General features: G+C 46.6%; 2 protein-coding genes across 2 annotated transcripts; one reads left to right on the top strand and one right to left on the bottom strand.

Moving 5' to 3' along the window:
* Positions 1 to 9,923: 9,923 nt before the first annotated feature.
* LOC137384485 (E3 ubiquitin/ISG15 ligase TRIM25-like) lies at positions 9,924 to 12,347 on the bottom strand. Its single transcript, XM_068058623.1, has 3 exons — positions 12,005 to 12,347; positions 11,531 to 11,772; positions 9,924 to 10,046 (listed from the first exon to the last, which is right to left on the bottom strand). Exons 1-3 carry the CDS (start codon positions 12,345 to 12,347, stop codon positions 9,924 to 9,926), a joined length of 708 nt encoding a protein of 235 aa, XP_067914724.1.
* Positions 12,348 to 16,376: 4,029 nt separating this feature from the next.
* On the top strand, positions 16,377 to 60,672 carry LOC137384484 (E3 ubiquitin-protein ligase TRIM47-like). The gene is made up of 7 exons (XM_068058622.1): positions 16,377 to 16,961; positions 19,061 to 19,156; positions 19,246 to 19,479; positions 34,745 to 34,913; positions 37,816 to 37,899; positions 54,178 to 54,345; positions 60,365 to 60,672. Exons 1-7 carry the CDS (start codon positions 16,377 to 16,379, stop codon positions 60,670 to 60,672), a joined length of 1,644 nt encoding a protein of 547 aa, XP_067914723.1.
* Positions 60,673 to 72,089: the final 11,417 nt, after the last annotated feature.

Below are 72,089 nucleotides of genomic sequence, written 5' to 3'. Positions count from 1 at the left end.
CTTAGACAGCACCTTCCAAACCCGCGACCTCTACCACCTCAAGAACAAGAGCAGCAGATGCATGGGAACATCACCACCTGCAAGTTCCCGTCCAAGTCACACACCATCCTGACTTGCAACTATATCACCATTCCTTCACTGTCACTGGGTCAAAATCCTGGAACTCCCTTCTGAACAGCACTGTGGGTGTACCATCCCCACATGGACTGCAGTGGTTCAAGAAGGCAGCTCACCACCACCTTCTCGAGGGCAATTAGAGATGGGCAATAAATGCTGGCATAGCCAGTGATGCCCACATCCCATAAATGAATAAAAAAATTTTTAAAAAACATGTCCCAGGAGGTCCATTCAGAGTTGGAGGGGGTTGGTTCTTTCAAAGACAATGGGTGGGAATGGCCTTGACGGTCGTGCTAATAAAGCCATTCTACGTAATTCAATCACTTAGAGCAAGTCATTGTTCTGGCTGGGCCTCTTGTTAGACTCTTTGTCTCCAGTTCATTCTTCTGGTGTTTCAAATGTAAATTGCAGTGGCCATCTTGGCTGCTAGTTTTTTAAAAGTTAACTTGTAGGATTTTTTCCATTAAAAATTTCGAACCGATTAAATTAATATATCCCATTTGGCAAATAAAGTTTTTCCTGACACGGCACAGATCTGTAAAAGGCAGGTCATGCTTGACGAATCTAATTGAATTTTTGATGAAGCAACAGAGAAGGTTGTTGAAGGGAAAGCAATGGATGTTGTTTATTTAGATTTAAAGAAAGCGTTTGACAAAGTACCACATAAAAGGCTGGTTAACAAAACGGAGGGTCATGGAATTAGAGGGCCAATGCCAGCTTGGATAAAAAATTGGCTTCAGGACAAAAAACAGCGAGTTGTGGTAAATGGTTATTTTTCAGATTGGAGGATGGGGGTAGACAGTGATGTTCCCCAAGGGTCAGTATTAGGACCACTGCATATTTTGATATCTATAAATGACTTGGATATTGGAATAGAGATTAACATTTCAAAATTTGCCAATAATACCAAACTTGGAGGAGCGACAAACGGTGAGGATGATACAAATCAACTGCAATAGGACAACTGCGATGGGTTAACAGAATGGGCAGACAAGTGGCAGATGGAATTTAATACAGAGAGGTGTGAGGTGATACATTTTGGCAGAAGGAATAGGGAGAGGCAATATATACTTAATGGCACAGTTCTAAAGAGTGCACAGGGAAAGAGGGACTTGGGGGTTCATGTGCGTCGATCTTTGAAGGTGCAGGACATATTGAGAGAGTAGTTAGCAAAGCATATGGCATCTTGGGCTTCATACACAGAGGTAATGAGTACAAAAGCAGGGAAGTTATGCTGAACCTTTATAAAGCTCTGAAAGGCCACAACTAGAGAACTGTGTCCAGTTTTGATCACCACATTTTAGGAAGGATGTGAGGGTCCTTGAGAGGATGCAGAGGAGATTTACCAGAATGGTTCCAGGGATTTTAGCTACAAGGTTAGGTTGGAGAAGCAAAGGAGATTGAGGGAAGATTTAAAAGAGGTGTACAACGTTATAATGGGTTTGGATAAGGTAGACAAATAATAGTTGTTCCCATTAACTGATGATATAAGGACTAGGGGACAGAGATTTAAGGTTTTGGGCAAGAGATGCAGTGGAGATGTGAGGAAGAACTTTGTTACGCAGCGAGTGGTAATGACCTGGAACTTGCTGCCTACGAAGGTAGTGGAAGCAGAGAAAATCAATTAATTCAGAATTAAATTGTACAGGGACTTAAAGGAAATAAACTTGCAGGTCTCTGGGGATAGAGCGGCAGAATGGGACTGGCTGGATTGCTCTACAGAGAGCTGGCATTGACTCGATGGGCCGAATGGCCTCCTTCCGTGCTATAAATGACTCTATTCAATGACTGAGCACCCACAGCTATCTTGGGTAGAGAATTCTGCAGATCGCAACCCTTTTATGAAGGAATTTCTCCTCATCTCAGTCCTAAATGGCCTACCCCTTATTCTGAGTCTGTGACCCAAAGTTCTAGAAGTTTCAGCCTGGGGAAACATTTTCTGAGCATCTACCCTGTCAAGCCCCTTAAAAACTGTAGATGTTTCAATTAGATCACCTATTATTCTTCTAAATTCCAGGGAATGTCGGCCTAGTCTACTCGATCTCTCTCCTTAGGACAATCTCCTCATCCCAGGAATCAGTCTAATGAGCCTTCATTGTACTCCTTTAGGGCAAGTATGTCCTTCCCTAGGTAAGAAGACTAAAACTGTACGCAATACTCCATGCGTGGCCTCACCAATTCTCTGTCTCATTGAAGGAAGACTTCTTAACCTTTAGACTCCAATCCTTTTGTAACAAAAGCTAACATACCATTTGCCTTCCTATTTGCTTGCTGTACCTGCATATTAACTTTCTATGATTCATGAACAACTTGTCCCTCATACCTACAGAGTTTGCTTTGTTTAGATATAAGACCCTAGTTTTGAACTTAAGTAAATTACTGTCAAACTCAATATAAAATTCTATATCATGAATACTCTTCTCCAGAGGCTCCTTTACTACAAGGTTATTAATTAACTCTTTCTCATTGCTCAATACTTAATCTAAAATGGCCTGTTCCCTGTGTTGGTTCCTTGAAACACTAATCTAGAAAACTATCTTAAAGAACAAAAGAACGAAGAACAGTACAGCACAGGAACAGGCCATTCGGCCCTCCAAGCCTGCGCCGATCTTGATGCCTGCCCAAACTAAGACCTTCTGCACTTCCGGCGTCAGTATCCCTCTATTCCCATCCTATTCATGTATTTGTCAAGATGTCTCTTAAACGTCGCTATCATACCTGCTTCCACCACCTCCCCCGGCAGCAAGTTCCAGGCACTCACCACCCTCTGTGTAAAAAACGTGCTTCGCACATCTCCTCGAATCTTTGCCCCTCGCACCTTAAACCTATGTCCCCTAGTAACTGACTCCTCCACCCTGGGAAAAAGCTTCTGACTATCCACTCTGTCCATGCCGCTCATAACTTTGTAAACCTCTATCATGTCGCCCCTCCACCTTCGTCGTTCCAGTGAAAACAATCCGAGTTTATCTAACCTCTCCTCACAGCTAATACCCTCCAGACCAGGCAACATCCTGGTAAACCTCCTCTGTACCCTCTCCAAAGCCTCCACATCCCTCTGGTAGTGTGGCGACCAGAATTGCACGCAATATTCTAAGTGTGGCCTAACTAAGGTTCTGTACAACTGCAGCATGACTTGCCAATTTTTATACTCCATGCCCCGACCGATGAAGGCAAGCATGCCGTATGCCTTCTTGACTACCTTATCCACCTGTGTTACCACTTTCAGTGACCTGTGGACCTGTACGCCCAGATCTCTCTGCCTGTCAATACTCCTAAGGGTTCTGCCATTTACTGTATACTTCCCACCTGTATTAGACCTTCCCAAATGCATTACCTCACATTTGTCCGGATTAAACTCCATCTGCCATTTCTCCGCCCAAGTCTCCAACCGATCTATATCCTGCTGTATCCTCTGACAATCCTCATCACTATCCGCAATTCCACCAACCTTTGTGTCGTCCGCAAACTTACTAATCAGACCAGCTACATTTTCCTCCAAATCATTTATATATACTACAAACAGCAAAGGTCCCAGCACCGATCCCTGCGGAACACCACTAGTCACATCCCTCCATTCAGAAAAGCACCCTTCCACTGCTACCCTCTGTCTTCTGTGACCGAGCCAGTTCTGTATCCATCTTGTCAGCTCACCTCTGATCCCGTGTGACTTCACTTTTTGTACCAGTCTGCCATGAGGGACCTTGTCAAAGGCTTTACTGAAGTCCATGTAGACAACATCCACTGCCCTTCCTTCATCAATCATCTTTCTCACTTCCTCAAAAAACTCGATCAAGTTAGTGAGACACGACCTTCCCTTCACAAAACCATACTGCATCTTGCTAATAAGTTCATTTGTTTCCAAATGGGAGTAAATCCTGTCCCGAAGAATCCTCTCCCTACCACTGACATAAGGCTCACTGGCCTATAATATCCTGGATTATCCTTGCTACCCTTCTTAAACAAAGGAACAACATTGGCTATTCTCTAGTCAAAGAACAAAGAACAGTACAGCACAGGAACAGGCCATTCAGCCCTCCAAGCCTGCGCCGATCTTGATGCCTGCCTAAACTAAAACCTTCTGCACTTCCGGGGACCGTATCCCTCTATTCCTATCCTATTCATGTATTTGTCAAGATGCCTCTTAAACGTCTCTGTGGTACCTGCTTCCACCACCTGCCCCGGCAACAAGTTCCAGGCACTCACCACCCTCTGTGTAAAGAACTTGCTTCGCACATCCCCTCTAAACTTTGCCCCTCGCACCTTAAATCTATGTCCCCAATGTAACTGACTGTTCCACCCTGGGAAAAAGCTTCTGACTATCCACTCTGTCCATGCCGCTCATAACTTTGTAAACCTCTATCATGACGCCCCTCCACCTCCGTCGTTCCAGTGAAAACAATCCAAGTTTATCCAACCTCTCCTCATAGCTAATGCCCTCCACACCAGCCAACATCCTGGTAAACCTCTTCTGTACCCTCTCCAAAGCCTCCACGTCCTTCTGGTAGTGTGACGACCAGAATTGCATACAATATTCTAAGTGTGGCCTAACTAAAGTTCTGTACAGCTGCAGCATGACTTGCCAATTTTTATACTCTATGCCCCGACCGATGAAGGCAAGCATGCCGTATGCCTTCTTGACTACCTTATCCACCTGTGTTGCCACTTTCAGTGACCTGTGGACCTGTACGCCCAGATCTCTCTGCCTGTCAATACGCCTGAGGGTTCTGCCATTTACTGTATACTTCCCACCTGCATTAGACCTTCCAAAATGCATTACCTCACATTTGTCCAAATTAAATTTCATCTGCCATTTCTCCGCCCAAGTCTCCAACCGATCTATATCCTGCTGTATCCTCTGACAATCCTCATCACTATCCGCAACTCCACCAACCTTTGTGTCATCCGCAAACTTACTAATCAGACCAGCTACATTTTCCTCCAAATCATTTATATATACTACAAACAGCAAAGGTCCCAGCACTGACCCCTGCGGAACACCACTAGTCACATCCCTCCATTCAGAAAAGCACCCTTCCACTGATACCCTCTGTCTTCTGTGACCGAGCCAGTTCTGTATCCATCTTGTCAGCTCACCTCTGATCCCGTGTGACTTCACCTTTTGTACCAGTCTGCCATGAGGGACCTTGTCAAAGGCTTCACTGAAGTCCATGTAGACAACATCCACTGCCCTTCCTTCATCAATCATCTTCGTCACTTCCTCAAAAAACTCAATCAAATTAGTGAGACACAACCTCCCCTTCACAAAACCATGCTGCCTCTCGCTAATAAGTCCATTTGTTTCCAAATGGGAGTAAATCCTGTCCCGAAGAATCCTCTCTAATAATTTCCCTACCACTGACGTAAGGCTCACCGGCCTATAATTTCCTGGATTATCCTTACCACCCTTCTTAAACAAAGGAACAACTGGGACCTCACCTGTAGCCAATGAGGATACAAAGATTTCTGTCAAGGCCCCAGCAATTTCTTCCCTTGCCTCCCTCAGTATTCTGGGGTAGATCCCAACAGGCCCAGGGGACTTATCTACCTTAATGTTTTTCAAGACGCCCAACACCACCTTTTTGATATCGACATGACCCAGACTATTACTATCTTGAACTATTCCTTGAACTTGTCCTCCACACTGTTACTGCAAATTTGGTTTGTCCAGTTTATATGAAGATTAAAGTCCCCCATGATTACTTTATTACCCCTGTTACAAGCATCTCTAATTTCCTGATTTATACTCTATCCTACACTACAACTACTGTTCGGGACCAATAAACAACTCCCACCAATGTTTTCTGCCCCTTGTTGTTTCTTCACTCCACCTAAACTGATTTTACTTCTTGATTTGCTGAGCTAAGATATTTTCTCTCGATGTCTTTATCCCATCCTTTATTAGCAGGGCTGCCCCTCCTCCTTTTCAATTTTCCCTGATGTCACCTTGGTCACTAATGTCCTATTACCTTTGTTACTCTCACTGTCCCTTCCTGACCCACTCTGCTTATTTTTACTAAAAATGCTGCACTGCTCTAGAGCCTTGACAATTCCATTACAGCTTTCCTGAATCCTCCCACCCCCTTTATTCGTTAAAACCCTGCCTACTGCCCTCGTTATTTGATTTACCAAGTCACTGTCCCAAGTTTAAGTGCAGCCTGTCCCAACAGAACAGCTCCCTCTTTCCCCAGTGCCCCATGAAGCAAAACCGTTGCCTCCCCCACAACTCTTTCAGCACGCATTTAACTTTCTAATCTGTTTATCCCAATGCCATTTGGCATGTGGCTCAATTCTGCATTTTAATTTGGTTCGTAACTCCTCAAACTCTCTCAGCAGAATATCATTCCTGGTTCTACCTATGTCATTGGTTCCCACATGGACCACGACAACTGGATCCTCCCCCTCCCACTCCACGTTTGTCTCCAGCCATGAGATGTCCTTAACCCTAGCACCAGGCAGGCAACACAACCTTCAGATCTCCCGGTCGCGGCTGCAGAGAAGAGTATCTAACCCCCTGATTATACTGCCCCCTATTGCTACCACATTCCCTTTCTCGCACCCCACTTGAATGGTCTCCTGCACCATGGTGCCATGATCAGTTTGCATATCCACCCCACAGTCCTTCTCATCCAAACAGCAAGCACCTTGTACCTTTTTTGGTCAAAGTCAGGGGCTGAGGCTCCTCCATCACTACATGCTGGCTCCACATACCCTCCTGTCCCTGTCCACTGACAAACTCTAAAGATCTACCTAACCTAAGGGGTGTGATTGCCTCCTGGAACAAAGTGTCCAGGTAACTATCCCTTCCCTGATGCCCCACAATGTCTGCAGCTTGGGCTCCAGCTCAACACTGAGCCGAATTTCCTCGAACTATCAACACTTAGTGTGGATATGGTTGTCTGGGATTACGATGCTCTCCACAAACTCCCACATTACAACAGTTACAACACACCACCTGCCGTGCCATGTCTGTCTCACCTTATTTATTTATTTATTTGATTAGTTAATTAGTAAATTTTTTTAATTGAATCAGTTGTTTTAGTTTTATTAATTAACTGGTTTATCTAGTTTAAGGTACTGATTTAGTAAAGTAATAGCAAGTTACAGTGTCCTCGCTTAAAGACAAAGTAAAAACATTCATCAGCTACTGGAGGTGAAAAAAAAATGAATAAAAAGCAGAACCTCCTTCCCCCTCTGCACTGAATTCCCACTTGCACCAAATTCCCAACTTTAGCACTTTGTTAATGAAGCACTCTTACATGAGCACAGACAACTCAGGTGAAGGCCCAGCTCTTGAAGCCAGTGAAAATGTGAGCCAACAAGAGCAGGACCGTGCCATCTATGTTCCTGAGTCTGTGCTGAGATAGCTGATCTTAGCCAGGGTGGCAGCTGGAACCTTAAAACTGGCCTCATAACTGCACACCCCCCGCACACCCCCCCACCCCGGTTAGAGAGAGAGAACCTGCTGATCATTACCCACTGAGCTTTGGTGGAAGTTTGTGCACTAGGGGTTGCCAACACTGGTTGGATATATTCCTGGAGGTTTTACCACAGGACCTCCTGCCCCCGAACTCCCTGCCCCCACGCCCCTGCTATTGGTCACCTGAACCGTCCATCCTCACAGCACCCCGCCAATCAGTAAATGAACAGACTCTTAATTAACTGATTGGATGTTCTGTGTTTGACAGTCAAACCGCCATTTTATCCTGTTGCCAATATATTAATAACTCAAAAATGAAAGAAAACAACAAAAAAACACACAATTTTTTGGGGACGTTCCCTATGATTTTTCTCCCTTGTAGCAGGATCCTGTAGATTATTGTTTAATTCCTGGAGATGCCCGGACAATCCAGGGGGTTGTGAACCTGAGTGTGCTCATCAAGTGATGACAGGATTGGTGTTGGCTGTGGTGTGTCCCTTGCTAACACTCACTTCAGTGGCTCAGACAGGAAGGCTGGTCTGATGTTCTGATGGGTGTTCTATCTGTGGAGAAGCAGAGTGAGGGTGGGATATCGGGAGGAAAAAAAGGAGCAAGTGATGACTTTGAGGTACTCACCATGGTCAATGCAATGGTTTGCTAAAGTTGTCTGATCTTGTGCCAAGATTCTCTGTGTCTGCCTCCTCCTTGACAAGTTTTTTCTTGAAATTAGAAAAACACATCTAGTTAACAAAAAATCAATAATCACTATCCTTGTGTGATACAAATTGACTGCCTTTGGTGTGTGTGATCTCCCAACTTTTCAGAGTTCCACCCAGTAACGCTCTGTGAAAATGGACACTCCCTCTGTTGCTTTTACTGGGTCTGAGGCTCGATGGGGCTTTTTGTTGTTGATCCAGGCAATTCCAGCCCCATTGTTGTTAGGGTAACGAATAACCCAGCAGGAAATAAGATAGTAACAACTAGACCTGCGATGGTTTAAAACAACATTACTGTCAACGGATTCTGTCAGCTTACACAAAGGTAAAATACTGCGGGTGCTGGAAATCTGAAATAAAAACAGAAAGTGCTGGAAATACTCAGCAGGTCAGGCAGCATCTGTGGAGAAACAGAGTGAATGGGCTGAATTTTTCGGGAAAGGCTGAAGTCCGGCTGCCAGGGCCGAAAGCGGGAGCCAACCCTGCTCTGGCAGGCGGCGGGACCCCAGGGCAGCATTATTCCGGCAGCAGCCAATTAACACGCTAATTAGCAGTCAATTAACCGCTAGTGAGGCAACACCAGCGAGAGGATGCCTCAATGGTTGGGCACCCTAGAAGAGGAGGTAGGTGGGGGGCGGGGGGTGGTGGTGCTGCACTGGTGGCGTGGGGGTGGCATTGCCACCAGAGAGCCCCTCCATGGGCCATGGAGCACCCATCAAGGAGGGCCCCCGCCAGGAACTCACTGGGTGTTAACCAGGGTTTACCGAGTGGTCTCCCCATGTGGCAGTTGGACCCTCCCAATGGGGAAGTAGTAACTCTTCATGGGGCTCTTAAGTGGCTCAATAGGCGGCCCAATGGGCTGCCCAATGGGCTGCCAGATCACTGGGTTTCCTGCCATTGGCATATTGCCAAAGATGTTCTGCTCCCCTCCCATTGTCTCCCCCGCTCCCCCCTCCCACCCACCGCCAGCCCTCCCGCCTCCCAGCCTGACCCCAACGGGCCAGGAAAATTCAACCCAATGTTTCGGGTCTGTGACCTATCATCACAACTGGGAAAAGCAAGTGAAAAGGGGAGGGTGGGAAGAAGAACAAAAGGGAAGGTTTGTGATTGAGGCATAGTGCTGGATTTTACCAGCCCTCTGGAGACGGGCCAGGATGTGGGAGGCCTTGTAAAATGGCGATGGAGCTTTTCCCGCCATCACAGGATATTCTCAATGGTGGGAACCAGTGGCACAGCCGCCCTACCACCTGAGGCAGGCAGCCAAATAATGGCCACTTCCTGCCCCTGCCGGTATTTTACCAACATCGGGATGGGACCCTGTCAGAATGAACAGACCGCCAGGTAAACCGTGGTTGCTTCTCGGGGGCTTCCATGGGGGAGGGGGGGTCTGCCTTCATGACTGGTCCACGGCCCGTGGAGAAGCAGCCCCAGCGGCAATGGCTGCCCCCGTGATTCCAGCACCACTGCTGGAGGGTTCACCCCTCCAATTGCCTTGGCCCACCTGCCTGGCCCCAACATAATGAAAACAATCTTACCTGGCCTTTGAGGGTGCCCCAACATGGAGGTGCCCTCTTGCTCCCCCTGCATCCTCAGCAGCGGCCAATTGTATTGGTGGTGCTGCTGAGGCTACCAAGCTGATTGGGCCAGCAGCTCTGAGAGGCGGGCTGTCATCCTCAATTGGACGTCAGTCCCAGCAGCAGCCTCTCAATTGGCCACCACCAGTAAAATCTTGCCCAGGGACCCACCGTCCAGCCGGCATTTTCAGGACCCGCTTTTGTTCCGAGCAGCGGCAGTTCCTAGGTTTTGGTAAGATCCTGGCTATAGAGTCACAGAATCATTACGGTACAAAATAGGCCATTTGCCCATCAAATCCTTGCCGGCATCCAGTCTGACCCATTCCCCAGCTCTGTTCCTGTAGCCCTGCAAGTTTATTTCCCTCAAGTGCTCATCCAACTTCCTTTTGAAATCATTAATCATCTCTGCTTCCACCACCCACATGGGCAGTGAGTTCCAGGTCATTACCATTCGCTATGTAAAATAGTTCTTCCTCACATCCCCCTGCATCTCTTGCCCAAAATCTTAAATCTGTCTTCCTGAGTCCTTGTACAATCACCTAATGAAAACTGGTTTCCCTTATCGACCTTATCTAAACCTGTTTTAATCTTCTACACCTCTATCAAATCTCCCCTCAATCTCCTTTGCTCCAAACAGAACAACCCCAGCTTATCCAACCTAACCTTGTAGCTAAAATGCCTTTCAAGGACCCTCACATCCCTCCTAAAGTGTGGTGACTAAAACTGGACGCAATACTCTAGTTGTGACCTAATCAGAGCTTTAGAAAGATTCAGCATAACCTCCCTGCTGTTGTACTCAATACCTCTAATTATGAAGCCTAAAATCCCATATGTTTTCCTCACAACTCCATCAATATGTCCTTCCACCTTCAAAGATCGATGCACATGAATCCCTAGGTCCCGCTGTCCCTGCACAACCTTTAGAACTGTGCCATTTAGTCTATATTGCCTCCCCCTAGCCTTTCTGCCAAAATGTGTCACCTCACACTTCTCTGTATTAAATTCTATCTGCCATTGGGGAGGTGGTGACATAATGGTAATGTCATTGCACTAGCAATCCAAAGGCCCAGGCTAATGATATGAGGACATGGGTTCAAATCCCACCATGGCAGCTGGTGGAATTTAAATTCAATTAATAAATCTGGAATTAAAATAAAAGCTAGTCTCAGTAATGGTAATCATAAAATTCTTGTCGAGAATTGTAAAAAAACCCATCCGGACCCATTGGGTCATCAGTCCCTCTCCATTCGGACCCATTGGGGCATCAGTCCCTCTCCATTCGGACCCATTGGGTCATCAGTCCCTCTCCATCCGGACCCATTGGGTCATCAGTCCCTCTCTATCCGGACCCATTGGGTCATCAGTCCCTCTCCATCCGGACCCATTGGGTCATCAGTCCCTCTCCATCTCCTCTTTCTCTTTACTCCAGCGTAAATAAGTTTAGTTGTTTGAGTCCTTCTTCACAACTCAATGTCCACAGGCCTGGAATCATTCTGGTCACTCCTTTCTGAATCTTCTCCCCCAGGTTGGCCAAATTGTTTTCAATTCAATGACAATGACAAGGATTTAGTGGCCTATTCATCTGGACATTCCCAAGCAGCCCTTGGTTTTTTACGGCAGTAAGTAGAGGGAGTATTGGGAATAACATCCCTTCTGAACAGGTTTATCCTCCGCATTGAGGGATTCGCTGACATATAAAATCCTACCTTTCTGTCAGCCCCCTCCTCCTCCACTGTGACTGTCTCGTGCTTCCTGTGTTCCTTTGTCGTACACACTGAGCAGAAAAAGATCTGGTTTGTTCTGCAGAGCAAGTCAAGAGCTTTTCCATGTGCTGGGCACCGTCTCTGGCTCAGCTCCTTCACCGGCTGGGCCAGGTTGTGGTGCTGGAATACCACATTCTCCTGGTGAGGCTTCAGGTGGAATCCACAATAAGAAGCCAGACACAAAAACAAGAAATGCTGGAATCACTCAGCAGGTCTGGCAGCATCTGTGGAAAGAGAAGCAGAGTTAACATTTCGGGTCAGTGACCCTTCCGAAGAAGGGTCACTGACCCGAAACGTTAACTCTGCTTCTCTTTCCACAGATGCTGCCAGACCTGCTGAGTGATTCCAGCATTTCTTGTTTTTGTTTCAGATTTCCAGCATCCGCAGTATTTTGCTTTTAAGAAGCCAGACACGTCAGACAGGATTGTGCAGCCTGGAGCTTGATGTGGGTACAGAAATCACAGGACACATCGCCTGGGCCAGCAACAGGGCCTTCAGCAAAACTCCCCCTGGATGAGGCAAAGTCCTCCAGCACTCTACACAGGGCAAGGCTCCTGAGAAGCTGAGGTCTGGGAGTGAATCCCTGTTGGCACTGTGGACAGCTGTGGGCTCCGCCATCTGTGTCTCGATCCCAGCAGCTCTGAATGCATCCCAGACAGAAACTGTGTCCACACGGGATGGTGACGGGATCCTTGAACATTTCCAAGCATATCCCACAGGCCAGGCTGTCCTCTGAGAGAAGCACATTAACAGCAAACATGATAACACAAACAGGACCAAGAGCAGGGGTCAGCGACACTGAGATTTAAACAGATTTCCAGCCAGTTAGACACACCCATGAGGTGCGGTTTCACCGTCAGCCACCAATCAGTTAATTTCAACATCAGGAATGTACAGCCTCTTGGTGGCTGAATGTATCTATTGGGTGAAGGGCCAGTGATAGTCCTGCCTGTCCCTGGGAGTTGGCCCCTGTGAGGCATGATGGCTGATGAGGAAAGAACATTCTGTTAGTACACAGCAAGATCCCACAAACAGTGATGATATAAATGACCAGATAATCTGTTCTTGAACATTTCCAAGCATATCCCACAGGCCAGGCCATCCTCTAGAGAACCTAAGAACAAGGAGTAGGAGTAGGCCATTTGGTCCCTCGAGCCTGCTCCGCCATTAAATAAGACCATGGCTGATCTGATCTTGGCCTCAATTCCTGCCTGTTCCCCGTAACCCTTGACTTCCCTATAGTTCAAAGATCTGTCCATCTCAGCCTGAATATATTCAATGTCCAGCTCTCTGGGGTAGAGAATTCCAAAGGTTAACGACCCTCCGAGAGAAGAAATCCTTCCTCATCTCCATCTTAAATGGGTGACTCCTTATTCTGAAACTGTGCCCCTAGTTCTAGATTTCTCCATGAGGGGAAACATCCTCTCAGCATCTACCCTGTCAAGCTCCCTCAGAATCTTATATGTTTCAATAAGATCATCTCTCATTCTTCTAAACTCCAATGAGTCTCAGCCCAACCTTTCCTCAAAATACAGCCCCTTCATCTTAGGAATCAACCTAGTGAACCTTCTCTGAACTACCTCCAAAGCAAGTATATCTCTCCTTAAATAAGGAAACCAAAACAGTACGCTGTACTCTAGGTGCGGTCTCACCAATGCCCTGCACAGTTGTAGCAAGACTTCTCTACTTTTATACTCTATCCCCCTTGCCATAAAGGTCAACATTCCATTTGCCTACATAATCACTAGCTGTACCTGCACATCAACAACAGACATGATGAAGCAAACAGGATTCAAGCAGGGGTCATCAGTGCTGGGATTTAAACAGGTTTCCAGCCAGTGAGAAGAGGGTCGGGGGTGGGGTTTCACTGTCAGCCACCAATCAAGGCCGTGTTATCAGGGTGTGAGAGCTGACCAGTGACATTGAAAGTTAAACAGATTTCATCAGGACGTGACAGAAGTGCTTGCCCATATTTAAATGAGGCAATAATGATGATGTGATATCATATGCCACTTCTCTCCTATTGGGTGTCAGGCATAGCTCAGTGGGTAATACTCTTGCCTGTAAGCCAGCGAGTTGTGGGTTTAAGTCCCACTCCAGACAGTTGAGCTGATAATCGAGGCTGACGTACCAGTGGTGATGCTGTCTTTCAAATGGGACATTAAACTGAGGCACTATGAGCCCTGTCAGCTGTATATGTGTGTGGAACCGGAGGACAGAGGTGAGGTTTTAAATGATTACTTTTCATCTGTGTTCACTATGGAGAAGGACGATGTAGGTGTAGAGATCAGGGAGGGGGATTGTGATATACTTGAACAAATTAGTATTGAAAGGGAGGAGGTATTCGCTGTTTTAGCGGGCTTAAAAGTGGATAAATCCACAGGCCCAGATGAGATGTATCCCAGGCTGTTATGTGAGACAAGGGAGGAGATAGGAGGGGCTGTTTAGTTTAGTTTAGTTTAGTGTAGAGATACAGCACTGAAACAGGCCCTTCGGCCCACCGAGTCTGTGCCGACCATCAACCACCCATTTATACTAATCCTACACTAATCCCATATTCCTACCACATCCCCACCTGTCCCTATATTTCCCTACCACCTACCTATTTTAGGGGCAATTTATAATGGCCAATTTACCTACCAACCTGCAAGTCTTTTGGCTTGTGGGAGGAAACTGGAGCACCCGGAGAAAACCCACGCAGACACAGGGAGAACTTGCAAACTCCACACAGGCAGTACCCAGAATTGAACCCGGGTCGCTGGAGCTGTGAGGCTGCGGTGCTAACCACTGCGCCGCTGTGCCGCTCTGACACAAATTTTCAAATCCTCTCTGGCCACAGGAGAGGTACCAGAGGACTGGAGCACAGTAAATGTGGTACCATTATTCAAGAGTAACAGGGATAAACCAGGTAATTACAGGCCAGTGAGTCTAACATCAACGGTTGGAAAAATATTGGAAAAAGTTCTGAGGGACAGGATTAATCTCCACTCGGGGAGGCAGGGATTAATCAGGGATAGTCAGCATGGCTTTGTCAGGGGGAGATCGTGTTTAACTAACTTGACTGAAATTTTCAAGGCGGTAGATGAGGGTAAAGCAGTTGTAGTCTACATGGACTTCAGTGAAGCTTTTGATAAGGTCCCGCATGGGAGATTGGTGAAGAAGGTAAGAGACCATGGGATCCAGGGCAATTTGGCAAATTGGATCCAAAATTGGCTTAGTGGCAGGAGGCAGAGGGTGACGATCGACGGTTGTTTTTGCGATTGGAAGCCTGTGACCAGTGTTGTACCGCGGGGATTGGTGCTGGGACCCTTATTGCTTGTAGTGTACATTAATGATTTAGACGTGAATATAGGAGGTATGATCAGTAAGTTCGCAGATGACACGAAAATTGGTGGTGTCGTAAATAGTGAGGAAGAAAGCCTTAGATTACAGGACGATATAGATGGGCTAGTAAGATGGGCAGAGCAGTGGAATTTAATTCTGAGAAGTGTGAGGTGATGCATTTTGGGAGGACTAACAAGGCAAGGGAATATACAATGGGTGGCAGGACCCTAGGAAGTACAGAGGGTCAGAGGGACCTTGGTGTACTTGTCCATAGATCACTGAAGCCAGCTGCACAGATAGATAAGGTGGTTAGGAAGGCATATGGGATACTTGCCTTTATTAGCCGATGGAGCTGTATAAAATGCTAGTTAGGCCACAGCTGGAGTACTGAGTACAGTTCTGGGCACCACACTATAGGAAGGATGTGATTGCACTGGAGAGGGTGCAGAGGAGATTCACCAGGATGTTGCCTGGGCTGGAGCATTTCAGCTATGAAGAGAGACTGGATAGGCTAGGGTTGTTTTCCTTACAGCAGAGAAGGCTGAGGGGGGACTTGATTGAGGTATACAAAATTATGAGGGGCATAGATAGAGTAGATAGGAAGAAACTTTTCCCCTTAGTGGAGGGGTCAATAACCAGGGGGCATAGATTTAAGGTAGGGGTCAGGAGGTTTAGAGGGGATTTGAGGAAAAAAAATTTCACACACAGGATGGTTGGAATCTGGAACACACTGCCTGAAGGGGTGGTAGAGACAGGAACCATCACAACGTTTAAGAAGTATCTAGATGAGCACTTGAAACACCATAGTATACATGGCTGTGAGCCAAATGCTGCAAAATGGGATTAGAATAGATAGGTGCTTGATGGCCGGCACGGACACGATGGGCCGAAGGGCCTGTTACTGTGCTGTTAACTCTATGACTCTATATAAAATGGCACTTGGTGCTATTTTGAAGAAGAGCAGGTGAGTTTTCCTGGCCAATCTTTATCCCTCAACGAACACCAAGAACAGATTATCTGGTCATTTATCTCATCACTGTTTGTGGGATCTTGCTGTGTACTAACGGAATGTTATGTTTCCTAAATTACAACAGTGACTGCACTTCAAAACTACTTCATTGGGTGTAAAATGCTTCAGATCATCGTTTCCTTCCAATCCAAGGTTCAGTGTTGCTCAGGGCGGCAGAATGTCAGAAATGGCCCAAAAATAACTGGAGGCAATGAATTCTTTCCTCATCAGCCATCATGCCTCACAGGGGCCAACTCCCAGGGGCAGGCATGACTATCACTGGCCCTGCACCCAATAGATACATTCGGCCACCAAGAGGCTGTACATTCCTGATGTTGAAATTAACTGATTGGTGGCTGACGGTGAAACCGCACCTCATGGGTGTGTCTAACTGGCTGGAAATCTGTTTAAATCTCAGTGTCGCTGACCCCTGCTCTTGGTCCTGTTTGTGTTATCATGTTTGCTGTTAATGTGCTTCTCTCAGAGGACAGCCTGGCCTGTGGGATATGCTTGGAAATGTTCAAGGATCCCGTCACCATCCCGTGTGGACACAGTTTCTGTCTGGGATGCATTCAGAGCTGCTGGGATCGAGACACAGATGGCGGAGCCCACAGCTGTCCACAGTGCCAACAGGGATTCACTCCCAGACCTCAGCTTCTCAGGAGCCTCGTCCTGTGTAGAGTGCTGGAGGACTTTGCCTCATCCAGGGGGAGTTTTGCTGAAGGCCCTGTTGCTGGCCCAGGCGATGTGGCCTGTGATTTCTGTACCCACATCAAGCTCCAGGCTGCACAATCCTGTCTGACGTGTCTGGCTTCTTATTGTGGATTCCACCTGAAGCCTCACCAGGAGAATGTGGTATTCCAGCACCACAACCTGGCCCAGCCGGTGAAGGAGCTGAGCCAGAGACGGTGCCCAGCACATGGAAAAGCTCTCGACTTGTTCTGCAGAACAAACCAGATCTTTATCTGCTCAGTGTGTACGACAAAGGAACACAGGAACCACGAGACAGTCACAGTGGAGGAGGAGGGGGCTGACAGAAAGGTGAGCTCACTGCGAGGGAAGTTCCTCCATTGTTTATCACTTTACAGAAAGAAAATGATCCACAGTCAGGGTCAATACATAAGGCTGCTCTTATATAGATCCAGAAGGAGGCCATTCAGCCCTTCAAGCCTGTTCTGCCATTCAACTAGATCATGACTGGCCTGTATCTGAACTCCATCTTACCTAACTTGCTGCCATAATACTTAATATCCTTGCCTAACAAAATCCTATTTATCTCCTTTTTGAAATTTTCAATTGACCCCACCCCACCCCCCAGTCTCAACAGCTTTTTGGGGGAGAGAGTCCCTGATTTTTACTATCCTTTGTGTGAAAAATACTTCCCTGAATGGCCCAGCTCTCATTTTACGTTTATGCCCCTTATTCTGGACTCCCCCACCAGAAAAATAATTTCTTTCTATCTACTCTATTAATTCCTGTAATCGTAAACACTTTAATTGGATCCCCCCTTAATCTTTACATTCAAGGGAATACAAGCCTAGTCTATGCAAACTGCCCTCATAATTTAACCATTCTGATATCATTCTGGTGAATCTGTTCTGGACCCCCTGCAAGGTCAATATATCCTTCCTGAGATGCGGTGCTCAAAACTGAACACTGTACTCCAGGTGGGGTCTAACCTAACTTCCCCCCCTTTGCATTCCTGCCCCCTTGAGATAAAGGCCAACATTCTATTAGCCTTTTTAATTATCTTTTGTACTGGTCCATTAAGCTTTTAGTGATTTCTGTACTTGGATTTTTAAATCTCTCTGCTCCTCCACTTCTCTAGCTTCTCACTATTCAGAAACATTCTGATCCATCTTTCCTAAGTCCAAACTGTTCACCTCACACTTTCCCACATCAAACACCATCAATGTCCCCTTGAAACTTTCTGCTTCCATCTACACTGTGTACTGTGCCCACTAACTTAGTGCCTCTCTATTCCTTCATCTAAGTCATTTATATTATAGTGAGTAGCTGAGGCCCCAGTACAGATCCCTGGGGTTCATCATCAGTCACATCCTGGAGTGCATATGCATTATCCCCAACTCTCCGTCTCCAATCTCCTAAGCAATTCCCTAACCAATCCAAGGTTGCCTCTAATTCCATGCACTCTCATTTTTTGTTCTGTGAAACCTTGTTGAATGCCTTGTGGAATTCCATCCAATAACACCCATAGACATTCCCTTTCCCTCCATGTTAGTGACCTCCTCAAAAAAATCATCTAAATCAATCATTCATGACCTACCCATCACAGATCCATGCTGGCTGTCTCTGATTAGTTCAAATTTTGTGAAAGTGCTCAGGCACTATGTGAGTGAATGAATGAATGGCAGGGAATGATGGGTGGCTATTGCACTGTGGCCACCATCACAGCCCAATGTGATCCTGTTCTCATCCAATATCCACACATTAAGCCTCCAGCAGGGATAAACTGGGAAATGATAGCTCTATTAGTCTAATGCCTGTTGTGGGGATGTTACAAGAATCTGTCATTAGACACAGAGTGTCTGAGCACTTTCACAAAATCTGAGCTGGTCAGAGAAAGCCGGCATGGATTTGTGAAATAGGTCATGTCTGATTGATTTAGTTGAATTAGTGGGACCATCCATTGGGTCCTCAGTGTAGCCATCGATGGGAGCATCTGTAGGACCAGTGAAACAACAGGAAACCAGTTGGATGCTCTGATGGGGCAACTGTAGAATACCTTTAGATGGGAGAACATCAAAGGGCTCATTGTAGCCATCTTGTGATAGAATAGCAAGAAGTATTCAAGCAGCGTTAGTAAGATTCCCTCTTCATATATCTCCTTGCTGCAGAGTAGCAGTTCACACAGCAGTCTCTATAACAGCAGTAACATGTGAGGAAATCTGCAAATGGAACTACATAGCACCACAGTAAGCATGTGACAGAGAAAGAAAAGGTTTGTATAAATGGTCTCCACCCAAAATATTGGCCAGTATTGTCCCTTTCAGATGTGAATTGACTTGCTGTGTTTCCAGGCAGCCTTGGGAACAGGGAGCTTGGGATGGGGACAGGATGCATTTGTTGGTTCTTGTTAATGATTCACCATTAACTTAACATACTTTCCTACTTTCAAGAAACAACTTCTCCAAAAAGGATGTGAAGCAGAAGCAGAGACACAGAGAATCCTGGCTGAGATCAGACTCCTGCAGCAAACGGTTGATTCGATCATGGTGAGTGGGTCCTTAAGGGTTGAGGCAGGTCAGTTGTCTGTGGTGCATGTGCTCAGATAGTCATTGGCCCGTCTCTCATTCTCTCTTAGAGCTCTTCACTCAAAGTGGGATGTGAAATCAGAGGCACATTCTCTGCAATGACTGAAGCCATTGAGGAAACTGGGGAAGAAGTGATTGGATTGGTAGAGAGTGCAGTGCGAGTGACACTGAGCCAGGCTGACAGTATCCGGAGCCGACTGGAACAGAAATGTGGTGAGCTGAGAGAGAAAGAGCAGCAGCTGAGAACCCTGTCAAAGAGCAGTGATCATGTGACATTGGTGCAGGTAATGAATACACCCAAGTGATAAATACTGAATCTATTCCTATTCATTCATCCATCCAACAATCAAATGTATTGATTCATATCTTACAGATTAACCACGACAACAGCTTTGTGACAAAGCCCATTTCATAATAACAAGAGATAAAGACTGAGTGGGTAAACTCACTATTGACTCAGTGAGTTTATCCAGAGTCGTACAGACCGGAACACACAGACTTTGATCGCCACTTGGTGTTGTGTCAGCAAACTGCAGCTGGGCAGCAGTAAGAGGCTTCCACAGTCTAGAGTGTCCCAGATCAGAGTGAGGGAATGCAGTCAGGAATTCTGCACCAGATCGCTTCTACAAATGTGTGTGTGTTTGATTCAAGGTGAGGGACAGGGGCATGTCGACCTGTTTGAAAGCTTTGACCCAATCGACTACACCATCCTCCTCCAAATCCCTTCCTCCATTGTCTAGCTCGGTGGGATTACCCTCATCTGCTTCCACTTTTATCTATCCAGTCACAGCAAGAGGATTTCAGCCATGGACTCTCTTCCTGACTCCATACCATTACCACTGGAGTTGCCAAAGACTCGATCCTTGGCCCCCTTGTATTTCTTATCTACATGAAGCCCCTCGGCAACACCATTCACAGACAATGGTCAGCTTCTACTGTGTCCTGACAATACCTAGCTCTACCTCACCACCACCTGTCTTGACCCTTCATTGCCTCGGTGTTGTTGGACTGGTTCTACCTGAGCCACAATTTCCTTCAGTTAAACATTGGGCAGACTGAAGCCATTACCTCTACCCCCAATTCCCACCTATTCCATCCTGCTCCCAGAAATTGCCCCAAGCTGAACTTGACTGTTCGCAATCTTAGCATCCTATCTGACCCTTGGCTGAGCTTCTGACCACATCTCCTTTCCATCACCAAGACCACCTCTGCAATATTGCCCATCTCCTGGCAAGCCTTTCAACATACATAAATTTGAGCTCATACAATACCGGATTGTCGTAAAAATCGATCTGATTCACTAATGTCCTTTGCAGAGGGAAATCTACCGTCCTTACCTGGTCTGGCCTACATGTAACTCCAGACCCAAAGCATTAAATTAACCATTAACCACTATAGAAAAATCGAAAAAGAATAAAACCAGATGCACCACCCGGCATTGACCAAGGCACTGGAAATGACAACAGCACTCGATGCCCAGTCGACCCTACAAAGTCCTCCTCACTATCATCTGGGGACTTGTGCCAAAATTTGGAGAATTGTTCCACAGACTGGTTAAGCAACAGCCTGACACAGCCACACTCACCCAATCATACCTTACAGCCAATGTTCCAGAGTCCTCTATCACCATCCCTGGGTATGTCCTGTCCCACCGGCAGGACAGTCCCAGCAGAGGTGGCAGCACAGTGGTATACAGTCGGGAGGGAGTGACCCTGGGGGTCCTCAACATTGACTCCGGGCCTCATGATGTCTCATAGCCTTACCACTGATTATCACCAACTGCTCCCCCTCAGTTGATGAATCAGTACTCCTCCATGTTGATACCACTTGGAAGAAACACAGAGTGAGCAAGGGCACAGATGTACTCTGGGTGGGGACTTCAATGTCCATCACCAAGAGTGGCTCGGTAGCACCACTACTGACTGAGCTGGTTGAGTCCTAAAGGACATAGCTGCTAGACTGGGTCTGTGGCAGGTGGTGAGGGAACCAACAAGAGAGAAAAATAAACTTGACCTTGTCCTCATCAATCTGCCTGCCGCAGATGTATCTGTTCATGACAGTATTGGTAGGAGTGACCACCGCACAGTCCTTGTGGAGACGAAGACCCGTCTTCACATTGAGGATACCCTCCTTCATGTTGTGTGGCACTATCATCGGGCTAAATGTGATAGATTCACAATGAATAATTCAAAACTAGGCATCCATGAGGCGCTGTGGACCATCAACAGCAGCAGAATTGTATTCAACCACTATCTGTAACCTCATGGCCCGGCATATCCCCCACTCTACCATTACCATCAAGCTGGGGGACCAACCCTTGTTCAATGAGGAGTGCAGGAGGACATGCCAGGAGCAGCACCAGGCATACCTCAAAATGAGGTGTCAACCTGGCGAACAAAGAACAAAAGAACAAAGAACAGTACAGCACAGGAACAGGCCATTCGGCCCTCCAAACCTGCGCCGATCTTGATGCCTGCCTAAACTAACACCTTCTGCACTTCCGGGGCCCATATCCCTCTATTCCTTTCCTATTCATGTATTTGTCAAGATGTCTCTTAAACGTCGCTATCGTATCTGCTTCCACCACCTCCCCTGGCAGCAAGTTCCAGGCACTCACCACCCTCTGTGTAAAAAGCTTGCCTCTAAACTTTGCCCCTTGCACCTTAAACCTAGGTCCCCTAGTAACTGACTCTTCCACCGTGGGAAAAAGCTTCTGACTATCCACTCTGTCCATGCCGAAGTGACAACACAGTAAGCAGCATGCGATAGACAGGGCTAAGCAATCCCACATCCAACAGATCAGATCTAAGCTCTGCAGTCCTGCCACATCCAGTCGTCAATGGTGGTGGTTGACTAAACAACTAACTGGAGGATGTGGCTCCACAAATACCCCCATTCTCATGATGGGGGGTCCCAGCACATTAGTGCAAAAGACAAGACTGAAGCACTTGCATCCATCTTCACCTAGAAATGCCAAGTGGATAATGGATCTTGGCTTCCTTCCGAAGTCCCAGCATCACAGATGCCAGTTTTCAGCCAATCCGATTCACTCCACGTAATATCAAGATACGCTGAAGGCACTGGATACTGCAAAGGCTATGGGCCCTGACAATATTCTGGCAATAGTACTGAAGACCTGTGCTCCAGAACTTGCCGTGCCCCTAGCCAAGCTGTTCCAGTACAGCCACAACACTAGCATCTACACGGCAATATGGAAAATTGCCCAGGTATGTCCTGTACACAAAAAGCAGGACAAATCCAACCCGGCCAATTACCACTCCTTCAGTCTACTCTCAATCATCAGTAAAGTGATGGAAGGTGTTGTTGACAGTACTATCAAGCAGCACTTACTCAGCAAGAACCCGCTCACTGATGCTCAGTTTGGGTTCCGCCAGGGCCACTCAGCTCCTGACTTCATTACAACGTTGGTTCAAACATGGACAAAAGAGCTGAACTCAAGAGGTGAGGTGAGAGTGACTGCCTGTACATCAAGGCAGCATTTGACTGAGTATGGCATCAAGGAGCCCTAGCAAAACTGGAGTCAATGGGAATCAGGGGGAAAACTCTCCGCTGGTTGGAGTCATACCTAGCGCAAAGGAAGATGCTTGTGGTTGTTGGAGGTCAATCATCTTAGTCCCAGGACATCACTGCAGGATTTCCTCAGGGTAGTGTCCGAGGCCCAACCATCTTCAGTTGCTTCATCAATGACCTTCCCTCAATCATAAGGTCAGAGGTGGGGATGTTCGCGGATGATTGCACAATGTTCAGCACCATTCACGACTCCTCAGATACTGAAGCAGTCCATGGAGAAATGCAGCAAGACCTGGACAATATCCAGTCTTGGGCTGATAACATTCGCAAGTAACATTCGCGCCACACAAATGCCAGGCAATGACTATCTCAAACAAGAGAGAATCTAACCATCTGCCCTTGAAATACAATGGCATTCTGATCATTGAATTCCCCACTATCAACAACCTGGGGTGGGATGTTACCATTGACTAGAAACTGAACTGGACCAGCCACATAAATACTGTGGCTACAAGAGCAGGTCAGAGGATAGGAATACTGCGGTAACTCACCTCCTGACTCCCCAAAGCCTGTCCACCATCTACAAGGCACAAGTCAGGAGTGTGATGGAATACTCTCCACTTGCCTGGATGTGTGCAGCTTCAACTTACCTTCCGGAAGAGCAGCAGAGAGGAGTGGACCTGCAGGAAGAACACGGAGTAGGGAGGAGTTAAATAAAGAACGAGGCTCACGGTCTACAGCACTTACCTTCCAGGAGAGCAGCGGACAGGAGTCCAGAAGCATCAGTGTTTGAAACCAAAGTGAACAGTGACATCACAGGAATGCTGCAAGGTGACTGAACCATGCTGGGACCAGTGTCCTGGTGAATTGTATAACTGGGATTGTAGATAGGACTTTAAACTAATTAGTGGGGGAGAGGGTTCAATTGAAAGGAAGTTTAAAAAATCAAAAAGAAACGAGAGAGCAGAGGTGCAGGGAAGTGAAGAGGCGAATGGTAATCAAAGTGTGACAGGAAGGGGCAGAAAATATAAGCAGAAGAGTGCAGCAGAAATTAGAACCAGAATGAGTAATAATGGTAAAAAGTCTAAGCTTAAGGCTCTTTCTCTGAATGCACGCAGCATTTGTAACAAGATAGATGAGTTGACGGCACAAGGAACAAGTGAATAGCTGGTGAGTATTTTTTTGAGTAAGGTTTATTTTAACTAGTGAACTGTATTGATTTTTAATAGGATTTATCAGTACTAGTAAGGTTTTATTAATAATACTAAGGTGTTGTAATATTGGTAAGGTATTATTTTAGCAGTACCAAAGGATCAACTAATAAATAAATGAATGGCAGGGTTGCTTCAACCTCGAGAGTGCACCTCCTGTGCTATGTGGGAGCTCCAGGATACTTCCTGTATCCTGGAGAACCATTTGTGCAGGAAGTGTTGTCAATTGCGACAGCTTGAGCTCTGGGTTTTGGAACTCGAGCAGCAGCTGGCAACACTGCAGTGCATTCGTGAGGATGAGAGCTACGTGGATAGCACATTTAGAGATGTGGTCACCCCACAGCTTAAGAGTATGCAGGGAGAGAGGGAATGGGTGACCACCAGGCAGTCAAAAAGAATCAGGCAGGTAGTGCAGGAGACCCCTGAGTGCATCTCACTCTCCAACAGGTATTCAGTTCTGAATACGGAGGACAGTGATGCTTCATCTGGACAGTGCAGCCAGAGTCAAGTCCATGGCACCACAGGTGGCTCAGCTGCACAGTGGGGTATAGGGAAGACTGGAAGAGCTATAGCGATAGGTGATACAATAGTCAGGGGAACAGACAGGTGTTTCTGTGGCCGCAGATGTGAATCCAGGATGGTGTGTTGCCTCCCTGGTGCCAGGGTCAAGGATGTCACTGAGCGGCTGCAGTGCATTCTGAAGGGGGAGGGTGAACAGCCAACGACATAGGTAGAAAGAGGGATGTGGTCTTGCCGTCAGAATTTAGGAAGCTCAGTCAGGAATTAGCAAGGAGGATCTCAAAAGTAGTAATCTCCAGATTACTCCCAGTGCCACCTGCAAGAAAGTATAGAAATAGAAGGATAAGACAGATGAATGCATGGCTGGAAAGATGGTGCAGGAGGGAGGGCTTCAGATTCCTGGGACATTGGGACCGGCTCTGGGGGAGATGGGACCTGTACGGGCCAGATGTGTTGCACCTGAACAGAGCCGGGACTGAGCTCCTTGCGGGAAGTTTTGCTAGTGCTGTTGGGGAGGGATTAAACTAGTTTGACAGGGGAATAGGGACCTGAGGGTAGACTCAGTTGGGATAAAATTAGAAATAAAAATGGAAGGCAGAGAATTAATGAATGAGTTCTGGAAGACAGAGGAAACAAAGGATGGAAAATAAAAAAAAGAGTTTGGCAGTGCTCAACGGAATCTATTTCAATGCAAGGACTATAGCAAATAAAGCAGATGAGCTGAGGGCACATATAGACATGTGGCAGTATGATATCATAGCTATTACAGAAACATGGCTTAAGGAGGGACAGGAATGGCAGCTCAACATTCCTGTTTGCAGGGTTTTCAGACGCGATAGGGTGGGGGATAAGAAAGGAGGGGAGTGGCAATTTTGGTCAAAGAAACAACTACAGCTGTGAGGAGGGATGATATGTTGGAAGGTTCATCAAATGAGGCCATATGAATTGAGCTAAGGAACTAAAAAGGGGCAGTCACACTGCTGGGAGTGTACTATAGACCCCCAAACAGTCAGAGGGAAATAGAACAGCAGATATGTAGACAAATCTCTGAGAAGTGCAAGAACAATAGGGCAGTAATAGTAGGGGATTTTAACTACCCCGATATTAACTGGGATAGTTTTAGTGTGAAAGGAATTTAGGGAGCAGAATTCTCGAGGTGCATTCAGGAGAACTTTTTTGCCCAGTATGTAGCAAGTCCAACAAGAGAGGGCACAGTTTTGGACTTAGTTTTAGGAAATGAAGATGGGCAGCTGGAAGGAGTGGCAGTGGGAGAGTATTTTGGTGGCAGTGATCATAATTCAGTCAATTTTAACATAATTATGGAAAAGGACAGATAGAACAGGAGTTAGAGTTCTCAATTGGGGCAAGGACAATTTTACTAAACTGAGGAGTTATTTAGAAACATAGAAACATAGAAAATGGGAGCAGGAGTAGGCCATTCAGCCCTTCGAGCCTGCTCCACCATTCATTATGATCATGGCTGATCATTCAACTCAGTAACCTGTTCCCGCTTTCGCCCCATATCCTTTGACCCCTTTAGACCCAAGAGCTATATCTAACTCCTTCTTGAAAACAGACAATGTTTTGGCCTCAACTACTTTCTGTGGGAGTGAATTCCACAGGCTCACCACTCTCTGGGTGAAGAAATTTCTCCTCATCTCAGTCCTGAAAGGTTTACCCTGTATCCTTAGACTATGACCCCTGGTTCTGGATTCCCCACCATCGGGAACATCCTTCCTGCATCTACCCTGTTAAGTCCTGTCAGAATTTTATAGGTTTCTATGAGATCCCCCCTCACTCTTCTGAACTCCAACGAATATATTCCTAACCGACTCAATCTCTCCTCATACATCAGTCCCACCATCCCAGGAATCAGTCTGGTAAACCTTCGCTGCACTCCGTCTGTAGTAAGAACATCTTTCCTCAGATAAGGAGACCAAAACTGCACACAATATTCCAGGTATGGCCTCACCAAGGCCCTGTATACTTGCAGCAAGACATCCCTGCTCCTGTACTCGAATCCTCTCGCTATGAAGGCCAACATACCATTTGCCTTTTTTACTGCCTGTTGGACCAGCATGCTTACCTTCAGCGACTGTTGTATGCGTACACCCAGGTCTCGCTGCATATTCTCCTCTCTCAGTTTATAACCGTTCAGATAATAATCTGCCTTCCTGTTTTTGCCACCAAAGTGGATAACCTCACATTTATCCACATTATACTGCATCTACCATGCATTAGCCCACTCACTCAACTTGTCCAAATCACCCTGAAGCCTCTCTGCATCCTCCTCACAGCTCACCCTCCCACCCAGTTTTGTGTCATCTGCAAATTTGGAGATATTACATTTAAACCCCTCATCTAAATCATTAATATATATTGTGAATAGCTGGGGTCCTAGCATCGATCCCTGCGGTACCCCACTAGTCACTGCCTGCCATTCGGAAAAAGACCCATTTATCCCTACTCTTTGTTTCCTGTCTGCCAACCATTTTTCCAACCATCGCAATACACTACTCCCAATCCCATGCACTTTAATTTTACACGCTAATCTCTTATGTGGGACTTTGTCGAAAGCCTTCTGAAAGTCCAAACAAACCACATCCACTGGCTCCCCCTCATCAACTCTACTAGTTACATCCTCGAAGAATTCTAGTAGATTTGTCACGCATGATTTCCCTTTTGTAAATCCATGCTGACTCTGTCCGATTCTACCACTGTTCTCCAAGTGTTCTGCTATAAAATCTTTGATAATGGACTCTAGAATTTTCCCCACTACTGACGTCAGGCTGACTGGTCTATAATTCCCTGCTTTCTCTCTACCTCCCTTTTTAAATAGTGGGGTTACATTAGCTACCCTCCAATCTGTAGGAACTGTTCCAGAGTCTATAGAGTCTTGGAAGATGACCACCAATGCATCCACTATTTCTAGGGCCACTTCCTTAAGTACTCTGGGATGCAGACCATCAGGCCCTGGAGATTTATCGGCCTTCAATCCCATCAATTTCCCCAACACCATTTCTCTACTAATACTGATTTCTTTCAGTTCCTCTCTCTCACTAAGCCCTGTGTTCCCCAACATTTCTGGTATGATATTTGTGTCCTCATTTATGAAGACAGAACCAAAGTATGCATTTAGTTGGTCAGCCATTTCTTTGTTCCCCATAATAAATTCCCCTGTTTCTGACTGTAAGGGACCTACATTTGTCTTCACCAATCTTATTCTCTTCACATACCTATAGAAATTTTTACAGTCAGTTTTTATGTTCCCCGCAAGCTTGCTCTCGTACTCTATTTTCTCCTTCTTAATCAATCCCTTGGTCCTCCTTTGCTGAATTCTAAACTGCTCCCAATCCTCAGGTCTGTTGTTTTTTTCTGGTAGATTTATATGCTTCTTATATGCCTATTTAACGAAAGTGGACTAGAAACAGCGACTTGAAGGTAAATCAGTGTTAGAACAGTGGGAGGCATTCAAATGGGAGATTCAAGGTAAACATGTTCCCACAAAGAAAAAGGGTGAGGCGGCCAAATCTAGAGCCCCATGAAAGTCGAGGAGCTTACCGGGTAAGATAAGGCAGAAAAGGAAAGTTAATGTCCGACACCAAGAACTCAATACTACGGAAAGCCGAGAGAAATATAGAAAGTGGAGGGGTGAAATCAAAAAGGAAATTAGGAAAGCAAAGAGAAGGCATGAAAGAATATTGGCAAGCAAAATCAAGGTGAACCCAAAGATGTTTTATCAATACATTAAGAGTAAGATGATAACTAAGGAGAGAGTAGGGCCCATAAAAGACTAAAAAGGTAACCTATGTGTAAGGATAGAAGATGTCGGTACTGTTTTTAGTTTTAGTTTTTAGAGATACAGCACTGAAACAGGCCCTTTGGCCCACCGAGTCTGTGCCGACCATCAACCACCCATTTTATACTAATGCTACACTAATCCCATATTGCTACCACATCCCCACCTGTCCCTATATTTCCCTACCACCTACCTATACTAGGGGCAATTTATAATGGCCAATTTACCTACCAACCTGCAAGTCTTTTGGCTTGTGGGAGGAAACTGGAGCACCCGGAGAAAACCCACGCAGACACAGGGAGAACTTGCAAACTCCACACAGGCAGTACCCAGAATTGAACCCAGGTCGCTGGAGCTGTGAGGCTGCGGTGCTAACCACTGCGCCACTGTGCCGCCCTTATGTTCTTAATGAATACTTTGCATCTATCTTCATAAAAGAGGGGGACGATGCAGATATTGTAGTTAAGGAGGTGGAGTATGAAGTATTGGATGTGATAAACATAGGGAGAGAGGAAGTATTAATGGGATTAGCATCCTTGAAAGTGGATAAATCACCAGGGCCAGATGAAATGCACCCTAGGCTGTTAAAAGAAGCAAGAGAGAAAATAGCAGAGGGTCTGACCATCATTTTCCAGTCCTCACTGGATACAGGTGTGGTGCCGGAGGATTGGAGAACTGCTAACGTTGTACCTCTGTTTAAAAAGGGAGCGAAGGATAGACCGAATAATTACAGACCAGCCAGTCTAACCTCAGTAGTGGGCAAATTATTGGAATCTATTCTGAGAGACAGGATAAACTGTCACTTAGAAAGGCACAGGTTAATCAAGTGTTACGACCAGGTGAGAAATGTGTCTAGGGGTCTTTTGCTGCCTTTACCTGGTCTTAGTGTAACGGGGTTTAATTCTAAACACACTGTGTTTTGAGCTTCCCTTTTTGTGATTCCTTGTTCATAGTTTTCCAATTACAAGGCAAAGAAATGAGCACACCAGGTTTTCTCAGGTTTATTAAACCTTAAACTTAAACTCTAATATGGTTCATGCCTACAGATATATGGCGATACCAGGCTAGCATGTACATGCGATATACACATGCAGACAGGGACAGAAAAGAGAAGAAATGAAAAGGTGGAACAGTTTGAGGCAATATCTCATTACAGTGCTTCGAGCTCGAGTCCTTTTTTAAATAGCCTTTTTCATTGGGTCCCAGTGTTCTTCTTAAACCTTGTTCACATAGGAGATTTTTCTCTCTCTTTGCGGTTCATGTGTTGTCACAAGATTTAGTTCCATCGGAAAGAGATGGAGCAGGCAGACAAGACTGGAGAGGAGGTAATTCTTGCTTCAGTTCCAGAAGCACACGGCTTTCTGAGTTCAAATCCCTTTGTTGGAAGTTCAAATTCTCTGCAACAACCGGTTAGTCATGTGACTAAAACTGGTCTGACCACTTCTTCTGTGTATTGGGGAAGCAACTACTGGGTCCCTTTTGTTCCAACACGCCAGTACTATGCAAGTTAGAGGCCTGCTACCCGACCTGAACACGATGGGACCCAACAACATGTGTCAGGTTCGGGTTGGGTCGGGCACATCTTCCGAGGCCGGCTTTCAGGCTTGGGTCAGGTCGGGTTGAGTCCAGACTGAGTTGGGTCGGGTCGGGCCTGACACACATGGTAAGTGGTATTAAAAATAAAAAAATTTACCTGAGCTGGGAGTCCGGGACGAAACTGGGTCTGCGCAGTGAGTGAGTGACGTCACTATGATGTCTCGCGCATGCGCTGCAGCTTCTTGCAGGTTCGATGTCAGGAAGGTAAGTAAATGGATGGTTGGGTCGGGCCGGATCGTGGCGGGTTCGGGTCGGGTCAGGCTTGGGGCAAAATCGGAGGGACTCGGGCCGGGTCGGGCTCGGGCCTGCTGTGGTTCAGTCGGGTTCGGGTTGGGTTCCTTTTCCAGACCTAAAGCAGGCCTCTAATGCAAGTGTCCTTCCAGTCAAGGGCTTGCAATTTTAAGTTCCAATGTTCATGTGGCAAAATAATGCGTGCCTCAGTCTTGGTGGGTGGAGGACTTGCCTGACACAAGGATAGTCAGCATGGATTTGTTAAGGTAAGATCTTGTTTGACCAACTTGATTGAATATTTTGAAGAAGTAACAAGGAAAATAGATGAGGGTAGTGCAGTTGATGTGGTCTACATGGATTTTAGCAAGGCTTTTGACAAGGCCCCACACGACAGACTGGTTAAAAAAATAAGATCCCATGCGTTCCAGGGAAATGCAGCAAGATGGATACAAATTGACATAGTGACAGGAAACAAAGGATAAATGTTGACGGGTGTTTTTGTGACTGGAGGGCTGTTTCCAGTGGCGTTCCACAGGGCTTAGTATTGGATCCCCTGCTTTTTGTGGTATATATTAACGATTTGGATGTAAATATAGGGGGCATGATCAAGAAGTTTGCAGACGACACAAAAATTGGCCGTGAAGTAGATAGCGAGGAGGATAGCTGTAGGCAGCAGGAAGATATTGAATGTCTGATTAGATGGGCAGAAAAGTGGCAAATGGAATGAAACCCAGAGAAGTATGAGGTGATGCATTTGGGGAGGTCAAACAAGGCAAAGGAATACACGAATAATGGGAAAATACTGAGAAGTGTAGAGGAAGTGAGGGATCTGGGAGTGAATGTCCACAGATCCCTGAAGGTAGCAGGACAGGTCGATAAGGTGGTTAAGAAGGCATATGGAATCTTTTCCTTATTAGCTGAGGTATAGAATATAAAAGCAGGGAGGTTATGCTGGAACTGTATAACTCATTGGTTAGGCCACAACTTGAGTACTGTGTGCAGTTCTGGTCACTTCATTACAGAAAGGATGTAATTGCACTAGAGAGGGTACAGAGGAGATTTACGAGGATGTTGCCAGGACTGGAAAAATGCAGCTATGAGGAAAGATTGGATAGGTTGGGGTTGTTCTCCTTGGAACAGAGAAGGCTGAGGGGAGATCTGATTAAAATGTACAAAATTTTGAGGGGCCTGGATAGAGTGGAGGTGAAGGGTCTATTCACCATAGCAGAGAGGTCAGTGACGAGGGGGCATAGATTTAAAGTGATTGGTAGAAAAATTAGAGGGGAGATGAGGAAAAACTTTTTCATCCAGAGGGTGATGGGGGTCTGGAACTCACTGCCTGAAAGGGTAATTGAGGCAGAAACCCTCAACTCATTTAAAAGGAGTCTGGATAGTCACCTCAATCTGCAGGGCTACGGACCAAATGCTGGAAGGTGGGATTAGAGTAGGTGGATCGTTTTTCAGCCAGCACAGACACGATGGGCTAAATCGTCTCTTTCTGTGTCTTAAACTTTCTATGATTCTATGATTCTAACAACACTCAAGAAGCTCGACACCATCCAGGACAAAGTAGCCCGCTTGATCAGCACCCATCCACCACCTTAAACATTCACTCCCTCCACCACTGACACACAGTGGCAGCAGTGTGTACCATCTACAAGATGCACTGCAGCAACGCACCAAGCCTCCTTAGACAGCACCTTCCAAACCCCCAACCTCTACCACCTAGAAGGACAAGGGCAGCAAATACATGGGAACACCACCAGCTGCAAGTTCCCCTCCAAGTCACACACCATCCTGACTTGGAACTATATCGCCGTTCCTTCACTGTCGCTGGGTCAAAATCCTGGAACTCCCTTCCTAACAGCACTGAGTGTACCTACGCCATACAGAATGCAGTGGTTCAAGAAGGTGGCTCACCACCTGCTCAAGGGCAATTAGGGATGGGCAACAACTGTTGGCCCTGCCAGTGATGCTCACGACCCATGAAAGAATACAAAAAACTTTAAACAATTCCCGTTCACCTATCACTCCTAGGCTTGTTGACCTACAATGGCTTTGGGCCTCAGATGCCTGGGGCTGCACCTGGTGCAGGAGGCAGGGTTCCTGGCACTGGTTCAAAAAGCCGGGGGAACCCCACCTCTGCATTTTGTCAGATTCCGGGAGCGATCCTCCAGTCTTTTGGGTCAAAGTTTAAGGAAGCGTGATCACCGTCCCTTTAAAGACTTAACGGGGTCGGGGATCCCGCTTCCAAGAGCTGCCAGCCAGTCACAGGCTGCTCAGCAGTATCAGCAGTGCCACCAGGAGCAGCGGCCACTGCCGGTACTGCAGAGGCCTCGGACCCAGGCCCAGCGCTGGAATCCTGGAGAAGCGGTAGTTGAGGCGGGGTTGCTGGCGCCAGTCCAGAATGTCCCGGAAAGGGGAGGTGGGAGGGGGTGGGTTTTCAGTCCGGGGGAGGGCAATCCCGGGGTGTGAATTGGTTCCCGATGGAGGTCCTCCGTGGACCACAAGTTGACCACCAAGGAGGGAACTCCCCCGAGCCCGCAGGGAGGGAACTCCCCTGAGCCTGCAAGGTGGGAACTCCCCTGAGCCTGCAAGGAGGGAACTCACCCGAGCCCGCAGGGAGGGAACTCCCCTGAGACTGCAGGGAGGGAACTCCCCTGAGCCTGCAAGGAGGGAACTCCCCCGAGCCCGCAGGGAGGGAACTCCCCCGAGCCTGCAATGAGGGAACTCCCCCGAGCCCGCAAGGAAGGAACTCACCCAAGCCCGCAGGGAGGGAACTCCCCCAAGCCCACAGGGAGGGAACTCCCCCGAGCCTGCAAGGATAGATCTCCCCAGAGCCCGCAAGGAGGGAACTCCCCCGAGCCTGCAAGGAGGGATCTCCCCCGAGCCTGCAAGGAGGGATCTCCCCCGAGCCTTCAAGGAGGGAACTCCCCCGAGCCCGCAGGGAGGGAACTCCCCTGAGCCCGCAGGGAAGGCGCATCATTTTCCAAGGCGTCCTCCCCACATGGCAGAGGCCCCCACACCGCTGGTTAGATCCCAGCGGCAGCAGAAACAGGCCCTTATTTGGCCTCTGGGCAGGAAGGTCATTGTCGGCCTATCCCGCCCCCAGGAAAATCGGAACCGGGATTCCCGTGGTCGGGTTCCATGGCAGTCAATTCTGCCCCGATTCTCCGGCTTTCCTGCATGAATCCTGCCATTGGGATGAGCACAAAATGCAGCGTCAGGAGTGGGCAGTGTGTCTCAGATACCAGGAGTGGGTAGTGTGTCTCGGACACCAGGAATGGGTAGTGTGCCTCTGAAACCAGGAGTGGGTAGTGTGACTCCGACACCAGGAGTGGGTAGTGTGTCTCTGAAACCAGGAGTGGGCAGTGTGTCTCGGACATCAGGAGTGGGTAGTGTGTCTCAGATACCAGGAGTGGGCAGTGTGTCTCCGACACCAGGAGTGGGTAGTGTGCCTCTGAAACCAGGAGTGGGCAGTGTGTCTCGGACACCAGGAGTGGGTAGTGTGTCTCGGACACCAGGAATGGGTAGTGTGCCTCTGAAACCAGGAGTGGGTAGTGTGACTCCGACACCAGGAGTGGGTAGTGTGTCTCTGAAACCAGGAGTGGGTAGTGTGCCTCTGAAACCAGGAGTGGGCAGTGTGTCTCGGACATCAGGAGTGGGTAGTGTGTCTCAGATACCAGGAGTGGGCAGTGTGTCTCCGACACCAGGAGTGGGTAGTGTGCCTCTGAAACCAGGAGTGGGCAGTGTGTCTCGGACATCAGGAGTGGGCAGTGTGTCTCAGACACCAGCGGAGGGCAGTGTCTCTCGGACACCAGGAGTGGGCAGTGTGTCTCGGACACAAGGGTGGGCAGTGTGTATCGGACACCAGGAGTGAGCAGTGTGTATCGGACACCAGGTGAGGGCAGTGTCTCTCGGACACCAGAAGAGGGCAGTGTGTCTCGGACACAAGGGGTGGGCAGTGTGTCTACGACACCAGAAGAGGGCAGTGTGTCTCAGACATCAGGAGTGGGTAGTGTGCCTGGGACACCAGGAGTGGGCAATGTGTCTACGACACCAGAAGAGGGCAGTGTGTCTCAGACATCAGGAGTGGATAGTGTGTCTCAGACATCAGGAGTGGGCAATGTGTCTCGGACACCAGGAGTGGGCAGTGTGTCTTGGACACCTGGAGTGGGCAGTGTGTCTCCGACATCAGAGTGGACAGTGTGTCTTGGACACCTGTAGTGGGCAGTGTGTCTCCTACACCAGGAGTGGGCAGTGTGTCTCCGACACTTGGAGTGGGCAGTGTGTCTCGGACATCAGGGGAGGGCAGTATGCCTGGGACACCAGGAGTGGGTAGTGTGCCTGAGACACCAGGAGTGGGCAGTGTGTCTCGGACACCAGGGGAGGGTAGTGTGCCTGAGACACCAGGAGTGGGCAGTGTGTCTCAGACACCAGGAGTGGGTAGTGTGTCTCAGACACCAGGAGTGGGCAGTGTGTCTCAGACACCAGGAGTGGGTAGTGTGTCTCAGACACCAGGAGTGGGCAGTGTGTCTCGGACACCAGGGGAGGGTAGTGTGTCTCGGTCACCAGGAGAGGGCAGTGTGTTTCTGATGCCAGGAAAAAGCAGTGTGTCATGGTAACATTTTCAATGTTCTGTTCTGTTTTATTTCCTGTTAGGAATCTTTATCTTTGAACACACCATTGCAGAGTCGGGATATCCCAGTGTTTCGCTCCAATGTTGAAGCCACTCTTGCCTGTGCCAGTAAAGCAGTGAGTGACCTCTCAGTGCTGGTTACCGGATATCTGCGAGTAGCTGTCAGGCAACTGAAAAACAACAAAATAAGAGGTCAGTCAGTTAATTTGTCTGTTAGTCACGTACCAGAAAACTTGCAATTAATTTTATACATTTTATACAAAATGCACTATAATGTCACAACTTTACATGTCTGGAAATTGTCTTTTGCAATATTAAGAATTTTTAACATTTAACTTTTGACCTCAACATCTCTAACTGTGACCATTGTTACGATCCCGTTAGGGACCATTAACTTTTAAAAAGAGAAAATTGAATTCCCAGTTATTACTGAAAGAATTACACCACAAGATTTCACGTTTTAACCAAAAAACTTTACTGCACAAGAGTTAAACAAAGCAAAACACGACTAACTTAACACTACAGTTTGTTATATTGTAAACTTAAAATCTTAACAGAACAGGAAAACATATACTTCAATCTCTAAATCTCAACTGAACTCTCCTATTTGACTGTTACATCCACCTGAAGAGTTCCCCTATACATTACAGGATCTTGGCAGTTTGTTCACTCCTCCTGGGACCAATCCAAAATATATCACAGCTCTTAGGAATTCACTTCGATTTCCTCAATTCCTTAGCTATCTTCTGAGGTATCAGATCTCCCGGATCTGGGCTTTCCAGCTTGAGCACGGGCCTTACTCAAAACAGAAATACCCCTGGTTCCTGATGGCCTCTTTGCTCCTGAATCCAACTGACTTCCAAAAGCCAACTACTTGTTTGTCAGCAAGTGCACAGATCAAAAACCCAACAGGCTCCCTAGATCAACTATCTCCATAGCAAGTGGTACATGTGGGATGTCCCAGGTAGCAATTCAAACTAATTATTTCCAACCCAAATTTTCTCTTTGTTCTGGGAAATCCTATGAATAATTTAAACCCCTGACTGAGGCAGCTGCAGACACACCGTCTACATCAAGAAGTTCAGAGCGGTCCCATTATGACCTTATTAAATAAACATGGGCCATCCTTTGATTTGTAACCACCCTGAGTTTGTTTGCCAGGTTCTCAAAGCAGGTGTTTTCATTTGTCTTACATTTTAAAAAGTAAATTCCCAAATTAAAAGTTGCTTCTAGAAAGTTAATACAAACCATGATGCATTCTCTCTCCTGGTGCTCTCTGCAGCCTTCACCAAGTCAACTTTCTTTCTCTTGGTGATTCACTTTTACCTATCTGATCATAGTCAGAGTATCTCCTGCAACAACTTCTCTTCCCATCCTCATACCTTTACCACTGGAGTCCAGCTCACACCAAGTTCCGTTCATCTATAAAGCCTTTGGCCACTGATCTACATCGGCTCTCGGTTAAACAGCTCCTCAATTTTAAAATTCTCATCCTCCGTATCTCTGTAATCTCTCCAGCCCCACAACCCTATGAGGTTTCGGCACTCCTCCAATTCTGGCCTGTTGAGCATTCCTGGTTTTAATCGCTCCACCATTGGCAGCCGTGCCTTCAACTGCCTGGGCGCTAAGCTCTGGAACTCCCTCTCTAAATGTCCACACCTCTCTTTCCTCCTTTGAGGAGCTCCTTAAAACCTACCTTTTTGACCAAGCTTTTGGTCATCTGCCCTAATATCACCTTACGCATCTCAGTGTCAAATGTTACTGCAAAGCACTTGGATGTTTTACTACATTACAGGTTCTATATAAATGCAAGTTGTTGTTGTTGAGTTCCCCCAAGGATCTATCTTTGGTCCGCTCCTCTTCCTTTTCCCAGCAGCTTGGCCGCCTGCCGCCAGCTGCAGTCACCTCTATCGGTGGCGCTGCCGAGGCTGCAGAGCTGCCATCCCTCTGATTGGGCCGGCAGAGCCGCCATCCCTCTGATTGGGCCGGCAGAGCCGCCATCCCTCTGATTGGGCCGGCAGAGCCGCCATCTCTCTGATTGGGCCGGCAGAGCCGCCATCCCTCTGATTGGGCCGGCAGAGCCGCCATCCCTCTGATTGGGCCGGCAGAGCCGCGATCCCTCTGATTGGGCCGGCAGAGCTGCCATCTCTCTGATTGGGCCGGCAGCATGGAGAGCTAGCTCACCGGTTTTAATTGTACAGTGGGGCCAGCAGCGGCCTTTTCATTGGCCGCCAACAGGAAAATTGCACCGCGGTCCCGCTTGAAGCCTGCGCGGGCTTGGGACCCGCATATGGTCTCGACGTCGGAACTTACCATCTGCCGGGAAAATCCTGGCCCTAGTCTAGGCTAAGCAGCAAGTTTCTCCAAGGCTATCACCTTTGGCTCACAATAAACTCCACACCATCACCACCGATTCCATTTCCTCTTCCAGGCTCCACCTCAAGCTGAACCAGACTGTTCACAGCCTCAGCTAAACTTCCAACCCTGCAGCTGCTCCATCACAAAGACTGCCTATTTCCACCTTTATAACATCAGCCACATCTGCCCCAACCTCAGCTATCTGCTGCTGAATCCCTAATCTATGTCTGGAGGTAACAACTCTAGACTTGAACTATTCCTATTCTCCCCACTGGCCTCCCATCCTCCATAAACTTCAACTCAGCCAAAGCTCTGCCCATATCCTAACACCAAGCTCCTATAACCCATAACCCCTTTGCTCACTGGTCTACACTGGTTTCCAGTCCCCCATTACCTCAATTATAAAATTCTTATCCTTTCCTCTGACTCCAATCTCTTGTACATCCCCCATTCACTTCTCTCCAGCATTGGTGGCCGTGGCTTCAAAGTCTCCTGGTGCCAAGTGTGCAGTGTGATTTGTGACAATTCCCCTGCCCTATTGGTTCACATCCGTAGACTGGTCAGGGGAGGAGTAGCTGATGCCCCTGAACAATGTTCTAGTGAATTACTGTATTCAGGACAGTCAGAGAGAAAGAGGGATAATTAGAGGTGAAATAAAACAAAGTAATAAGACACAAACCACACAAAGTGAAGTTATTAAATGTTCGCTGTGTTTTTCCTACATTTATTTGCATAGAACCAGACCAGGATCTCCCCACAGTGAATCCCTCTCCACAAGTCCCCCTGCTTCACCTGGAGACCAGACAGGATTTCCTACCCTGTGAGTGTTCTTCACTAATTTATCAGACAGGTTATTTACTGCCTTGCTCTTTAGCTAGTCACTGTGGATAGGACAGAATGGGATGAGGGTAAGGGATACCTGGGTCTGACGGTATGATCTCACCATCTAGCTTGGCCAATGATAATGAGGACTCTGCTATTCCCATCTTTACCCAAAGATTTGTTATTGTTTACATTTGTTATTGGGATCCTACTCTGCTCAGAAAGAGCAGGGATTCTCTGACCTGCATGTGAAGCTGCTGCTCATCTTAGATATAGCTTGTACATTCAAAGCAGTGACAGACTCTTGATCTAATCCTCTGGCTTCTATTATCATCAATGTTCCCACACTAAGAGTGAATACTGATCACAGTCACACATTATATCAGTATGAAACATACACCAGGCAGGTACAGTATGGGGTTAGATACAGAGTAAAGCTCCCTCGAGACTGACCATGTATCTTAGCTCCATCCTTTGAAGAGTGCTAGAGGTGACTGGTATGGGGAAGGTACAGAGTGTGTCAGCTTTCTCTTCTCACACTATCTGACTGTGTGTTGTTCCCAATTTAGTGTGTAATCTCATTTTACCATTGTACTTGAAACGCCCAACTGGAATAGCGAGCCTCTGTTATGCTATCTTGGTGTAACCCATCACCCCATCTCCCCCCATGCATGCACACAATCCCCTCTGTTACGCCAATGTGTTTTGTTGAATGATAATATTTTTTGGTCCACTGACTGGAGATCTGAATTTATATTTTTTTAAAAATACATTTTAAAAAGACAAGCTGCCAGCAAAGTCATCCTTTCAGCTTAAGATGATCACCTAATTTGCAACACTGTATCCTGCACTGCAATGCTTGTGAGGAGAGAGACGAAGGAACCAGCAAGAACCAAGACCCAGGAAGTTTAAAGGAACTACCTGTTCTCTCAGCAAGAAGGAGAAATACTGCTAACTGCTGTGTTTAAATCACTGAGTGAATGTTATATGACAAGCGTTTATCCATCTGCGGTTTTAAGCTGGTGTTTTCTCTGCAGCAGAGGAAAAGCAACTGGACTCTGACATGAGCAGACCCTAAGTGGGGGTTCCTCTCTCCCTCTCTCTCTCCATTACAGCTTGAAAGCTTTTAAATCCGGCTTGTTGACTGATCACCTTTGCATACTCAGGCTACAATCAGAAACACCGTTGGAGGAAATCATCCACATCGCTATTTCCACAAAACTCACCAAATCAGCCATCTAACTCTTCAAACTAAAAACCTCAGGACCACTGAATTAAGCTAGAAGCGAGCCGAATCACCAAACTTTACAGACTGTATACCTTTTTTATGGACTCCAACTCAACCAATCTACTTTTCCCCACTCTGTAACCTATTTGTATGTGTGTAAACCTCTAGTGTGTGTGTGTGTGAGAGTGAAAGTTGGCACATTATTTATTATTTTATTAGTTCAGTTTAGGTACAATAACTCAAGAAAATCGTCCGATTGGTTCTTGTTATGATCATAGCATGTAAGTAATCAAACACCTATTGAAGTAGCCAGTACTTGCACTTTAAGAAAGAATTAAACCTGTTGTGGTCAAACAAGGAGAGGGAAAAGAGGGAAGCCCTTCGACCCCTCCTCACTTGACCGTAACACCTCCAAGAGGCCAAGATTTACAAGGCCAATTTAGGAAAAAAACTCTCAGAATTTCCTCTCTGGCTTCCTCTCAATGACAATCAAATTAATTCTAGAAGCCCAAGATAACTGGGAGACACTCTCCCATTGCCCACTTACCCCTACATACAGTTACAGCGGCCACACTCAGCAGCAGGCCCAGCTTCCCTATGAATTCTTTCAGTGAATCTGCATTGAAAGACAGGGAGAGATAGAGAGAAAGACAGACAAGCGGTGATGGAGAGAGTCGAAGACAGACAGAGGGAAGAGAGGGGCAGAGAGATTATCTTTGTAAACCCATGAACCCTGTGTGTGCTCTGATTGTAGGATAAAGATCCCAGTCTCTGCTGGTTACTGTTCTCCATTCCTGAAGGGCCCGACCTCCTCAGCAAATGTTTTCATGGGTCCTGTAGGTCTCACCAGTTGAGAGTGAATACTGAACGTAACACGTTCTAGCCACAGACTATCCAACTATTGGGGTCACACAAGTCTGATCCTGTCCTCCCCCAGTGCCCAGACCCCCTAGGGTCTAGGTCTGTGAATTGTGAATCTTCCGGCACATGACCAGGAGATTACATCCAGAGCTGGGCGTTAGTGTCATGGGAGTTTCATGCTCTTTGGCTGCAAAATGCTGCTCTGTAGTGGCAGGAGTTTTGCTGCAACAGTTTCTGATTGATGTGAAAAATGGTATTAGTGCCGCTCCCGACCACATCCGGTGGAGCATGCACCAAATGCCTTGTTATTGAGGGCGTTACCACAGGCGGTACATGCATTCATTACGAAGTATACAGAGTGGGAAGAGCCTGACGTCTGTCAGTGTCAAACACTGATTTGATGCCCGACTTGCCACTTTTAATCTCACTGCTCCTGTTAATGCCTTCTCTTAAAAATGCAGAGCTGAACGTGGGTTCGACAGCACGAGGGCCCCCCACAGCCCACACCCCACCAACCAGTGCTATTTAAAGGCTTCACCATTGAACTTGCAGGTGAGGTGTTTTTGACTTCTTACTTGCTCTTGTAGAGTTAGTGGAAGTATTGGGTTATTGGAGGAGTGGTTAAAAGTTGGCTAAGTCTTCAGGGATTGGTGCTGGTTGTTAGGTCTCTCAGTACACCACTTGCTCCCACTCATGGGGGCTAGAGCTGCAGTTCCTCTTGGGCTGCAGCATCAGAGGGAGACAGAGCAAAGGGAATAGAGAAGTCAAGCCGCTCACAAAAGGATGAGGAGGAGAGTCTCAGCAAGAGACCTTAGCCATGTGGGGTCTTCAGGAAGCATTTCTCCTGTCTGCACCTAAGCCAGGAGCAGTGCATTCAGTGGCTGCAATTCATGAAGGAGGTAATCACAGAACTGTGCCACCTCTTACAAGCAGACCTGCAGCCTCAGAGCAGGGCAAGAACGGTGCTGCCAGTGGCCATCAAGGTGACCGTGGCCCTGAATTTTTTCACCAATGGATCCTTCCTGACTGGAACAGCATTGCATTGCAAACATCTCACATTTCTCTGTCCATCGCTGCATCTGGGAGGTCACAGACACTCTGTATGCTAGGAAAGCATTGTCTTCTCGCTAAACAGAGCCATTGACTGTACACATGTAGCTTTGCAGGCGTCGCATCTCAATGGGGAGATGTACCAAAACTGAAAAGGGTACCACTCACTCAATTTGCAGTTGTGTGCGACCATGCCCAGAACATCATGCTGATGAATGCCCACTATCCTGGCAACAGTCATGATGCTTTCATCCTGTGCCAATCTGCAGTCCCAGCAATCTTTCAACCACCATGTCGAACTAAAGCGTAGCTGCTCGGTGGCAAGGACTATGTGCTTCATGTGCTCTATACCTGGTTGACATATTTCCTCTGCAATCCCCCCATATGTGACCAGCACTCAACGATGAAAGCCATGCTGCCACTGGGAACATCAGCGAGCATACCATTGGATGCTGAAGCAACAGTTCCGCTGACTGGACCACTGCGGAGGAGCACTCCAGTACTCACTGGAACAGGTTTCCCAATTCCTGGTGGCCTGCTGCATCCTCCACAACCTAGCCATTATGAGATCATAGCTCGTGCCACTAAACATTTTCCGATCACCTCGGGAAAGAGGAGGAGGAGGGGGTGGAAGGGAGGAGGCAGACAGCACATCCACATTCCGGACAGGCTGTCCGTGAGCACATCACCAGACTCCAGTTCCCCTAAATGAAATCCCAGATCCCTATTTATTGGTGAACACTTGCCCACCTTACTATCCCTCTATTACGGACCATCACAGTGTCCTCTTGGCCACAATTCTGAAGTAAAAGACACCACAAAACAGTCATCCATACCAACTTTATCCAACAACACATTCAATAATCCATAAAAGATTCAACTATTCACCCTTGTGCATTCCCTTAGCACCTGTCTTGCATGTGCCTTTTCCTGTCCTCGTGCTCCTACGCAGTGCTACCATGTGGCTCCTGCATGGCTGATGGAAGGCTGTTGACTTTCATTGGAGGAGACTGCAGGTGTCCTTGCAGAATGCCCTCAGGCAGCTCTGGGCCTTGAAGGCCCAGTTTCTGAGTGCACCACCTCAGCATGCGCAGCAGCAGTCTGGGCTGGCTGAAAGGCAGCAGCAGGGACACTGGTGAAGGGTATCACGACTGCGGTGGGAGCAACACACTGTTAATTCAATCCCATAACTCCACAGGTTGCAGCATATTTCTTTAAGCTTTCCAGATCGGAAAAGCAGCCCAAATTGAACACTCTAGTATCCCCCGAATGAAGCGGACCAAACCAGGTATCTTTAGATAGCAACAAATTAACTATTTATTTAAAAAACTAAAATTTTAAACACTACTAAGATAAACCAATGTTTAAAGACTTCATATTTAAAAACCTAACTCCCACATTTGCATACACATACTAAAATTAACAGTAATTCGGTTTTTAATTAGCTGACTATTGAGTTTTTTTTAAAGTATTTGCAAGTTATGTTCCTGATGAATGGAGTCTTCCAATGTCGAAACAGTCAAAGGTCGCTTGAAGTCTTCACAGTGGTCTGATCGGAAAATAGGTCCTTCAAAGATAGGAATTCAGCAGTTCGGCTGTTGGAGCATTAAACTGTCCGTTCAGTGATAAACACAGCAAATACCGATAATTTGTTAAGAAAGAAAAGCTTTTCTTATTTTCTTATAGAATTAATTCGGCTTGTTGCTTGGTAGAATTTTGAGAGACAAAACACCGCTTCTTCCTTCTGTTCACCTCAGAACGCTGCTTAAAACTAGTCTTTGCCAACTAGTTTAAAAAGTCAAAATGCAACATTGAATCACATGACCTCTCTCCTGCTGCTGTTGCTTGGCAACCAGAATGCAACTGGCAGTCTGAGTCTCCAGAAAGTTCTGTCTTAAAGGTGCACAGCTCTTTTTACAGTCTTAAAGGCACAATATTTCCGAGGAGAAAAAAAACAAGACCGTGACAAGGGGCAATCATGGGAGCACAAATGCAGTCATCCTGACAGAGACCAGCATGTTTGTGCTTGTTACGTCTCCTGGTTCCCATAAGTTAGAAATAATCACCCTGTAGCCTTTGAAAGGCTGGAGCTCTTTGTTTATTCCATTCAGCTTCCATACTGCCTGGTAAGGGCCTGCTTTAGACCGGTGTCATATTACATGTCACATGACTTCCAGTGCAACAGTGAATCTGGCATACTGGAACACATAACAATTAGTTCCTAGCTAATTAGTTCCTAGCTTTTTACGAATGATATAACGATATATAACATCCCTCCTTCTTTAAAAACATAATGCCTCTAAATCAATATAACTGTTCCAATTGTTAACTTTTTATTCAGGATATCACCTAGGTGGTAAGATGCTATGCCTCCATCTTGTAGACTTGGCTTTCGTTGTTCTCAGTGATGAGTTGGCATGCTACACAGGCGATGTTGTGCATGTTGCTCCTGGTGTTGTAGGAATCGTGCTTGCTGTTGCTAATGTTGTGTCACTTGCTGGTAATGTTGTTGATGTTGTCTCACTGGATAGTGATATTTCTGGTGTTATTGATGATTTTTCTGGCTTTCCAGTTGAGGTGTAGGTTGAATATGGATTCTGTTCCTTCTCATTTGGTTACCGGTTTCGGTCTCAATGATGTAAGACCTTGGAGTCTCAGCTTCACCAATAACTTTTGCTGGGCTCCAGGTTTTCATGATTGGATCCTGTACGTGTACAGTTTGTCCTTTCAACAGCTCAGGTAGGAATTTAGCATACTTGTTGAAGTGTTGCTCTCCTCTTACCGGTGCTTCTGTGAGTTGTTGTCTCACTTCCTCCTGGTCACTTGAAGGATGTATTTTGCTTGGCAGAGTAGTCTTATATTTTCTTCCATTCACCAGCACTGCAGGTGATTTCATGTCAGCCTTGAGAGGTGTGGATCGGAGTGACAATAAGGTCTCCCTTTGTCTCCTGGCATTTCATAAGGGTTCTTTTGACCATCTGGACGTATCTTTCTTTCAACCCATGTCCCCGTGGGTAGTGTAGTGATGAGGTGATGGTGTTAACCCCATACTGGTAAGCAAATTCCTTAAATTCTCTGACAATCCGGTGCCACTGTCACATATTAATCTTTCAGGAATCCCTTGCTCAGTGAACAGAAATCGTACTGTTGAGATGATTGTTGTGGCTCTCAAGTCTTTCACCTTCACAATAAAAGGGAACTTCGAGTAGTAGTCTGTGACTATGTGATACTATTCTTCATTGTGTGTGAATAAATCGGCTGCTACAGTATGCCATGGTCTGGGTGGTACTTCAATAGCTATCATCTCCTCTTTCTGCTGTGTTTCTGTACTTCTGGCATACATTGCAGGTAGACATCATATTTTTGATGTCCTTGTATATGCCTATTCACTACACAGCTGATCAGGCTCTGAGCTTACACTTCTCCATTCCCATGTGGCCTTCATGTATCTTCTGGAGAAATTCTTCCTGCATTGTTTTATGTATGATTTTTCTGGATCCAGGTAGCTGAACACCATCTTCTAGTGAGATATCATCTCTGATAGACCAGTGCTGCCGTATTGCTGACTGTATTTGCTGTATCTCATCAGGCCATCGCTGGATCACTTGCTGAGAGAGCATCTGTAACTCCTCGTCTTTGCTGGTCTCATCTCTAATTTGACTGAGTTTCGGTGGTGTTATGTCCACTAGGTGATGAATCTTTAATCCTAGATTGCTGTATGATTGTCTTTAAGATTGATGTCCCTTTAAGATCTTAGTATGCTAGTGAGCTATTTGCTTGGATGCAGTCATGTGGCTATGAGCCCGAGTCACTCTGTAACTATAACACCTAGAGGCAGGTTCTGTAAATAGTTAGCTCTGTACTATATAATAGTTTAGCTGTAACAAACCTGTTTTGAGATCTTCAACAACTTGGACTCCACACATCTCATTTATGCTGCATCAGACAACATAAAAAGAACACATTATATGGTGGCAGTGGTGGTGAGAAGACAGAATCTAAAATTGAAGACCACAGATAAAACAGCTTTAAAAACTACCTCCCTACAGCTAAAAGAGAGAAAGTTAAAAAAAATTGCTGGCCCAAACAGGGAAAGAAGAAAACATTTACCTCAAGCTGTAGAAGGCACTGAACAATAGGCTGCAAATTAATCACTTTGATCGGGTGAGTCATTGTTCCAATGGTGCAGGAATCCCCATTGAAAAAAAGCTTTGAGGTGCTTGCAAAGTTGATTTTTTTAAAGACTCAGTAAAAGAAAAAATCAGGCAAAACCCAATCCCCAACTCAGGATGAGTGATTATTTTCAAAGGCTTCCCCAGGCTGATTGAATTCGGTGCCATTACAGGAGGCGCAAAAATGTGGGAATTCACACAGCCCACAGCTAAAGCTTTTAAAAAAACAATAAATCACTTAAGCATGAACAGCTTTCATTCACTCAGCCAAAGTTTTAAAAACCCATAAAACCACTCAAGTGTGAAGGAATGCCTCTTGAACGGTTGTATAAACAAACTGTAGCAGAAAAAAGAGCACTTGAAATGCCTATTGCACGGCATTGTAAAAAGACAGACTAGAGTGCTGGAAGCAAAATAAACAGACAAGCACTAAACACTTGCTCCTGTCAATCAAAGCAGTCAAAAGACTTTTTGTCGGGGGAAACAGTGCAGATATCTGATCCAAGTTCCAACTTTTCAAATAAAGAATGCAGCTATGCTTTACATATGCAATTACAGAACCAGAAAAACAGGCTGTAAAAATACTAATAGCAGTTGGAAATGAGGAATTTATAAGAATCAATACCTTAGGCATATGTGAAGAGGACCAGAAAGATCCCACAAAGATATGGAAAGTGCTGGAAGATCAACTCCGATTACGAGTAAATTTTAGAATTTAGAATTCACCACCTGGAATTGATATCCTACGGGCAACAGCCACAGGAATCAATAGACCAGTTCGTCAGTAGATGCCGTAGTAAGGGCAATGAATGTAATTTTTCAGAAACATAGCTGTCGCCGAATAATGGAGTTGGTGATTATGTTAACACCCATTGAAGCATTTCAGAAAGACCTCTTGGGGGAAAAAAAAGCTCACAGTATTGATGCGCTGCTGGAATATGGCAGGAAATACGAAGCCATTGTAGCTGGACAGCAGGACCTGCAAGCACAAGGTGCAGCCAATAATATTGCCACAGCAAGCAGGTCGAAAAGAGCAAGCAAGCTGTGTGGTAGGTGTGGTTGGTCCCACTCACAGCGAAGTTATCCAGTATTTCAAGGCCTGTGCAAAGTGTGTGCTGCAAAAGGATACTGGGCCCACCTATGCAAGAAATCTGGCTCCAAAGACATAGCCAAAAATCACAGTAGGACGCAGGCAAACAGATGATAGGTGCAGAAACAGGGCAACAGCAACAAGGAGAGCTCCAGAGACCGGTGTAAACATAAGCTGATACATGAGGTCCACAGCATAACAGACCTGAGACAAGACTCAGAGAGAAGCAAAAGACAGTAGGCATTCTACATTGTGAACCTGACACATCATGTGATGAAGTCAAACAACTGGAAGCTTGCACCACTATTAACATCACGTGCCCAAAGAAAGCTGGCAAACACACACTCAGGGTTAAGATTGACACCGGAGCTAGTGAAAATATCCTACCAGTCCGAATCCTGAAGGATATGTACTGGAGTTGTTGGAAATCAATGATACAACTGACAAATGCAAAGTTATCTGCATACATTGGGTCACCCATCCCTTGCAGAGGCACATTAACAATACAATGCAGCTATGGCAAGTCAGCATGGAAACCTCAAACATTCGACCAAGTAGACACAAGCGGATCAGTAGTGGCAGGACTACCAGAGTGTAAGGACCTCAACATTGTGACCATCCACAAGGTCACCAAGGCAGCAAATGCAGCAGAAAAGACCAAGGGTACCCGCATTGAGTTAGCCTACAAACTACAACAAATGTACCCGGACAGGTTCGACGCCATAGGAGATTTCAAAGGCAATGCCGTATTGTACCTCAGAGAGAATGCAATTCCATCAATTGACCCTCCCAGAAAGTGCAGTGTGCACATACAAGAAAAGCTTAAGCACGAGTTAGAGGACATGGACACAATGGCATCATCACACAGACTGGTGTAGCTCAATTACATACATACTGAAGAAAGATGGAGCAATCAGGGTATGTCTAGATCCAAGGTATCTAAACCACTCCCTAAAGAGATGCCCCCACAAGATTTCGACATTAGAGGAACTAAATCCCAAGTTGACAGGAACCAAATTCTTCTCCAGGTTGAAGGGTCACTGACCTGAAACGTTAACGCTGCTTCTCTCTCTACAGATGCTGGCAGACCTGCTGAGTAGTTCCAGCATTTCTTGTTTTTATTTCCAGCACCTGCAGTATTTTGCTTTTATCTTCTCCAGGTTGGATGCTAAACATGGATATTGGTCGATACACCTAGCTAAGGAATCTCAAGAAGTCACCACCTTCCGAAGATATTGCTTCCAGAGATTACCCTTCAGCTTATCTGACAGTCAAGATCTGTTTCAGCAGTATGTGGACAGGATTATAGAAAACGTTCCTGGATGTATATGCATTGCCGATGATATTGCGGTAATGGGCAAAACCAAAGAAGAGCATGATCGAAATCTTCATTCACTGATGGCAGTAGCCCATCACGAAGGGCTCATTTTTAACAGCAAGAAGTGTCGACTGAATGTCAGTCAGATCAATTTCTTTGGCTCCATCTATTCCCGTTCGGAATCCACCTGACCCAGGCACAGTCGAAGATGTAAGGAATATGCCTGCCCCACAAGACAAAGAAGATCTCCAGAGATGTCTTGGATTTTTCAACTTCTTGGCACCATACATTCCAAATTTTTCTGACAAAGCAACATCGCTGAGAGAGCTCTTAAAGAAAGACGTACCGTATGTACGGCAGGAGGACTATCAACATATGTTTGAGTCTCTCAAACAAGCATTGTCAGCAGAAACCTGTACCCTGCTGTACTATGATCCAAGGAAGAAGACAATTCTGGAAGTCGACACCTCACAGAAAGGGCTAGGAGCGTGCATCCTGCAGGATGGCAAACTAATTGCATTTGGGTCCGAATGTTTATCCTCAGCACAAGCCAATTACTCAAACATAGAGCATGAAACACTTGTTCTGGTGTTTGTGATCACAAGGTTCCACACCTACCTGTTCAGCAAGCTGTGGAAACTGACCACAAACCACTGGAGATGATCTGGCACAAACCATTGACAAACGCACCACCTCGACTACAGCAGCTCTTCGTGAAAGTACAGGGGTACGACTTGGACATCTGTGACAAACCAGGTACCAAAATGGTCACCTCGGATACATTGAGCAGATTGCCAAACCTGAGCAAAAATGAAGAAGTCCCACTGGATCTACAAATAGACAGTACGGACAGCAAGGTGGAAGATGGGCTCAAAATCAATTTATTGCATTGTGGTCAGCACAAATGTGACCAACTACAATCAGAAACAGCAAATGACCCACAACTGAGTGTCATCATGGAAGGATGGCCTGATACGATAAAAGAGGTGCTAGAAACTCTCAGATGCTTTTTGACCTTATAGAGATGAACTTGGTATCTCAAGGGGCGTAACCTTCAAAGGAAAACAAGTGATTGTGCCCAAAGCTCTCCGACAGGACATCTTGTCACAACTTCACCAAGACCATATGGGTATAGAGCGAATGAGACGACTGACACGAGATACTGTTTATTGACCAGGGATCAGCAGTGACTTCGAAAGGTTAGTGAGGATGTGCGAAGCATGGCAGAGTCACCAGCCACAACAACGTAAAAAACCTCTACAGCTTCACGAGATTCCATCAGTCCCTTGGTCCAAAGTTGCCACTGATCTATTTTCCATTAATGGAGCCGACTTTATCTCAATCACTGACCATTTCTCCAAATTTCCAATTGTCAGACAGGTAAAAGACATTTCAAGTGCGGTCGTCGCAGACACATTGAGTGCCATATTCAGCCTATTCGGTGCACCTGAAGATACTATTTCTGACAATGGGCCACAGTATATGGGCAAACCTTTCATGCTATGTGCACCAAATGGGGCGTAAACCATGTGATGTCCTCACCATATTACCCTAGATCTAATGGTCTTGCCGAGCAAACGGTTCACGCAGTTAAGTCACTTATCCTGAAGTGTAGGACAACGAAACAAGATTTTTGTGTTGCCATACTCCACCTCAGAGCTACACCTATGGATATGGGCTTACCGTCACCAGCAGAGGTCATGTTTGGTGGACAAATGTGGATGATTCTGTCAAGCCATCACCTGTCCAAATTCTCAGAGATGCTGGAGACACTGCTGGAAAAACAAGGGAGAATGAAGATGGTGCATGACCAACATGCAGGGGCAGAACTACCTCAGCTACATTTAGGATAAAAGGTCAGAGTCATACATCCCACAATGAGAACATGGTTACCTGCAGAGGTATCCAAAGTATGCAGTGAGCCTAGGTCCTATGAGATTACAACATCGAGCGGAGTGGTGTTGAGAAGGAACCAAAGCCAACTAAGAGAGGTGTGCAGTACTCCAATTGTGCACAGCAGACTCAAAGGAGCAAGTTCCAATGGAGGTGAGACAGATGGCAGTCATTGACAACGTGCCTGAAAACCAAGGACAGCCAAGGGTGAAATCCACATCCCCAGGAGGTTATACCATAACCAGATCTGGAAGAGCTGTCAAACAACTGAAATGATATATGGACTCTTAATCTCCAGACCTATGTAAATAACTTTCATGTTATCTAATTCCATATGTTTTTTACTTTTAGCATACGATACTTATCTTTGGAAAGAAAGGAGATGTTGTATGATTGCCTTTAAGAATGATGTCCCTTTAAGAACTTAGTATGCTAATGAGCTATGTGCCAGAATGCAGTCATGTGACTATGAGCCCAAGTCACTCTGTAACTATAACACTTAGAAGCAGGTTCTGTAAATAGTTAGCTCTGTACTCTATAATAGTTCAGCTGTAACAAACCTGTATGAGATTTGCAATGACCTGGACTCCATGCATCTCACTTATGTTGCATCAGACAACATAAAAAGAACTCATTACATAGATCATCTTTGCTTCTGATCGGAGGGCGCTTTTCAATGGGTGTACTGTCTTCAACCCTTAGTGTCGCCCCCTTCACCTCATGGTTTACTGAGATAATCTGCAGCTTTTCGCAACTGCTCAACCCTAGGATAGCTGGACCATCTGTTTCAGTGATGTAGAACTTACAGTTAACATCTTTACCTTTATGTGTCCCTCTGATTTGGGTTGTTCCTAGCTATTGAATCTCAGTTCCCCCGTATGCCATTAGCATGACGTTGTTTGGTTTCACATGGATAACCATTTTCTTCCAAATTTTCAGGAAAGATCGTCTAGTATAGTCTGAGCTGGGCAGTGTTACTCTGCACTCCAGTATCAATCTACACCTTCAGTAGAAGCTGAGACCGGCCACCAGATGCTGAATCACGGTTAGGTCCGCAAAGGTTGGCATGGAGTTGACCACTGCTTCCACCCTGGAAAGGATTGGCTCCAAGCTCCACATAAAGCCCTGTGCCAAGTTGCAGCTGGACTCCTCCATGCTCCTTGAAAGTGACAACAGGCTCTCTGTCAGGCCTGCCAATGCACCAAGCATCTGTGTGCATGCCCATCAGTATTCTCCCGTACGCCACCCCATCAAAGTCCTTATCTGAGCCCCTCGTCTGCAACTTTCCCCTGTCCTGGTTGTAGCCCACTCATGCCCGATGACTCACCACATCTGTACCAGCCTCTAAAGTTCACGCAGTTGCTGACTACGAGTGTCAGATCAAGTGACAGCGTGACTTCCTGTTCAGTTTGCTCTCCCTCTAGGCCTTCAGCCTTAGGCACAATTAGCTAGCCAAGTCTCAGTTCTTGATTATCTGAAAGCAAAAATGCACAAGGGAAAGTGTGGAGCAAGTGAAGTGATGGTTACACCATCTGCAGCTTGAACATTATGGAAGATTGCAGAAGGAGGGCAAAGTGGGATTTGAGAAGGTGCGTTAGGCAGGAGCAATCGATCATCCACTCAGGCCACTGCCTCAGTAATAAGCACTCCAATTATCCTCAGCTCTGTCTCCTCTATGGGGATCAGCACATGTAGCCATGCCTGCCCCCAGCCAGTTAGCTGCTGCTGCTGCCATCAATTATGCACCAACTTGTCCTGCAACAGGAAGGGAAGTGTGTCAGTGAGTGTGTTGCAATGTTTGGTTGATGTGCCTGACGCAGTTGAATAGCTGGCAGTACATGCAAGCTGTGGGATGTGAGTGTGCAGTTTGCAGTAGTGTTAAGTGTGTTAGTGTGAGGTGAAGCATATGTTTGTGAGGTTTCCGTTGCGGTTGATATAAATTGTTGGTAGGTGTGTAAGGGGGGTGTGGTGGACGGAGCAGTGTGTGAGGCTAATCATGCAGTTGGTAGGATTTAGCATATGATAGTGCATTCATTGACCTTCGCCACCTGTGTGAGATCATTAAACTTCTTGCAACACTGCATCCAGATCCTTGATGCATGACTGTTGGCATTGACCGCCACAGCTACCTGCTATCACTACCTTCTGAGCACTTTCTGGAAGGTCTCCTGGTCCCCTGAGGGAAGAGAACCTCTCTCCTCCAGTCCACTTCCTGCACCAACAAATCCAGTTGTGTTGGGAGGTAACTGCACATTGCAATCCCCACGCCCGATTTCCGGGGCTATCCAATCTAGTGAAATTCTTTCAGTGCCGTTAGAAAGCAACAATGAAAGATATCTTGTTTCCACTGTCACTAACATAGTGAACAGCAGGTGAATTCACACAACTACCTCACTCTGCACAAACCCAAATCATCAGCAGTTACACAGGACGTGACAGGCCAGAGCATCATTCAGGCAGTGTTCAATTTGTGCTGACTTCAGACAGAAACAGACTACACAATGTTTTAGTGATGTTCTCACCCATCACAGGCTGTCTAGTGGATGATATATCAGTAAACTGTGGGGAAAGTTCAGTACCCCTGGGATAGAGGAACAGGACGAGGCCTTTCAGCCCCTCGAGGCTGCTCCACCATTCAATGAGGTCATGGCTGATCTTTATCTTAACTCCATCCACCTGCCTTAGCTCCATATCCTTTTATACCCTTCGTTGGTAAAAATCTATCGATCTCAGATTTAAAATTATTAATTGAGTTACCATCTACTGCTTTTTGTGAGACAGAGTTCCAAATTTCTACCATCCGTTGCATAAAGAAGTGTTCCCTAACTTCTCTCCTGAATGGAATGACATGGCTTTGTATTTAAGGTTATGTCTCCTTGTTCTTGACTCCCCCATCAGTGCAAAAAGGTCCTTTCTATCTACCCTAATCAGTTCCTTTCGCAAGTCTAAAAACCTCAATCAAATCACTTTGTAACCTTCTGTATTTCAAGGAACACAAGCCTAGCTTATGTATCTCGCCTCATAATTTAACCCTTGGAACCCTGGTAACTTTCTGGTGAATCTGTGCTGCATTCCCAAGGCCAATATATCTTTTCTAAGATGTGGTGGCCAGTAAAGGCCTGCTCGGGTCTGCAAAGAAAAACCTGACCCAATCCTGACAGAACCACATTCGACCCCAAGCCCGACCCGGTCTGAGTGCTTCCATTTTTTCCTGCGCCAGACCCGAACAGTCTGTTATGTCGATCTTTATCAAATGCCTTCTGGAAGTCCATATAAACTACATCCATAGACATTCCTCTCTACATTACCTTAAAAATTCAATTAGGTTAGACATGATCTACCCTTTGCAAATCAGCTCAAATTTTTCTCACCATTCAGCAGTTTGAACACTACTTATTGCTTCTAGCATCCTGTCTTGACCCTGTACCATAGAAACATAGAAGATAGGAGCAGGAGTAGGCCATTTGGCCCTTCGAGCCTGCTCCGCCATTCATTATGATCATGACTGATCATCCAACTCAGTAACCTGTTCCTGCTTTCCCCCCATATCTATTGATCCCTTTCACCCCAAGAGCTATATCTAACTCCTTCTTGAAAACATACAATGTTTTGGCCTCAACTGCTTTCTGTGGTAGCGAATTCCACAGATTCCCCACTCTCTGGGTGAAGAAATTTCTCCTCATCGCGGTCCTGAAAGGTTTACCCCGTATACTTAGACTATGACCCCAGGTTCTGGATTCATTATGTCTCATTATCACTGTGCTCAGTCACTGGGCAGAATTTTGTGCAGGCAATGGGAGTCCTGACGCCAGGCCAGGAAGGTGAGAGGGACCCCACCTCACAGTTCGGGGTTCCGCCCCCGACTGTATTTAATGGCACTTGGGCAATTAACTGCCTGGCACCAGGGCCCCTGTCTCTTTAAGGACGAGGTCCCGCCTCCAAGAGCTGCGAGCCAATCAGAGTGCTGGCTACCCAGCAGTCCCAGCAGCGCCACATTGTGCAGTGGCCCCTGCTGGAACTACGGAGGCCTGGCACCAGGAGCTACCATGGAGCCCTGGACTGGAGGCAAGTGGGGCGGGTTCGCCAGGGCCAGTCAGGCAGGCCCCAGTGATGGGGGTGAGTGTGTAGCTGTTGAGGGTGATGGGGAGGAGGTGGTGGTGCTGAGGCAGCCTTTGCCACTGGGGGCCGTCCATGGGTCACAGAGGAGGTCCCTACCTACCAGTCCACAGCGGGGGCACCTGGAGTTACTGGGTGGTCTCCCCACAAGGTGGAGGGCCTCCCCGCCACTGGTCAAATGCCAGCGGCGGCAAGGTGAGGCCCTTAAGTGGCTATTAATTAGCCATCAATTAGTCGTCTCTTTGTAAGAGCTATTCAATTAGTCTCACTCCTCCCTGCTCTTTCCCCATAGTCCTGTATTTTTTTTTCCTATTCCTTATCCACTTCCCTTTTTGAAAGTTATTATTGAATCCACTTCCACTGCCCTCTCAGGCAGTTCATTCCATTTCTTACTGTCATTCAACTGAAGGTTTTTTAATTGCAGGAATAATCTAAAATGGAATGTAGTTAAAGAATACAGGTAATTTATTCATGTAAAATGGATTTTTTTAACTAGACCTCAAAAAGTTTGTAACAGCCCGACTCTCTCTCTTTCTCTCTCATTGCAGACGCTGTAAATCTGACCTTTGATCCTAACACGGTGAATAATTATCTCCGTTTATCAGATGTGAATCAGACGGTGACGGAATGTTACCCGGAGTCACAGGCCTACCCCAATCACCCTGAGCGGTTTGACAGCTTGTGGCAGGTGTTGTGCAGTGAGAGCCTGGCCCATGGTAAATATTACTGGGAGGTGCAGGGATGGGCCTCCTCACATAACTTCATGGCCAAAGTGGGGATTGTGTACGGGAGGATGAGCAGGAAGGGGGCCGAGTGGTCCTGTTGTATTGGTGAGAATGCCATGTCCTGGTGCCTAAGTGTTTACCCGGATGGAGGAAGCTGGCTCCGCTTTGCCACACGGCACAGAAATAAAGGGGTTAACATCCCGGCAACCAGGTGTGAGCGGATCGGGGTTTACCTGGACACTGACGCAGGCACCCTCTCATTTTATGCACTCAATGATAGAATAATCCTTCTGCACAGATTCCAGGCTGTCTTCACTGATCCCCTATATCCCGCCTTTGGCCTTTACTCCAAATCCTCTCTCACCATTCAGCAGTTTGAACGCTAGTTATTGCTTCTAACATCCTGTCCTGTCCTGTGCCCCATTATCCCAGCAACATCCAAATTCCTTTCAAGAATGTTCTCCTGGAGATCAGTCCGAGCAGTCTCACTGGGCGTGCCCAGTGAGGTGGAGCCGAGGCTGTAAGCAGGGTAGGCCCTTCATCCAAGGGTGGGTTACAGAGGGACAGGAGAGAAGAGATGAATGGGGGTTTAGTGGGGTGGTGGAGAGAGAGAGAGGATATTCAGGGAATCAAAAAGAGAGAAGGGGGGATAAAGAAATAAAATCAGTGAGCAATGACACCTGTTTTACTTCAATGAGTAAATGCTCGGCTCCTGTGGGACTGAGCTTGAGAGGATCAACATCCCACTTGTATTGAGTTTGTTTGAATTCAGGGTAATGGTTAGGGGGGGCATCAGCCATTATAATCAGGAGTGGGGGCCCTGCTGGTTTTCTCTTCTTTCCCCATTCCTGACATGACTGGATATGACCAATCCCATCTGCATGTCAGGTGAGGACAGAATCAGGCTTAGTTGTGAAGACTTCACTGGTTGATTAGCACACCAAGGAAGAGTCAAAGCTTCGGTGAGGTTCCAGCGGAAGTCCCAGGTGGAGTCAGCAGCTTCAGGAGGGGAGGGCGGGGGAAGAGAAAAGGATTTGAACATACGAATTAGAAGCAGGAGTAGACCACTCGGCCCTTCGATTACTCCACATTCCTACCTACCCCCGATAATCTTCCACCCCCACTCGAGGGAAGGCGTAGAGTGCTCCGCATCCAATTGACGAAGAGAGATTTCAGATATAGAGGCTCTGGAGAGGGTGCTAAAAAGATTTACCACTAATGATACCAGCTAGAACTGAGGTTATAGCTATTAGGAAAGATTGGCCAGGCTAGAAAAGAGAAGGCTAAGGGGTGACCTTTTAAGATTATGAAAGGGTTCAACAGGGTTTCCATAAAGATGATGTGTCCACCTGGTGGTGCCCAGAGCTTGGAGCTAAACTGCATGAACCAGTCAACACAGTATGACAACAATAACTTACATTTACACAGTTCCTTTAATGTAGAAAATGTCCCAAGGCATATTCTGTACACAGACACCCGAGCCAAAGAAGGAGTGATTAGGACATGATGGTAAAAGAGGTAGGTTTTAAGGAGGGTCTTAAAGGTGGAGAGGTTTAGGGAATGTGCGACCTAGGCGGTTGAAGGCACACCCACCAATGGTGGGGTGAAAGGAACAAGAAATCAGAGAGAAGGCAATGGAAAGTTTGAGGGCGGGGAAGGTCAGAGGGCAGTAGGAGGTTACAGAGATAGGATAGGGCAAGGCTGTGGAGGGATTAAAACAGAGGCATAAGAAAATTGAATTTCAGGCTTTAAGACAGTCGATGGGGACAGGAGTGATTGGTGAGTGGGACTTGGTGTGGAGTAGCATATACATAGCAGAAATTCGTCGGGCTGAAGTTTATGGAGGCAGGTTCTGAGGAAGAGTGAACTGGTACCTTTGACAGACAGCTCTGTATTCAGTTGTTGTCACTCTGTAGGCGTGGGTGTTCTCTCCTAGTTTACTCACTTAGTTCAATCCTTCTCACTTAGAAAAGCCCAGTATGATTAGAACAAGTCAACATGGTTTTACTACAGGGAAATCCAGTTTGAAAATGTATTAGAGTTTTTTGAGGACGTAACTAGTAGGGTAGATTTCCAAAAGACATTCAATAAGGTTCCACACAAAAGGTTAATAGGCAAGATAAGGGCTCATGGAGTTGGGGGTAATATATTAGCATGGATAGATGATTGGTTAATGGTCAGGAAGCAAAGAGTGGGCATAAACAGGGCTTTTTAAGTTGGCAGGCAATAAATAGTAGGGTGCCAAAAGGATCAGTGCTGGGGCCTCAGCTATTTACACTCTATATTAATGACTTAGACGAAGAGACAGAGAGTAAGTTTGCCGATGACACAAAGGTAAGTGGAAAGGTAAGCTGTGGGGAGGACACAGAGGCTGAAAAGAGATATAGACAGGTTAAATGATTGGACAACAAGATGACAGATGGAATATAATGTCGGGAAGTGTGAAGTTATTCATTTTGGTCGTAAGAATAGAAAAGCAGAATATTTTTTCAAAGGTGTGAAACTTGTAAGTGTTGATGTTCAAAGAGACTTGGGTGTGCTTGTACAAGGAACACAGAAAGTTAACGTGCAGGTGCAGCAAGCAATTAGGAAGGCAAATGGCATGTTGGCCTTTATTGCAAGGAGATTGGATACAGGAATAAAGAAGTCTTGCTACAATTGTACATGCTTTTGGTGAGACCACATCAGAGTGCTGTGTGTAGTTTTGGTTTCCACATATAAGAAATGATAGAGTTGCATTGGAGATGGTACAGCAAAGGTTCACTAGATTGGTCCCTGGGATGAGGAGGTTGTCCTATGATGAGAGGCTGAGCAAATTGGGCCTATATTTTTTTTTATTCGTTCATGGGATGTGGGCATCGCTGGCTAGGACAGCATTTATTACCCTTGAGAAGGTGGTGGTGAACCGCCTTCTTGAACCGCTGCTGTCCTTGTGAGGTAGGTACACCCACAGTGCTGTTAAGAAGGGAGTTCCAGGATTTTGACTACAGTGATGGAATGATGATATAGTTGCAAGTCAGGATGGTGTGTGGCTTAGAGGGAACATGCAGGTAGTGATGTTCCCATGTATCTGCTGCCCTTTTTCTTCTAGGTGGTAGAGGTTGCGGGTTTGGAAGGTGCTGTCGAAGGAGCCTTGGTGCATTGCTGCAGTGCATCTTATAGATAGTACACATTGCTGCGACTGTGCTCTGGTGGTGGAGGGAGTGAATGTTTGTTGATTGGGGTGCCAGTCAAGCGGGCTGCTTTGTCCTGGATGGTGTCGAGCTTCTTGAGTGTTGTTGGAGCTGCACCCATCCAGGCAAGTGGAGATTATTCCATCACACTCTTGACTTGTGCCTTGTAGATGGTAGACAGGCTTTGGGGAGTCAGGAGGTGAGTTACTTGCCTCAGGATTCCTAGCCTCTGACCTGCTCTTGTAGCCATGGTATTTATATGGCTGGTCCAGTTCAGTTTCTGGTCAATCGTAACCGCAGGGTGTTGATAGTGGGGGATTCAGCGATCGTAATGCCATTGAATGTCAAGGGGAGATGGTTAGATTCTCTCTTGTTGGAGATGGTCATTGCCTGGCTTGCCACTTATCAGCCCAAGCCTGGATATTATCCAGGTCTTGCTGCATTTCTACATGGTCTGCTTCAGTATCTGAGGAGTCGTGAATGGTGCTGAACATCATGCAATCATCAGTGAACATCCCCACTTCTGACCTTATGATTGAAGGAAGGTCATTGATGAAGCAGCTGAAGATGGTTGGGCCTAGGACACTACCCTGAGGAACTCCTGCAGTGAAATCCTGGAGCTGAGATGATTGACCTCCAACAACCACAACCATCTTCCTTTGGACTAGGTACGACTCCAACCAGCGGAGAGTTTTCCCCCAATTCCCATTGACTCCAGTTTTGCTAGGGCTCCTTGATGCCATTGTCGATGCTGCCTTGATGTCAAGGGAAGTCACTCTCACCTCACCTCTTGAGTTCAGCTGTTTTGTGCATGTTTGAACCAAGGCTGTAATGAGGTCAGGAGCTGAGTGGCCCTGGCAGAACTCAAATTGAGCGTCACTAAGCAGGTTATTGCTAAGCAAATGCCGCTTGAGAGCACTGTCAACGACACCTTCCATCACTTTACTGATAATCGTGAATAGACTGATGGGGCAGTAATTGGCTGGGTTGGATTTGTCCTGCTTTTTGTGTACAGGACGTACCTGGGCAACTTTCCACATTGACAAGTAGATGCCAGTGTTGTAGCTGTACTGGAACAGCTTGGCTAGGGGTGCAGCAAGTTCTGGAGCACATGTCTTCAGTACTATTGCCAGAATATTGTCAGGGTCCATAGCCTTTGCAGTATCTGGTGCCTTCAGTCGTTTCTTGATATCACGCGGAATGTGCCAGGCTGAAGACTGACATCTGTGAATCTGGGGACTTCAGGAGGAGGCCAAGATGGATCATCCACTCGGCACTTCTGGCTGAAGATTGGTGCAAATGCTTCAGCCTTATCTTTCGCACTGATGTGCTGGGCTCCCCCATCATTGAGGATGGGGATATTTGTGGAGCCACCTCCTCCTGTTAGTTGTTTAATTGTCCACCACCATTCACAACTGGATGTGGCAGGACTGCAGAGCTTAGACCTGATCCATTGGTCATGGGATCGCTTAGCTCTGTCTATTGCATGCTGCTTACTATGTTTGGTACACAAGTAGTCCTGTGTTGTAGCTTCACCAGGTTGACACCTCATTTAAAGCTGTGCCTGGTGCTGCTCCTTGCATGCCCTCCTGCACTCTTCATTGAATATTCTCTGCAGTTTAGAAGAATCAGAGGCTATCTCATTGAAACATACAAGATTCTAAAGGGGCTGGATAGGGTAGGCATTGGTCAAGGAATCTAAAACACTGAGGCAGGATAAGGGGTTGATCATTTATGACTGAGGTGAGGAGAAATTAATTCACTCAAAGGGTTGTGAATCTTTGGAATTCTCTACCCCAGAGTGTTGTGGATGCTCCATCGTTGAATACATTTAAGGCTGAGATAGATAGATTTTTGGTCTCTCGGGGAATCAAGGGATATGGCGAGTGGGCAGGAAAGTAGAGTTGAAGCCCAAGATCAGCCATGATCGTTTTGAATGGCAGAGCAGACTCAATGGGCCTATGGTCTACTCCTGTTCCTATTTCTTGTGTTCTTGTGTTCTCAGTGGTGATGGATTCTGTTTAACAGCCCAGCACAAGGACTCAAAAATTTATTTCCTCCTGTTCTTGGTCACAATTTGTGATCGTCCTGCGCCAGGTTCTGTTGAGGCAGGCAGCAGGCAAATTTTTTCCTTATTTGAATTATTGTACTGCACAGCAGAGCGGGGCTGAACACTCAATGGAGGGTCCAGCAGTCTGTGAGGCTTGCTTGTGTTCCAGCTAGTCTCCAGCTGTTAAAGACAGTCTGTCACTTATTAAAGGAGAGCTAATATTATAAGGAAGCTGCTGCTGACTGCCAATACTGCAATTGTCTGCAATTGTAAAGAAAGGAAATGGAGCACCAGGCAGAGAGAAGATCACGGATGTGGTGCTGGTGGATATAGTGACTGAGGCCACCAGGAGGAGAGCAGCTATGTTTCTGTGGGGGCCAGGAGGCCCTCAATGAATGCTCTCTGAAGAGAATGGGAGCAGGTGGCCGTAGGGGTGAATGCCCGAAGTCTGGTCCTGAGGACCTGGCAGCAGTGCCAAAAGATGTTTAATGATCTTACGCAAGTGGTCAAGGTCAATGAATGTACCTTCACATGAGATCTCCTAACCACCATGACACCAACCTCTCCCGCTGCCCAATGTACCACACCCCCATCACTCACCCTGCAGCAATCCCAACACTCAGGACCCACACCTAACATTCAGATTCTCTACCCCATCCTCATACACCTTCTAGTGATGTCAGCCCCACACCTTCTTACTGCCTCCACATACCGCCAGTTATTCAGCAGGCACATCATCCAAACACAGTCGAACACAATCACTGACATTCTGTCCTCTCTCTTGCAGAGCAAAATGGCACAAAATACAAGGGAGCAGCAGAGAATGGGCGGGGCCAGGCTTGCCTTCATCCTCTGAGCCTGACGGAGGGGATGGTGCTCCGTATCATACTGTCAGCAGTGACAGAGTCCGTAGCTTCCAGCATCGACAAGAGCCTGAAGGCTGATGATATGAAACTGCCTTGTGCCCTTTCTCAATCCCTACTTCACCCTGATCCTGTGATCTGGCATGAGTTGCGAGCTGCAGATGGTGTGACCATGGACGTCTTGCTTTCCACCCCAGTACCCCCTTCACTTACCGCTACCCTCCTCTTCTGATTTGCTGCTTTCAGATATCCAAGAACTGCTGCCTGCACAGCCACAGCTGCCCCAGGAGGAAGAGAGAGAATAATCCCACACCACTGATGAAGAAGCACCGTCACTTGTTCTGACACTGGCAGCCACCAGATCAGATACTGGGACTGCACAAACTTTAGAAATAAGAAAGAAAGGCTTGCATTTATACAGCACCTTTCACGACCTCAAGATGCTGCAGAGCGCTTTACAGCCAATGCAGTACTTTTGAAGTGTAGTCACTGTTGTAATGTAGGAAATGCAGCAGCAAGCTCCCACAAACAGCAATGTGATAATGTCCAGATGATCTGGTTTTAATGATGTGGATTGAGGGATAAATATTGGCTAGGACACCAGGAAGAACTCCCCTGTTCTTCCTTGAAATAGTGCCATGGGATCTCTTATGTCCACTTGAGAGGGCAGACAGCATCTTGGTGTAACGTCTCATCTGAAAGACGATGTATCTGACAGTGTAGCACTCCCTCAGTACTGCACTGGTGTGTCAGCCTAGATTTTTTTACTCAGGTACTGGGGCTAAATTTTCCCCACGGAGGTGGGAAACAGGAGTTGGGACTGGGAAACTGATTAAAGTCAAGATTTCACATGGGTGAGCCCTTAATTGGCATGGAATTGGGTTCTTTGTCCAATTTATTGTGATGCCAATCAGAGGCGTTCCAGCCGAAGCACCCAGCTGCAGTGCAAGGTAAATGCCTGTGTAAGGCATTAGTGAGACCGCACCTGGAGTATTGTGTACAGTTCTGGTCCCCTTACTTGAGGAGGGATGTAGTTGCATTGGAGGCAGTTCAGAGGAAGTTCACTAGATTGATTTCAGGGATGAGGGGTTTGTCTTATGAAGAGAGATTGAGCAGTTTAGGCCTTTACTCTCTGGAGTTTAGAAGAATGAGAGGAGATCTAATTGAGGTATATAAGATGATTAAGGGGATTGACAAAGTAGATGTAAGAGGATGTTTCCTCTGGTGGGGCAATCTAGGTCATTGTTTTAGGCTAAGGCGTAGCAGATTTAAAACAGAGATGAGGAGAAATTACTTCTCTCAAAGGGTCGTGAGTCTGTGGAATTCACTACCCCAGTGTGCGGTGGATGCCGGGACATTGAGTAAATTTAAGGAGGAGATAGACTAATTTTTAATTAGCAAAGGGTTGAAGGGTTATGGAGAATGGGCAGGAAAGTGGAGTTGAGGCCGAGATGAGATTAGCCATGATCGTATTGAATGGAGGGGCTGAATTGCCTAATCCTGCTCCTAGTTCTTATGACCTTATGTAAGTCACTGGGAGGACGCTTCAACAAGAAAGTGCCCTCTCAAACTGCAATAAAAAAAATATAAAAAGCAGCCAGGCCATCACTGTGGGGGTGGGATGGGAGAGGCGGAGGGGGAGGGGGTGGCTGGAAAATTCCAGTCAGCCTCCTAGATGTATCTTTATCAAAGTTCCAAATGATCCTAATTGCCTGCCCAGCTCATGGGGAATGATGGCCGTCCTGGGTCCTGAACCCATGACAGCCAGTCAGGAATCAGGTCAGGAAACCGGCACGGTGGCCAGTCTTGTAATTTTCAGGCCCTGTCCATCTCCATTCCCGATATTAGCGGGGCCTGAAAATTCAGCCCTTGGTGTGGGGCTTCTGACTCAAAGGTGAGAGTGCTACCAACTGAGCCACAGCTGACACTACTAGAGAGTCTGGATCAGCATGTGGTGAGTCACCCACTGGGCATGAGTGAGCTGCAGCAAGGTCAAGGGGAAAGGACATCTCCTGTACCAGCTTACTGCTACAGGGACCTCAGATGAGGACTTTGATGGGGTGACATGCGGGAGAACACTGATAAGAATGCACACAGAGATGCTTGGTGCATTGGCAGGCCTGCCAGATGGCTTTGTGCCATTGTCGAGGAGTATGGAGGAGTCTGGCTTCAATGTGGCCGAGGGCAGAGCAGAGTGTAGAGCTTGGAGCCCATCCTTTCTACCATGGAAGCAGTGACCAACTCCATGAGAGTATTAGCAGACCCAGCCGTGATGCAGCGTGTGGTGGCCACTGTCTTAGTTTCCACCGCAGCACAAGCAGAAGCTACCCAACCGCTCAGTGGCAGAAGGATGTGGAGGCTTTGGAGAGGGTACAGAAGAGGTTTACCAGGATGTTGCCTGGTCTGGAGGGTATTAGCTATGAAGAGAGGTTGGCTAAACTCAAGATTGTTTTCACTGGAACGACGGAGGTGGAGGGGCGATATGATAGAGGTTTATAAAGTTATGAGTGGTATGGACAGAGTGCATAGTCAGAAGCTTTTTCCCAGGGTGGAAGAGTCAGTTACTAGGGGACATAGGTTTACGGTGCGAGGGGCAAAGTTTAGAGGGGATGTGAGAGGCAAGTTTTTTACACAGAGGGTGGTGAGTGCCTGGAACTTGCTGCCGGGGGAGATGGTGGAAGCAGGTATGATAGCGACGTTTAAGAGGCATCTTGACAAATACATGAATAGGATGGGAATAGAGGGATACGGACCCCGAAGTGCAGAAGGTTTTAGTTTAGACAGGCATCAAGATCAGCGCAGGCTTGGAGGGCCGAATGGCCTGTTCCTGTGTTGTACTGTTCTTTGTTCTTTATTCAGTGCTGCAGTGGAAGCTCATAGAGAGGTCCTGAGATCCATACTTACTGCCATGCAGGTTCAGTGTGCAAAGGGACATGCAAGCTCTCGGAGCAATCCAGCAATCTGTCCTCCATCAGATTACTAGGAATGGTGAGGTGCCACCCTGTGCCGCCTCTCTCAGGATGTCAGTATTCATGCTCTCACCACTGCACTCGCCAGTGTCCCTGCTGTTGCCTGTCAGCTGCCACTGCACACTGCTGCTGCCCATGCTGAAATGGTGCAATTCGAAGCTGGACCCTCAAGGCCCAGAGCTGCTCGAGGGCGTCCTGCAAGGTCATCTGCAGTGACCCCCAGTGAAAGTCAGTAGCCTTCCATCAGACATGCGGTAGCACTGCATAGCAGCACTAGGCCAGGGAAAGGCACCCGCAAGCCACGCACTAAAGGAATGCACAAGAGTGAATAATTCATTTCTGTTTGTTTAAGTGGATGTGTCTTTTTGGATAAAGATGTTATGGAAAGGTTATTGTTGGTGGTTTTTATTGTAGGATCTTGGCCAAGAGGACACTGTAATGGGGCATCCCAGATAGATGGTCAGGTGGGGAATGGTGGAGCCACAGTGGTGAAGGGATCTTCTAAGAGCAGTGGAGTCTGACCAGGTGCTCTTGGACAGCCAGTCCAGAGCGAAAAGGTCCCGGATGCAGCCTCCCTGCCTCCACCTATTCCTCCTACCCGAATCCTCATTGGGATTTGTAAAGGGTAGGTCATGCCTGACAAACCTGATGGAATTTTTTGAAGAGGTAACTAAAGTAGTGAACAGAGGAATGCCTATGGATGTTATTTATATGGACTTCCAAAAGACATTTGATAAAGTCCCTCATAAGAGTACTTGAGTACTGTGTGCAGTTCAGGTCACCTCATTACAGAAAGGATGTAATTGCACTAGAGAGGGTACAGAGGAGATTTATGAGGATGTTGCCAGGACTGGAAAAATGCAACTATGAGGGAAGATTGAATTGGCTGGGGTTGTTCTCCTTGGAACAGAGGAGGCTGAGGGGAGATCTGATTGAAATGTACAAAATTTTGAGGGGCCTGGATAGAGTGGAGGTGAAGGGTCTCTTCACCTTAGCAGAGAGGTCAGTGACTAGGGGCATGAATTTAAAGTGATTGGTAGAAAACTTAGAGGGGAGATGAGGAAAAATGTCTGAAACTCACTGCCTGAAAGGGTAGTTGAGGCAGAAACCCTGAATTCATTCAAAAAGAGTATGGATATGCACCTCAAGTGCCGTAATCTGCAGGGCTACAGACCAAATGCTGGAAGGTGGGATTAGAATGGGTGGATCATTTTTCAGACACGAGGGGCCACGTGGCCTCTTTCTGTGCCTTAAACTTTCTATAATAAAAGACTGTCAGACTAAGTTGATTTCACAGAATTGAAAGCAAATTATTGACCAGGTGAGGAAATTGGCTGAGCAGCAGTAAGGATAAAAGGCAGGTAATCGAATTGGCGAGATGTGACTCGTGGTATCCTGCAAGGATCTGTGCTGGGGCCTCAACTGTTTACCACTTTTATTAAAGTCTTAGATAATGGGATAGAAAGTCACATATCCAAATTTGCTAATGACACATAGATAGGTGGCATTCTAAGCAGTGTAGATGGAAGCAAAACATTACAAAGAGATATTGATAGATTAAGTGAATGGACAAAACTGTGGCAAATGGATTTCAACGTAGGCAAATGTGAGGTCATCTACTTTGGACCTAAAAAGGATAGAACAGGCTACTTTCTAAATGGTGAAAAGCTAGAAACAGTGAAGGACCAAAGAGACTTGGGGGTCCAGTTACATAGATCATTAAAATATCATGAACAGGTACAGAAAATAACCAAAGAGGCTTTGGAATGCTGGCATTTATATCTAGAGGACTAGAATACAAGGGGGTAGAAGTCATGCTTCAACTATACAAAGCCCTGGTTAGACCATACCTGGAGCACTGTGAGCAGTTCTGAACACCACACCTTAGGGAGGATATATGGCCTTGGAGGGAGTGCAGTGTAGATTTATCAGAATGAAACCTGGACTCAAAGGGTTAAATTCTGAGGGATTACACAAACTAGAATTGTATTCCCTGGAATTCAGAAGATTAAGATGTAATTTGATCAAAGTTTTCAAGATACTAAGCAGAACTGATAGGGTAGATATTTCCACTTGATGGGGAGTCTAGGACTGGGGGGCATAGTCTAAAAATTAGAGCCAAACATTTCAGGAATGAAATTAGGAAACACTTTCACACACAAAGGGTGGTAAAAGTTTGGATCTCTCTTCCGCAAATGGCAGTTCATGCTAGATCAATTGTATTTTTAAAACTGAGGTTGATAGATTTTTGCTAACCGAAGGTATTAAAGGACATGGGGCAATGTTGGGTATATGGAGTTAGGTCACAGATCAGCCATAATCTCAATGAGTGGCAGAACAGGCTCGAGGGGCTGAATGGCCTCCTCCTGTTCCTATGTTCATCCTCCTCCTCCTCCTGAGGTGGCCTCCAGATTCCTGGTGGCAATGATCACACCCTCATGATGGCGATATTGTGGAGCAGCCCACCATGAGCTTGGAGACACGGTCTGGCATGTAGTGGAGGGCACTCTGAGTGGTCCAGGAAGAAACATTGCTTTAGAACCCGATGATCTGATCCATGAGGTTTCTAGGCTTTCATTATATGCCCATTGTCCTTGCATGGTCGGGTGGTGAAGGGCCCGAGGAGGGGGTGGTCATTAGCCAGCTGTAGAGGGGATATCCCTCTGGTTCTTCTTGGAGGCCAGAAGACGTCGGCAACAGCAGACTGCCTCAGGATGAAGGCATAATGGCTGCTGCTGGGATAGTGAGCATTCACTGACATAATGGTTTGTGCATGGTCACACACCAACTACACATTGTTACAGTCACATGATGAGGGGTGTGGGTGGTTCCCACTGTTCAACTTCCACTTGACCGCAAGTGTTTTTTGTTTTAGGGGTTTAACCCCTTTGTGTTATATTTGTCAAATAAACAGACAGTGACAGGTTCTCTTGTAGGTTTAAAACAGAAGATTAATTATTTATTGACCAATATGCCTTATCCCAAAATTGTCGCAACCATAAGCATTCATGCATTCACTCGCACGCACACCCAAACACACACACACACAAGAGGCAGATAGAGAGGAAAAGGGGTAAGTGGTTTTCAGATGAGGTAGGGTTTCGGGGTCACGATAAACCTATTGAATTCTCTCGGAAGTCAAGTTCTCTTTGGTTGCAGGCCTGAAGTGTTTGTAGATTTCTCTCTTGGTTGAAAGTTCAGATTGAAGACAGAGGATCACCTCTCGTCGTGTACAGGGCCTCATCGCTTCCCAAACACAGCGATGGACAACATACTGGGATCTGTCCGATATGTCACCCACTCCCGCCTGAATAATCTGATTGCATAGAAGTTTAATGTGACTGTGACCTTTACGACAGCACCGTCCTTGCACTGGTGTGAGGCCCCAAGTCAGGTTGAAGGAGGTGGCACAGGTCTGTGACCACCTCCTTGTTGAATTTGAGTCGCCTCAGGCATTGCCCCTGGGTGAGGTGGAGGTGGGTGAAGTGGTCTTTAAATACCTGTGGTAGGCAGGGTTTTCTGTGCGTGAGCTTTCCCTCTCTGCAGCCTCTGCTCTATTTCTCTGTCATACTGCAGACTGAAGATGAAAAACACCCTTAATTTTCATCCGTAGAAGACTTAACCAATTAAGGCAACAGGATACTTGGATAGTAAGCCCAGAAAGTTTATTAGAAGTAAAATCATACTAAACAAACTTAGGAAAATAACTTTACAATGGACAGGTACTTTAGCATCTGAGGAGGGTGCCCAATAAGATCTGGCAGCCTCCTTGTGGGCTGGGTGGGGGGCCTGATTGGGCACCCTGTGTCCCACAGAGGACTCCCCCCTCCCCCGCCGCCCCCCCAGCAGCACAGGCTGTCCCCGCTAAAAGTACCTTTCCTGCCCTGCTCTCTGACTCCTACCCCACCTTGCGCGGACCCAGCTGATTGTCCCAGCGAGGACCGATCCCCACTTACCTTTATGAAGGGCGACATCCATTGTTCCTCTTCTTGCTAGGTGCAGTCCCAGCAGTGGCCACCGCTCCTGGTGGTGCTGCTGGGACCGAAGAGCTGCCAGCAGCTGTTGGAGTTGGGACTTCCTGCAATAGAGGGCAGACGACCCGACCAATTAAGGTCATGGACCACGCAAAATAGCAGCATGACTTCCAGACCTGGCGGAGGTGGGCAACCTTTTAGCTGGTGGGCGGGGTCACTGCCTCAACGCAAAATTCTGGCCCAAGTCTGCAATGGGCATGGGGACTGTAGTTTCAGTGCCTCTGGGTGTTGTGGGTAGATTTGGAGTGGTTAGAATTAGCTTTCCTTTATTATTTACTTAATTCTTTAATCTGATACTAACACATTAGTTAAAGGAGACAGTGATATTTTATATTTTATGCCAATGTATTGAAAGAAATCAGTCACAATTAATCTTAGAACCTTGATTGAGTTATGCATGTATAGATAAAGTTATAGTATTGATTAATCAGTTAATGTATAAGTTTAAACATTCAGTTCTTTCGTTATCTGCTGTGGTTTGAAGAACTGGCCATGCTAAGCGAGGCATTATAAGCTCCAAGTAACCCTTTGTTAGTTCAAGGCTGAGAAGATTTCACAGCCACCATTAATCAGATGGTATCTCTAAAAATTAATGTAATTCTGTGCAAAAGAGACAATATTTCAGCCAAAGTGTCTGGGAACTTGGACAGCAAGAGAACTCCTTTGTTCATGATGCCCAGGTTTCATATCTCAATTCTAAGTTGTAATTAAAAACCAATCTAATGAGGCTAGTAACAGCTAGAGCCAATTACTAGGCCAGCTTTCTTCTGATTGCTAGGAGGTGTGATGGTCAGAAAGGGGTTAAAAACAGAAGTCTCGTAAGGTTTTGGTGAGCAGAAACCAAGAAGATTCACAGAAGTAGAAGAACTCCAGCACGTGACCATTAGACCAGATAGACTGAGAGGGTCTTCACATCACCAGCAGCGGCAGGAGGAGGCCCTTAGTGGCAATTAACTATCTACTTAAGGGTCTCAATTGACCTGGGGTGGGCGGGCCGTTTACCAACACCACCCCCCCACCCCCCACCCCCGCCACTGGTAAAATAGCAGTGGGGGCGGGTATGCAACGGGAACTGCACCCCCTGCCTCCCACTTAATTTTATTCCTCCCCACCTCCCAGCCCGCTCCTGAGGTGGGGTAGGGGGTAAAATTTCATCCCTGGTGTATACAGATGACCCAATCCTCTGCCCTCCCTGAATGCAGGTACCAGCTCACCAACAAACTTCCAAAAACTCACCACAGTACTTCCACAAACTTTGCCAATAGTGGAAGTAAGTCAAAAGCACCTCACCTGTCCCTGGATGGCCCTTTACATAGGGCTAGTGAACTCATGCAACGGAACTCACGTCGACCTGTGATTGATTAGCACAGACATTCACTGCACCTGTGCAGTCTAACAGCTGATTGTGCGATTACTCGATCTCTCCTCACCCTTCCAGCCATGCACGGCAAACCCACACTAGCACATTTCCCAGCATGGGCTGCCACGTGAATATCCCTGACTAGCTTGAAATACAATCCCTCCATCCAGCAGATTATTACTACAGGGATCTTACCAGCAACACAAGGGGTTGAGTGTTCAACCTGGTCTGAGGGAAAGTCACACTGGGAACTTGTGCCTTGATGGTGCAGTTTCAGGGAGGAGGTTTGAAAGGAACCCTCATTCACCCACTTAGCAATGGACAGTGCACGGGACATGAAACTCAGCAACAGGAAAAAGACTGCCTTGAAGACTCGGTGGATAAATGCACCAGCCAGTGTAGAATTAGTTTGATCTCAATGTGCAGTGGGGACCCTACAGTTGGCCTCAGTGCCCCTGGTCTAAGGTGGGGGAGGGGGTAATGCAGCTAAAATTCACATTCCTAATCCCTATACAAAGCAAAATATTGTGGAAGCTTGAAATTTGAAACAAAAACAGAAAATGCTGGAAAGACTCAGCAGGTCACGCAGCATCTGTGGAGAGAGAAGCAGAGTCAACGTTTCAGGTCAGTGACCTTAGAACCATAGAAAATTACGGCACAGAAGGAGGCCATTCAGCACAGCATGTCTATGCCGGCTGAAATAAACTAGCCGTCCAATCTAATCCCACCTTCCAGCACCTGGTCCATAGCCTTGCAGTAACCTGCAATATTTTTCACATGTCTAGGTACCCTTTAAAAGAGTTGAGGGTTTCTGCCTCCACTGTTCCTCTTCTTGCTAGTGGATTCCTGGCAGTGAATTAAAGACACCCACCACCCTCTGGGTGAAAATGTTTTTCCTCATGTCCCCTCTAATCCTTCTTACCAATCACCTTAAATCTGTGTCCCCTGGTAATTGACCTCTCCGCTAGGGGAAACAGGTCCTTCCGGTCTACTCTAGGTCCCTCATAATTTTGTATACCTCAATTAAGTCACTCCTCAGCCTCCTCTGTTCTAAGGAAAACAAACCTAGCCTATCCAATCCTTTTCTCATAGCTCCAACTTTCAAGCCCTGGCAACATTCTTGTAAATCTCCGCTGTACTCTCTCCACAGCAATTAGGTCCTTCCTGTAATGTGGTGACCAGAACTGTACGCAATACTCCAGCTGTGGCCTAACTGGCATTTTATACAGTTCCAGCATTACATCCCTGCTTTTGCATTCTATACCTCGGCCAATAAAGGAAAGCATTCCATCTGCCTTCTTCACCACTCTATCTACCTGTCCTATCACCTTCAGGGACCTGTGGACATGCACTCTTAAGGTCTCTCACTTCTTCTACCCCTCTCAATATCTTCCTGTTTATTGTGTATTCCCTTGCTTTGTTTGCCCTCTTCAAATGCATTACCTCACACTTCTCCAGACTGAATTCCATTTGCCACTTTTTCGCCCACTCAACCAAACCATTGATATCATTCTGGAGTCTACAGACCTGTGTGTAACTGTTTTTCACTATACAGTGACCCCCTACTAGAATGGACATCTGTGCAGGCACTAACTGACAAAAGCGTCATGTTCAGCTAAGATGCCTCCTATAGTTGATTAGTCTGCTGGCACTCACTGCCTAGTCTCCTATATTAAGAATGGCCATTTGAATGAGGTACAGGAGGAAAGTCAGTGCCTGTGGAACTGTACCCTAGCAAGAAGTCGTACATTTTAGGGCAAAGGAGGGAAGAGAAGAGAATCAAGCAGGGGCAAAGGGAACACCTACAGGTATGGAAGCTGCAATACATGCATTAACACGTTAAAGTCAAACATTTCTAATAACTTCACTGACTCCTGAAAATTATGGACTTTAACTTCTTACTTTGTTGCCATGTTTGTATTGACCATTATCCCTCTTTACTGTGTTATACTGCAAATTAAAATAAACAGCTTTCCAAATAAAGACAATAACACTTGCCTTAAAATCAGGGCATAAACAGAGAGCGAGAGAGAGACTGCCTGCAATATTCATCCAGTGTACAGACCTGATTTGAGTCGTGACTGTGCTGTGTGCTTGTACATCTGCCATCTGTTCCAGTGCATATATTTTAAACTCTATTTCTGTTTGCAATGAATGGATTGTACCCTTTGTGATCAGGAGGACACTGTCTGAAGTTGCACAGCCCAGAGTAATAATGGCCATATTCAGGAGTAACACTGCAGGCCATGAATATTCTCACTGTATCTCCTGTCAGTTCAGTAGACAGTGGAGGGATTCTTAACAACTCAAAAAATGGATGGCCTTGGGTCAGGTGCGGGTTTCAAGTTTTAAAAAAATCAGAATCCCTCCTCCAACCTGCCCACTTCTGGTTTTAACAGGAGCGGGACAGAGGAGGCAGGGATGTCCACACCACTCCCAGGAGGGGAAACCTAACAGCTACACCCAGGCGAGGACTGTTGGATCCTGCTGGTAAAGGCCTTCGCACCTTACTTGCTGGATCCAGCATGCCTGCCTGGGCAACCCCCTGGGATCAGACACAGCACTCCCGATCTTTGCAATCTTCCCTCCGCACCCACCACAGCACTCCAATACCCGCGCACCCGGCCTTCGAGCCCCTGCCCTCACCCTAGAACCCCAGGATTGGCACCCCACTTACCCCTGCCAATCGACCCTCCAATTTCCAAAGATTGAGACCCCTTCCCCACAACCGGGGCACAGACCTACCTTCCCTACAGCTTCCTTTAGACTACTCCCCGTCCGACTGGAAGGCAAGTTAAAACTCAACAGCATGCAGGGGAACAAGACCTCCGGGTTCCCCGCATTTGACTGATACCCACTGTCCCACTCCCCAGCGGACAGGTAAATAAAGATCCAGTCCAGTATATGTCAGAGTCCTTTACAAGTGAAAAAACACACCATTCATTTACACTTACAAACAGGCTAGGTCTGGGCAATATCATCAGCACACAGAATGCTGTTAATCACACACTGGACAGAATACAGAGCCCACCACAGCATCTGTCAGTTACAGCCCATTCTCCACTCACTCCATTTGTATAATGTTACACAAAGTCCAGCAAGCTGGAACCAAGGTGCCCTTTAGTCAGCTCTCCCTTCATGAAAGATGCTTCCTAAAGCTCCCCATCACTGATGGTTTTCCTCACTTTATGTCTGACTCTCTTCTAGACTAATTGATGGGGACACAGGGCTTAGTGAGAGAGAAAAACGGAAAGAAATCAGTATTAGTAGAGAAATGGTGTTGGGG

Source organism: Heterodontus francisci, chromosome 26 (genome assembly GCF_036365525.1).
Source record: "Heterodontus francisci isolate sHetFra1 chromosome 26, sHetFra1.hap1, whole genome shotgun sequence".
In the NCBI taxonomy this organism is placed as follows: Eukaryota; Metazoa; Chordata; class Chondrichthyes; order Heterodontiformes; family Heterodontidae; genus Heterodontus; species Heterodontus francisci.
The sequence above is the reverse complement of the archived record's forward strand: the minus strand, read 5'-3'. Positions and strand labels throughout refer to the sequence as shown.

Excerpts from the sequence above, each read along its gene's own strand:
- LOC137384485 (XM_068058623.1), bottom strand. The coding sequence starts at position 12,347 with ATGTTTGCTGTTAATGTGCTTCTCTCAGAGGACAGCCTGGCCTGTGGG. Across the intron at positions 11,773-12,004 it reads CCAGGCTGCACAATCCTGTC|TTTTGTGTCTGGCTTCTTAT; the intron begins TGACGTGTCTGG and ends AGCATTTCTTGT. Across the intron at positions 10,047-11,530 it reads AGGAGGGGGCTGACAGAAAG|GAACTGCCGCTGCTCGGAAC; the intron begins GTAGGATTTTAT and ends ACCAAAACCTAG.
- LOC137384484 (XM_068058622.1), top strand. The coding sequence starts at position 16,377 with ATGTTTGCTGTTAATGTGCTTCTCTCAGAGGACAGCCTGGCCTGTGGG. Across the intron at positions 16,962-19,060 it reads AGGAGGGGGCTGACAGAAAG|AAACAACTTCTCCAAAAAGG; the intron begins GTGAGCTCACTG and ends CCTACTTTCAAG. Across the intron at positions 54,346-60,364 it reads CAGTGAGAGCCTGGCCCATG|AGCAAAATGGCACAAAATAC; the intron begins GTAAATATTACT and ends TCTCTCTTGCAG.